This window comes from Pseudorca crassidens, chromosome 2, assembly GCF_039906515.1.
Source record: "Pseudorca crassidens isolate mPseCra1 chromosome 2, mPseCra1.hap1, whole genome shotgun sequence".
In the NCBI taxonomy this organism is placed as follows: Eukaryota; Metazoa; Chordata; class Mammalia; order Artiodactyla; family Delphinidae; genus Pseudorca; species Pseudorca crassidens.
Window position 1 is genome coordinate 89,106,754 of NC_090297.1, and position 72,089 is coordinate 89,178,842.

The 72,089-nt window shown below is 40.9% G+C and overlaps 1 non-coding gene and 1 pseudogene across 1 annotated transcript; both read right to left on the reverse strand.

The window, feature by feature from the left end:
• Nucleotides 1–47,317: 47,317 nt before the first annotated feature.
• Nucleotides 47,318–53,416, reverse strand: LOC137209012 (SWI/SNF-related matrix-associated actin-dependent regulator of chromatin subfamily D member 2 pseudogene; annotated as a pseudogene).
• Nucleotides 53,417–58,015: 4,599 nt separating this feature from the next.
• On the reverse strand, nt 58,016–58,122 carry LOC137220246 (U6 spliceosomal RNA). Its single transcript, XR_010941559.1, has one exon. It is a non-coding gene; the product is annotated as a U6 spliceosomal RNA (small nuclear RNA).
• Between the last annotated feature and the right edge of the window lie 13,967 nt (nt 58,123–72,089).

Sequence of the window (72,089 nt, forward strand, 5' to 3'; positions counted from 1 at the left end):
TGCCTGGGTAAAGGCTGTAAAAGGACAGTGCCTCCTGGGTCCCTCCTTAAAAGGAAGGGAGCAGACCTGCCTGACGCCAAAATGCAGTGTAATCATAAGAGGAAACTGTCCAAATAGCAGCAAGACAATCACAAGAATATAAGGAGATGGAAGGACTGAGGAAGAGAACATCCATTTGGATCTTCCTCTGTGAGCTCTCCTGATTTCACAACCGCATTGCCATTTGACCCCTACCGCAGTGCACACCAGCATCTTAAATTTCAAGGCTGGTTTAGTTCAGTGAAGGGCTTCCAGCAAGAGACTTTTAAGAGGGAAGAATAGCTCGAAATATCACTTAGGTTTTTCTGCAGGAAAACCTTGCTGGCATTTATTAGAGGATAAGTTAATTATGTGTCATTTTCTAGGCAGAAAAAAAGTATTCAAGGCTGATGGAATTTTGCCAGTGAGACAGACAACCTTCTTCTGCAAAACTAGATACCATCTCCTTTGAAAAAGAGTTTATGGTTTGCCCACAAGGGGGCTTTGAAAGTTAGGGAGGTACTTAAAGGTGCTATTTTCCTAAATGATAATGAAACATCCTGGAAACAGAAATGTTATTAAGACATCAGGAGCTTAGAACCCTAAGTTACTGGCAAGGTCTCAGTGCTCTAGTCATCGGGACATTCCAAGTTCTGGACATACTGAGAGTCTGAGTTTTGGAATTCGATTTCAAATTGTATTGATGATACAGAGACAGATGCGTACTGTTCAAAGCTTAGTGCAAGAGGGGGATTCATTCACCCTCCAGCTACTTGGTTTAGGGACCAGTACTATCCAATATACCTTGTACATGAAATTATATAATAGCTAATACTTACTGCATGTTTACTACGTGAAAAGAACTACCCTAACGCAAAGTCAGGTACATAAAGGCTGTACGACGTAGCTCATTGAAAAGCATGAAGCTGGCCCCAGGAGAACTGAGACTAGAGCATGGGTCTGTCTGACTCCAAAACCCATCACAACGCTCAGGTGGCAATCAAAAACATTTTCTGGGACTTCCCTGGTGGCGCAGTGGTTAACAATCCACCTGCCAATGCAGGGGACACGGTTTTGAGCCCTGGTCCGGGAAAACCCCACACGCCGCGGAGCAGCTAAGCCCGTGCGCCACAACTACTGAGCCTGCTCTCTAGACTCCGCGAGCCACAACTAGAGAAAGCTCATGTGCAGCAACGAAGACCCAACACAGCCAAAAATAAATTAAAAAAAACAAAAAAACAAAAAACAGCAACAACAAAAAAAATTTTCTGTATCTATTTTGCAGTCTCCTAACCATTTCTGTCTTTGTCCTCTCCTCAACAAGACTAGCATTATGCTAGAATCAAGAGAGAAAAAGCACTAATTTGTTTCTGAAGAAGCCCAGACACAGAACAAAATGAATAACAAGGGAATAGAGTTTAGATTAAAAAATGCTGGACAGAGGACACATACTGGGGACACCTGGGGGCCCATTTTGAACTTTGAAGGGGTATTTCCGTGCGGCTTCTCTTGCTGCCCTGGCCGGTAAGCTTTCCGCGTTCTGTGACTTGACTGGGCATCTGATGAAGCTTGGGGTTCACGATGGAAATTAAGTCAAGAGCCTGGGGACAGATGTTCCTTTTTGCCTTGAAGGAAGATAAACATGTCACTTAATAGACCAGAACGTATATATTGGATTCTTCAGAGGGTAAGCATGTGGATGCTCCCCGCCCCCTCCCAATAGATCTTGTTATCTAAAGCCTTGCTCGCAGTTGCCATTAATTGCAGGTGACAGCCTCTACCTTTCCCAGCCCTGCTGAAGGGCAGGTGCTGCAGCTCCTTAACCTGAAGTTTCTACTAGTCCAGGGCCTGGAGTCAGACCTGACCATGGAGCTGGACATCAAGAAGTGGTCTTGCTCTGGTGGGCTTGCTATCTCTGAAGGAGGTGGGGTGTATATGCATCTTCCAGACCTGAGGTTTCTTTCATCCTCCCCGAGCTGTGTGGCCTGTCTGTGGATTGTACCCCAGGGCTTTTCTCTAAAATCTAGCATATCAACTGGAAACACCATTCCTCTACTTTTTCAGGCTCTGCACCATTCCACCCATCAGATCGAACCCCTTTGGTCTCTGAGTTTGATCTGAAGAATGACTTTGAGGTCTGTGATTTGGATGACTAACCGCCTTTGCCTTGTGTGGTCAGCCCAGTAATTTGTTTAACTCTCCTTTGTGTCTTTTCTTGCCTCTCTTTCCTCTTTCCATTTATTGCTCCATTATGATAATTTTCAGACCAATCTTTTATTTCGAACTTGCAGGACTCAAACATCCATCGCGTATTTTTGAGAGAATCACTTCAGATGTGTCACACACTGTGCTAGGTGCTGAGGGATCTAAGATAAGCAAGTCACTGCTCCCCACAAAGACCTCACAGTCTAAGGGAGCAATTAGACTCCAAAATAGGTGATTGCAATATAATCTGGTAAACACACGGAGAGATGTATGTACAAACAGAAAACAAGGGTGGACGTAGATAACTCAGTAACCCGTACAACACAAGAAAGACTTTTGGGTATTAAAGGATGGGATGGAAATCATGTAAAGGAGACTCCAGGCAGAGAGCAAACACTTGGAAGTAATAATAACACCTGTATGTAAGGAATCATAATATTTTTGTTATGCTGAAGAATAAAGATGGATCAGGGAATAGTGAACTTGAAAAGGTAGGCAGGGGCCATGTCATGAAGAACTTCATAAATAGGGTGACCATATAATTTTTTAAAACCCAGGTTCTTGGGCTTCCCTGGTGGCGCAGTGGTTGAGAGTCCGCCTGCCGATGCAGGGGACACGGGTTTGTGCCCCGGTCCAGGAAGATCCCACATGCCGCGGAGCGGCTGGGCCCGTGAGCCATGGCCACTGAGCCTGCGCATCCGGAGCCTCTGCTCCGCAACGGGAGAGGCCACAACAGTGAGAGGCCCGCATACCGCAAAACAAACAAACAAACAAAAAACAGGTTCTTTTGAGAGTGAAAGAAGTCCCAATAATTATTCAAGGACAAAAATTTAAAATAAGGCTGTCTCAGAAAACCTGGGACACATTGTCACCTTACTTCTACAGCAGGTATGGGATTTGGACTCTAGGCCATAGGTAATAGAGATTTTCTGAAGAGTGTTGAGTCGGTGGCTCCTTGCCATCTGAAGACCATCCTGTTTCTGGAGGCAGACGTTCTCCCCTACAGCTACCAGGCAGGTCTGGGTTAGGCGTGTGATCATGTTCTGCCAGATGGATGCTCCAGCCTGGGACTTTGAATCCTGAGAGTGAAAAGAGATTGAGTCCACGAGTGTGGTGGTGAGCCGAGCTGTGGTTCTGACACAGGAAGTGGTGCCTAGAACAGAGTTCTGGGTAGATCATTTCCGTGCCCCCATCTTAGCTGTGCTTTGCTCACCTGATGCATGTCTGTTTTCTGTGCCGGGTTCCCTAGGCTGCATATTGATTCTCTGACCTCTCGGTCCTCCTTCCAGAACATTCTTTTTCTAATTAAGAAAGCCAAAGTTAATGTCTATTTTGTGTAACCAAGAACCTTTTTTTGTAAAGTGAAGTCACAGGCTCAGGCATCTTTGGGGTGGCTCACCCTGGCAGCTGTGCCCAGGATGAAAATGAGGGGGACAAGTGAACGCACTGCCATCAGGGGGTGGGATGGTCCTTCTGCCATGTTCTGAGGAGAGCTGCTAAGGCTGCTCGCAATGTGCTGAACAATCATCTTCCTCACCGAGCAAAGCAGAAAGAGAACAAGACCTCCCGTTAGCGTCCTTCTTGGAGCCTTGACTGACCACAGAGAATGACAATGGGGAGAGCTGACCCAAGCTGGCCCTCCACTGCTGCTGTCCGGCACTGACAGCACCAAGCAGGGAGTCTGACTGAGGACTGTGGGGACATTTGGCTTGAACTTTTCAAAGTCCACATTCTGCTGGCTGTAAAGAAAAGACACAGCCCTGCAGTCTCCAGGGCTGTTCCTTATGTGAGTAGTAAATTCTCTTCAAGAAGAGGGGATGGAAAGCTATGTTAGGCAAGTTTAAATAAAGACGCCATGTTTATCCCATCTTTAAAGGTTTGGATTAAAAAGAAATTCAGTGTATGTGTTCTGAACTTGCCTTAATTAGGAGAGTCACTGAAGCTGTGTTTCCCACAGCTTTCCTTGTGGTTTGTGGTTCCCTTTGTAATCCATTAAATTTTATGGCATTAGCAGTGATTTGAAGCACCAGATTTAATCAAGAGTCATTTCTCCTGCATCAGCACTTCTGCACAGTGCTCTGTATATTGCGCGGTATTTTAGTGCGCTGCCTGACCTTTACCTCTTAGACTGTACTTCCTAATTATGACTTCGTCTGTTTGACCGTGATGTATCTCTAAGGTCAAAGGTTATTAATAGCACTTGTGAATTTTCCCCAGAGGATCACAAAAAAATGTCCCAGTGTGTGGAAATCAGGAATGTCCATGTGTTTAGATCTGCTGAATTTGGGAGGGTAGTCTGTAAATCACCCCAGATATGCTCTTTAGGATTCTGACACACTCTGGGGTGCAATTCAAGTTTGGGACACGCTAAGCCCTCTGATACGAGGAAAATCATTTTCACACTCTCATTTTCCTACTGAGAGGCTATGCTGACAGCCTATGCTGCCTATCTCATTGAGAAACTGCCTTCTAGTGGCAGAAGTCAGACCTTAGGGTCCCACTTCCTGTTTTCTCTCAGGGGACAGGTTCCTATCATTGCCCACAGTGCCTGTTAGCTTGGGAATGCTCAGGCCGCTGCACTGAACATTGGTTAGTAGATCTACATCTGGGAGGATATTCAGAGGCCCATCCCTGTGGTCTCTGTCGTCTTTCTAAGTCAAATGGGAAAGATACTCTAAGCCAACAGCTTTGGCAGCCAACAGGCTTTTTTATTTCCAGAGCAACTTCTCAGTATGAGTCAGATCTTAGAGTTTGATAGGTCACCTTATTCTCAGTAGCTCTGAAGTGAGAATGCTGACTGTGGGTGTGCCTCTAGTCCCATCACACCCTGTTCTGAGCGGCAGTAATAGCCTTCCAGGTGCTGTCTGTGCCGCCATCTCTCCCTTCTCTGACTTGGCTCCCATTCTTGCTTCTAAGCCCAGCCTGTTGCCCCGTGACAGCTCTTGCAAGAGAATCACTTTCCAAAACATGACTCTTCAATGTTCCTCCGACTCAGTACTTTAGTCCTGTTTGTTTCATCAAGAGCAAAGCCTGGAGCTTGATCTGTAGAACTCAAAGAAACTCAACTCACTGAGAAAGGGCTTATTATTTCCCTCCCAGGCCTGCTGGGTCCCCTGCCTCAATCATTGTGTTCCCTTAGAGGCATTTCTCACACTCATAACTCTGGACGATTGCACCCTGGGCTGGAAGTAGGGCATTCACTATAAGCAAAAAGTATTGGGAAGTGGGAGGGGAAGACCAGCTCTGTGACCTTGAGCAGGTTTTTAACATCTCTAAGCCTTGGATTCTTTATCTCTAAAGTCAGCACAATATGAATAGTTTCTTGGGAAGTGAAGTAACATAGGTAAAACACTCAACAGTGTCAAGAACTCCGAAGGGCCTGTGGTTTTACCCTACTTATAAGCTAACAAGTTAGCCTGCCACAGTTTCACAGATGCTGGGCAAAAGACACAAAACTCCTGGGTCAGAGATGAATGACTTTCTTACTCATAGCAATAGCAGTAGCTAGAGGATCAGCGATTACGCTGGTTACCTGAGCTCTACTTCCCATGAGGCAAAACCCTGAGAGCCAGGTGAAGCCTGCACATGCCATGGGTTTGTTACAGAGAGAAATCCTGATCTCGGGGAACTCCAAAGTAAACCTGCACCTTTGCCCCGATGGAAAAAATCTCTGTATCTTCCAAGGTTATTAGCTATACAAACGTCCTAGAAAAGACAGTCCAGAACAAAGTCAGTCAGGGCATCTGTTTGCAAGATGTGCAGGAACGCAAGAGACCCATTGGGAATTGTCTCCCAGCACACAAAACTTGGCTCTGATGAAGTTAATGAATTCCGGGTGTCATTATTGTTGATAAATTACTTAATCTAGTACCTAGCATATGACATGTACTCAGTAAAATGGTAGCCATTAAGAGCTGGATGTTTAGTTGAAAATAATGAGACTCAATTTCTGCCAGTGAGCAATTTAATGTATATTCAGAACCTATCTCAGAGCTTGATACACAGTAGATGTTCAATATGTATTACGAAGGAATAAATATTATTTCAAAGTGAGAACAGTTTGAAAATTGCATTAACCAAATAGAAGATGTGATTATCAGGCTGCAGACTATGTCTTTTTCTTCTTTCTCTCCTATCACATAATTCTTTTTCAGAATATTTTGCATATAGTCAGCTCTTAAATACTGTTTGAAATATTAATGGTAAAATAAACAAAATGTACACCCAATCACCAAATTTTAATTATAGCAATGATTTATTCTTCTCTCCCACCATGTACTGTATTAAATTGCTGAAAATATGAAGTAACTAGGATTTTAAATTTCTCCCCATACTCCGGTATTTCACTATAAGGTAGTGAAATGTATTCCTTGCCATGCTACTATGAAAGTTTCGAGAGCATTAAAATGGCTATAAAGGTAGACAGTGAGAGAGAGGAGAATTAAAAATATAAATAACACACAAACTGGATAAGCAGGTCTTGAATAAATGGAAAGTTGATGTAAGCACAGGAATAGTGCTTCTATATTTCCCATGGAAATTTACCAAAATTCATGCACTTTTCAAGATAAAAAATGTTCACCAAATCACCCCTTGGCATAAATCTTCTAACTTCTGAAATTAAAATCTCTAAGGAAAACCCAGGAGTCACATTAAACCAATTGCTCAAGCCTGGTTGGCATTCCCCATTGTCTGGATGGAAAGAAGGCTCTGTTTGGCTGGGGGTTAGAAAGGAGTCATAGCTGATGATGGAGGATTGGGGGTGGGCTGAGGAGGGGAGGACAGGGGTGGGAGTGGGAGAGGGGAGGGCTCTTGGCATATTTCTCCCCACAGGCCTCTCCTCTGCTCCTTGGAAGGTCTTTCTGTCTCCTGATGCTTCAGATTCTCTCTGCAAATCAGGAAGGATGCTGTTTGCTGCGTGCTTTAAAGAAGGCAGTAAAGGATGTAGTGAGTCAGAGCACAGCAGATCAGACAGATATAATTATTGCACAGATTTGGTATTCACAAGGTCATAATACTGGGCGACAGTCAGTTTGGTTAGATTTTTGGGGGGAGGGTCTCTGAGGCAAGTCATGAATAAAAAAGTAATAATGTGCTGCGTACCACCTGCTGTTCTTTAAACTGCAGTTAAATTTCCCCTGATAATTTCTTTTCCATTAATCCTTTTGTCCTGTTAGGATATCTTTGGAAAATTGCTGACTTGGCAGCCGAAGATATTTTTTCGACAAGTCTTTTGAAAATGTAATTGTATTAAAGTGCCTTTTTCTTATCTTTGCCTTTAAATAATTTTTTTTTCTTTTTTGGTCTCTGCTGCAGGAAGAGGAATAAAATAAATGGCACATCTTTATCGTCCACACATCATTATTTTTGAACCTTTGGAGACCAGGGAAATTCTCCGCTGTATGAGATTTTAACCTTAAATCAACAGCACGTCAGGAAGCATTAGTCAGGCACGGCATGACACGCATATGCAGATGGGTCTGGTGTCTTCTGGATGGTCATCAAGCATAAATGAGCTGCCGGCCAACAAGCTCCAGAAACAAGAGTGCTTAATTACCCCCATTCCCATCCCTACACCTTTAGGCTCCAGGGACACAAATACTATATGCCAATTATGGTAACACTTTCTGACCCCAATTTATCAAGAAATACAAAATTGCGTGCTCGATATTTTGTGGAGCCCCCTATTTCAAAATTGACTTTTAGGGAATGGTTGCGTGTGATTCTTTTTGCCTCCGCTGAGAACTGGGGGTTAGTAAGAGCAGTATATTTCTCTTGATGTCTCTCTGGGATAAATAAAAAGAAAATAGGAGGCCAATTTTTGGTTAGCCCTAAGTTCTCTTCCGGGCGTCTGGACTCATTTTGTCCTGCCTCTCTAGGGCTTACGCTTGGCCTATGACCCTGGAGGGGAGAATCACGGCATTGGATAGCCTGCCCTCACTTGTAAGTCGACACTGATTCTGGCCAAGAGGCTTTGGCTCTTGATGGAACCCAAGGAAATGATTCTGGTGTTTTCCTCAGGCCTCTGAGCTCGGTCCCACAGAAAAGTAATTTTTCCCTCCTGCAGCTGGTGCTGGGTGGGAGCGCTGACAGCAGAGCAGGAGCCCGGGAAAACCCACCAGATTTTGCATTTGATGCAAAATACTGAAGTGCTAAGTGCTAAAAGAGATTGCTTCCATTTCCTGCTCTCAGGCTGACAAGAAACAAATGCACCATCAAATGGAGGGTGGAATTAAAATCAGGGATTGGAATGAGGTGGCAGTTGAAGATTCTACATCAAAGAGCAGGGGGCCAACCCTGGGACTGTGGGCACCTAAGGCAAGTCACCCACGCGGATGGTGGAAGCTTTTTATGCTACCCAAAATCCTTTTGCAGTTACTTAGCTAAAAATGTCAGGGAACACCTGAGTTCAGGTCTTAGCACTGTCATTTTTTAGTTGGGTAGCCTTGGGCAAGTTACTTAACCACTCTGTGCCTCTGTTTCTTCATCTAAAAAGAGAAAATAATACTTCACAAGCTCATTTAAGGATAAAATGTATGTTTATGTAATGCGTCTGGTGCATAGTAGATGCTCAATTAATGTCTCCACCCTTTCTTTCCTAACATTTTAATGGCCGGTCATATTAGCCTTGCTAGACTGGTCCTCCAGAGGCCATTCTTTACCCCAGTTAGAATGGGGCACCAAAATTATTGCTCTGGATTTTATAAGAAATGCTAGCTTTTATGCCAAACTGCTAGCTCTTTCAAGTAATGAAAATAGGTAGGAGGTAGGTTCTTGGAAATGAGGTGTTATCTCAGTGTTAGGGGTAGGAAGTGAGACCTGGTAATTTACATAAAGGCAAAGTAGAACTTGTTTTTGTTGGAAGAATACAAGGATACATGGTATAACAGATCCAGGTGAAATGAGCAAATGAGTTAGATAAGTTAGAGTTTTTGGTGGCCAAAGTGGGGCAATGACGGAACTAATGAGGGCAAATGGGAAAGAGGGGCCTTATATCCCCTTTCTGTTTCTGTATCTTGATTTCGTTTTCATCAGTTTGTAAACCGAGGTGGGGTGTACATTAATTGAAAACACACACATATATACACTAAAGGAGGGATACAGTCTTTTGAGTTTGGAAAGAGCATGGTGGGTATAGAATTTGCAAGTGATCTTAATACATCAACATTTTACATTTCGAATTTTAGAATCATAAATACATGTCTCTTGGTCTAATTCTCATAGAATCTAGAATCCTGCCTGTATTACTTTCTTACTGTTGCTCTAACACATTATCACAAATTCAACGGCTTAAAACAAGACAGATTCATTATCCTACAGTTCTGGAGGTAAGAAATCCAAAATGGATCTTATGAGGAATCAACAGAATTGCATTTCCCCTGGAGGCTCTAGGGGAGAATCTGTTTCCCTGACTTTTCCAGCTGCCCATGGTCCTTTGTTTGTGGCCCCTTCTCCCATCTTCAGACACATTATTCCAACCTCCGCTTCCATCATCCCATCTCCTTCTCTGACTCTTATTCTATTGCCCCCCCACCCCACCAACTTATAGGGCCTACCCAGATAACCCCAGATAATCTCCCTGTCTCAAGGGCCTTAACTTAATCACACCTGCAATATATTCATAGGTTCCAGAGTTTAGGGTGTGGTCATCTTTGGGGACCATTTTTAGTACAGCACACCTCCATAAACCACCCCTTTCTTTTTTTTCTCTTTTTTTTTGCGGTACGCAGGCCTCTCACTGTCGTGGCCTCTCCCGTTGCGGAGCACAGGCTCCGGACGCTCAGGCTCAGTGGCCACGGCTCACGGGCCCAGCTGCTCCGCGGCATGTGGGATCCTCCCGGACTGGGGCACGAACCCGCGTCCCCTGCATCGGCAGGCGGACTCTCAACCACTGAGCCACCAAGGAAGCCCTTCCACCACCCCTTTCTTATGGTTAGATATGCACCTCTTTTTGAACTCCCTCTGAGGTAGTCCATTCTATTACTGTAACAAACATTATCTGACTCTTTTACTACTTAGATGAAGGAATGAATGAGTGGAAGAAGTCATGTCCTCTTATTCTTCCTCTTCACCGGCCAGAACAGAGCTGGACAAAAGTAGCATCAGGAGTGTTTGCTAGAGTTTTGGTTACTACCTTGAGTTTTAACAGGCAGGTTTCCAAAAGAAAAGTAGCTTGGCTTGTCCCAAGTCAAGAGGGCCACACAAGCTTACAAATGCATTGTTTTAGCATCTGATGAAATAACTAGGCATCATTATCCCTAACAATAACTTCTGTGATAAATTGTAATGCATGTACTTACAACTGTGTAGCCCACATCCAAATTCTTCTATTGTTATTGCAAAGGACAACACCAGCATTGCCTTGAGCCAATTCAGATAAACACCAATAAGAAGTAATTTATTTATTCATTTACGTGCTGCAGCCTCAGTGGGGAGCCTCTGTCAACCCAAGGCTGTCCATTTTCGAAGGGGTGATGGTACAATAAGTGGAGGATCCCTGAGGCTCTGACAAAGACTATGTTCTTCTCCTCGTTTGTTTTTGTGATAGAGTTATTACTATTAAAACAATTTCAGGAAGCTCTTTCCTGTTGACAATATTTCCAGGTAGCTCTCTCAAGTCTATTTAGTTCAGTCCTCTGATGTACAAGGTATGTATAAAGTTGCCTTCTCTGACTCTGGGTCCTTACCTCCCTCTTAGAAGAACGCTTAGGCCCTCCTGGGTAATCCAGGGTAGTGACCCATTTCAAGATCCTTAATGTATCACATGAGCAAAGTCCCTTTTGCTGTATGAGGTAACATATTCACAGGTTCTAGAGATTAGCATCCAACATATCCATTTGTTAAATGAATAATGATGAACCTTCTGTCACTCAGCACAGGACTCTCCTCACAATGGTGTTGCAGACTGACATTCACAGACCGTGAAGAATGGACTGGATGAAGGAAGGATGGTGAAGAGCCAATTTTTTAGTTAGGCAAAATTCCAATTAAGTATTGATATACAAAGGGATATTTGGGAATTCCTGGCGGTCCAGTGGTTAGGACTCTGGGCTTTCACTGACGAGGGCCGGGGTTCAATCCCTGGTCAGGGAACTAAGATCCCACAAGCTGCACAGCCAAAGGGAAAAAAAAAGAAGAACGGATGCAAAGGGCAAAGGGATATTCTAGTAGCCAAATCAGAGTTTGGGTAAACAAATGATAATATTTTACATGATAACCTTATAAAAGGTTAGATTGTTAGAGCATTCTTTCTCATAGTTTAACGTGCATCCAAATCGTCTTGTTAAAACGAACATTGCTGGGTCCCACCCCTAGAGTGCCTTAGATCTAGGGTAAGGTTCAAGAATTTACATTTCTAGGGCTTTCCTGGTGGCGCAGTGGTTGGGAGTCCGCCTGCCTATGCAGGGGACACGGGTTCGTGCCCCGGTCCGGGAAGATCCCACATGCCGCGGAGCAGCTGGGCCCGTGAGCCATGGCCGCTGAGCCTGCGCGTCCGGAGCCTGCGCGTCCGGAGCCTGTGCTCCGCAACGGGAGAGGCCACAACAGTGAGAGGCCCGCGTACCGCAAAAACAAAACAACAACAACAAAAAAAGAATTTACATTTCTAACAAATTCCCAGGTGTTGCTGTTGCTCACTCCTCTGGGAATCTCATTTTGAGAACTGCTGGGTTAGAGGAATAGCCTGTTAAGAGCTGTTCAACCAGTGTTTTTTCATAGGTGGGACAAAGGCCATCTATATAAGAATCACCAGTAGAGCTTGTTAAAGATGCTGGTTATCCAGTCCCTACTCTCAAAGGTTTGGATTAGTAGCTTCGGAGAAGAACCTCCAAATTTATTTTAAACAAGTTCCCCAGGAGAGTTCTTATGTCACTAAGGTTTGTGAACCGCTCTGTTAAACTGTGTGAAGCTCTTTTAAGCCATCACCCACTCCTGTGTGCTCTGTGTAGTAAGCAGGTGACTGAAGTGGCATATCCTTACCCTCCATTGGTATCACTGTGGCACAGAGGTAAGCACTGAGATTTTTGGAGCTTGATAGAGAAGGGTTCAGGTGCTGTGTGTGCCACTTTCTATTTGGGTGACTTCAGACAATGGGACTTAACCATTCGGGGCTTTAAGTTCCTAATCTGTCAAATGGAATAATAATAATGAATAGTATTACATAATAATCACTTAACATAATATCTGATACTTAATAGGTAAGCAGTCAGTAAACACTAGCTCTTCTATGATTCCTTCCTATTTCCTATTCCCAGTAGTGTATTATATGCTGTTGACCCGCTAGACCTGTCTCTTCTGGGGTAGGGGAAACTGTCTTCCTAGTTTTCTATGCCAGTTGACATCAGTGGGAGGAATACCAAAGGAAAAGATAAAAAGGACTTTGGGACCTAACAGCTGAGTGGAAAAATAAAAAGGAAAAACACTCTTCCCTGGGTAGTGCTGGTGACAAGTGAGCAGATAGGAAGATTCCTTTTGGAAGTTGTTCACTGCCTGTTTGGTTACAACTCTTGTCCACATTCATAATGACACACATGTCCTCCTGTTACACGCTCCAGGACTCTGCAATGCATTTTCATGCACACTTAGAGGAGGGATGTGCATGCTTGTACATGTTTAGAGGAGAGATAGTAGAGGAGGTGGAAGAGGGTAGTCAGGAAAAATGAAGAAGACTCTCTGGAAGCTCAAAACAGACCATAAAGCCCGGAGCTGTTTTCAGTGTGGCCCAAAAGCCTGGCACCGTTTTGTTGACTTATGTTATTTCCCTGCATCTGTCCGGTCACACAAGGGAAGGGATACTACTTTTTTTCCTGAGTCCTTGCAGCACAAGGCCAAGTAGATGGACTCTGGTAAAGAGAGTAAGTGAATGTTTTGGCCTCATCTGTTCAACTGATCAAATAGTCCTTCTCACAGAGCCAGTTTTCTCTTGTCTTTTTAGATTTTTTTTGTGTGAGTATCTTCGTGTCAAAATGTACCTGCAATTTAAAGGACAGGATATTCTGGCTTCAAAAGAATCTCTCCTAGCTTTTATCTTGCTTGTGTTGCAGGTGTTTATTATATATATAATATATTCTTTTTATGAGCTCTGAACAGTTATAATTCCAAACAAACATGAGACAACAGGCCTAAAATTCAAAATGATTTTTGTTTTGTCTGTGCTAAATTTTAGTTCTTCTGATCATCAAAAGACGATAAAATGAAAAATTTAGACATGTGGCACAAAAGCAGGCACATAGATCAATGGAACAGCATAGAAAGCCCAGAAATAAACCCACACACCTATGGTCAGTTAATCTACAACACAGGAGGCAAGAGCATACAATGGAGAAAAGAGTCTCTTCACTAAGTGGTGCTGAGAAGACTGGACAGCTACATGTCAAAGAATGAAATTGGAAGATTCTCTAACATCATACACAAAAATAAACTCAAAAGGGATTAAAGACCTAAATGTAAGACCAGATACCATAAAACTCCTAGAGGAAAACACAGGCAGGACACTCTTTGACATAAATCTCAGGGATATTATTTTGGATTTGTTTCCTAAAGCAAAGGAAATAAAAGCAAAAATAAACAAATGGAACCCAATTAAACTTAAAAGTTTTGCAGAGCAAAGGAAACCATCCACAAAATGAAAACGCAGCTTTCTATTTTCTGCTCACATACGCTGACATTTCTGATCAGAACCAAGTCCAAAATCATCATATTTTCAAACTTGAAGGAAATTAAAGACCAGGAAACAGAGGCTCAGAGTATTTAAGTTACACAATAGTGTCGCTCATTTATTTGGTGTCAGAAGACAGATCTTGTGGTGTCTATTTCAATGCTCTATTGCACCAAGATTTACCCTACCACCCTTGATTTGAATCCACAATCCCATAACTATTAAAATCCTTAAAGGATTCAGAGAAACACACTTGTGATGTTTATTACACTAAGACCTAATTCAAATCCATTCCACTTCCACAGATTTATACATCATTTTATAAGCTGGCTAATTAATTTATCAGAATAAGTTTTTGAATGATGACCACCCTCATTCCCTACTGTGGTGCAGGATAATTAAAAGCCCTCAGTGAATGGCTTCTTTCCTAAGACTAGGGGTACCTTAGTGGTGATCTGTTTGAGACTGTGTCTCCTGCCATGGTCAAAGGCAGACATTAATACTCATTTTTGCTTGGTGTGTTTGGCACTTTACAAACTCCTGAAAAGGGTAAAACTTAGCTAGACATTTCCAAGTGTAAATTTTTAAAAAATAATTTAAATTTTTAGTTTTTTTAACTTAGAATTTTTTTACTGGCTTCTTCTTGTGACAGTTGAGGACTTGGCTCTCCACCACCCTCCAAATTTCTTCCCTTCCTTTTCCCACTATAAATAATAAGACCACAATTTTAGTGAAGTCAAAATTCAGTCTTTACATTATTATTATTATTATCATTTTTTTAAACCAGGAAATTGATGTTGGTACCATACAATCAACTCAGGTACAGATACTTGGATTTCATTGTTTTATTTTTTTCTTTTTAATTTTTATTTTATTTATTTATTTTTGGCTGTGTTGAGTCTTCATTGCTGCACGTGAGCTTCCTCTAGTTGCGGCGAGCAGGGGCTGTTCTTCATTGCGATGCGTAGGCTTCTCATCCCGGTGGCTTCTCTTGTTGTGGAGCACGGGCTCTAGGCATGTGGGCTTCGGTAGTTGGGGCACGCGGGCTCAGTAGTTGTAGCTCACGGGCTCTAGAGCACAGGCTCAGTAGTTGTGGCACACAGGCTTAGTTGCTCCGCGGCATGCGGGATCTTCCCGGACCAGGGCTCAAACCCGTGTCCCCTGCATTGACAGGCGGATTCTTAGCCACTGCACTACGGGGGAAGCCCTTTACATTATTATTATGATCTAAGTAAATATATTTTACTGAAGAACCTACTATTATATTATGATTGTACTTTCCTTCTTGTTTTTTAAAAATCTTCTCTTGGAATTTAAAACTCTCTTATTTTTCCAGTCCCATAATCTCCTTTATACCCACTAATTTTTTCCAAATGCTCTACTAGATCTGCTGTACATGTTTAAGAAGCTTTCCCCAAACAGTTTAACATGTCTGCTAATTTATTAGTTGTCACCACAACCCTTCTCCCCACTTCCCTCTGGTGAACAGATACTTCTGCTCCAATTTTTTTTTTTTTTTTCTCTAGGCCTGTTGCACATAATCATCTTGGGACCTCGCCTCTCTTCTGTGTGGGATCTCTTGTCTCCTTGATCATGTGCTTTCTTCTTCCTTGTTTTATGCCACCACTTTTTTGAGCAATCCTTCATAGATTAGAACTTAAATTGTAAAAAATGTACAATTCAAGGATGAGAATGTAATGAATCCCTACATACTTATCACTCATATTCAAAAGTTGTCACAAGTTTGCCACATCTATTGTACATGCCTCATTTTCTTTTTTTCCCCAATCCTTCTCCCCTCCACTCTTCTCTCCTTCTCCCTCTCTTCTCTCCTCCCTTGCTAAAGTGTTTTAAAGCAAATACCAGTATTTTAAGTCACGACACTGGATGAGCTCCGCTTGAGAGGCAGACTACATTCGATATACATAGTGAAAAAGAGACTCTGACTGCATCACCCAAGTTGCTGACACCAGCGCACAGGAAGATTTATCCCGGATCTTTCAGTTACATAAACCAGTGCGTTCTATTTTCGAGGGACATCGAGTTGTGTTTATGGCACATGCAAAATTTTCAAGCTGACCAGAAGTTTTGGCACAATGATTTCAAAACTTTTTTTCAAGATAATAGTACTTAAATTAAATTAATTCCCAAATAAACTTGGTCTTCTTGCTATTGTTATCCAATAGGTGAAATGTTAAATTTATAATATTCAGCTATGGAGACTTATAAATATAAAATAATGTGATGTTTAGCTCCTTTGAAAATATGCTTCTTGTATAGTACTAATATAAAGATTAAGGTTTGACATTCAATAGGAAAACTATTTTGTTTCATTGGGAGCTGTACAAATTTGATGGCAAAGGGCTTTCTATTTCTATTAATGTGTCATTATATAGCTTAGTTAACTTTAATCTAATACAATAGATATAGCAATTTTTGTATCACAAACCAGTAGCTAATGGAACATTTGATAACTAGAAATTGTGTCCATGAATTAGCACATTAGCTTCCATAAAATTGTAAATCTCATACTAGTATTTTTATTCAGGTGTTCTTATCTTCATTACTGAAAGGTGATGAAGATAAGAATTCTTTTTGTATTTTCTGAATTGTATTAACAGAATAGCTGAAATCAATTTGATGTAAATAATTCAGAAATGCTGATAAAAATCTCTACCTGATCATTTTCATATATATAGCTCCATTCTCCAAGAGGCCTTTTGCTTTTTACAGTACACAGATCCCAGAAGCTTTCAGCTTTCTGGATAAATAAATTCATTTATAGTCCTATTTCTACTCTTAGATATTTATCCCCAGAAGGTAAGGAAATTAGGTTTATTATGAACACTTTATCAATGTATTTATAATAAAATCTTCCCATTAATCTTATTTATACTGTACTTCACATGTTTTTAGTAATCATCTTCTGAAAAGGTCATGCAAAAAAAGCTTTGAGTAGCAGGGATTAATGAACTTATTCATATAAATGTTTATTAATATATTGATTAAAGTGACATAAAGATGAGTAAAATGCTTCCTCCTAATGACAAAGAAAAGCATAATTATAACTCAATTAATACTAATCGTCTCAAATTTTACCAATAGGTTGGGTGAAAATATCTAAGTAGTTATTTTAATGATGGCGATAATATATATATATATTTTAATAAATTTATTTATTTATTTAGGCTGGTTTGGGTCTTTGTTGCTGTACATGGGCTTTCTCTAGTTGCGGCGAGTGGGGGCCACTCTTTGTTGTGGTGCGCGGGTTTCTTATTGCGGTGGATTCTTTTGTTGCAGAGCACGGGCTCCAGGTGCGCAGGCTTCAGTAGTTGTGGCTAGCGGGCTCTAGAGCACAGGCTAAGTAGTTGTGGCACACAGGCTTAGTTGCTCTGTGGCATGTGGGATCTTCCCAGGGCAAGGCTCGAACCCATGTCCCCTGAATTAGCAGGCGGATTCTTAACCACTGCACCACCAGGGAAGTCCCAATGATGGTGATAATATTTTTTAACTCACAGGGATTTTGACATGATCTCTACCAGCTCATTTTACTAGCCTCCTAAACCTTGCCAGGGGAGGCTATGTTTTCCAAAAATGGCTAGATACATATTCCATTCTCCATATGCTTCTTGAATTGAGACACCCTTCTTACCAAGAGGTGGGGCGTGTTCTCTCTTCTCTTGAGGTTGTTTTCCCAAGGAGACTAACAACTGCTACTTGGACTCAGTGTGAAGCAGAAGTGATGCTGCATGGCGTCCGAGGCTAGCCCATAAAGGGGATGCAGCTTGTGCGTGACTTGCTCTCTCCTGGGACATGCAGCTTGGAAGTCCCAAGCTATCGTGTAAGAGATCCAACTACTCTAAAGCCACCATGCTGGAGAGACCAGGTGGATAGACTAAAAGGAGATAGAGAAAAGTATCAGAGGATCCCCAGATGCTCCAATCTTCCCAGCTATGATACCAGATACTCACATGATACCATGTAAGTAAGTGGGTTCCCTCTGTCTGCAACCATGTAAGAAAGCCAGAGGAGGATCTGGCCGGTGGGGTCCAGTGAAGTCCCACAACCATGTGAGAAAACATTAAATTTCGTTGTAGTTTTAAGACACTAAGTTTGGGGGTAATTATGCAGCCATAGTAAATAGAACACTGGCCTTTCTCCATGGTTCCCTTATTCAGAGATCTGCATCATCACTCATATGACAATCCCCAAATTTTCACATAATGTACTTCTCTGAGATCCAGATGGGGAGTTCCAATTGCATATGCAAATTTCCATGGTCTCAAATGTACCTATTGGGAAATACTGCAAATTATATAGCAACAGGCAGCAGTGTGTGCTATCCATTCAGGGAGGGGAGCCAATAGCAGACAGCAATAATGCAATCTACCACAAGTCTATTAATGCAATGAGAAGATAAATGTTTTCTCTATATTTATCTCTATGTGGTGACATAAAAAAGGATTAAAAAGATACCCATCAAAGTACTAGCAATCCTCTGGCATAGGGCTAGAAATGTCAAACAGATGAAGGAAGACTCCAGTTCTCCTTAAACCTCTGTAGTGTTTGCATCTTTTACAACAAGACTCCAAGCAACCGAGGGAGACTGAGGCTGAGAGCTGCTGCCCGCCTCATACAAGGTCATTCAGCAGTCAGAGCTGAACCTAGTTTAGGATCGTTTGCAATGTATTTTGTCTGGTACCTGCCTTTGCCCATCTGTATGTGCCTCGCATATTTTCCTGTTGTCATCTGAGCATGTACAAAGAAAAATGACCATATGGGTTGTATTTCTGACTGTTTTCCTTTAATTTCAGGCTTTGTATATGAGGTCATAGTTATTTACTTTTGCTTTACTGCTTCTTCATGTCCTCCTTCAGGTTATTGACAAAGTGTTGATGCCAGGAAGATTAAAAAAGCCTTTGGTGTTACTCAGAAAAAAGAAGCTGTACACCAGGTAGAACTGACCTGTAGTCTTCTCAGAGAAATTAGCACCAGCAATAGATCCGTGTTTTCCTTCATAGAAAGGTCTATTTTCAGGAATTAAAAAAAAATTTCTATGGATTAATAGTGAACATACCTTGGTTGTAACTGAGAATTAGGGCTCCTGATTCAACTGTCATTAATTTGCAAACTGTCTCAAGATATTCCTTTACTTTCCTTATTTACTTTTTATAGTGATACAACAAGGAAAAGAAAACTACAGATGTATCCTATTAGAAAAGAATCCACATTCAAAATGGGAAATTTTACAAAACAGATAAGTTATAGAGTTAGCCTGTGTAATTCCTTGATTTCTAAAAGGCTTTTCTTCAAGAATTCTTTTAAACGGGATGAATCTAATATATTTTAGATTTTATTTATGGATAACAAGGAAATAGGAGGTGGTGGTGGAAGAGGAGAGAAGCCAGAGAAAGGTAAAATGTTTTAGGAAACCATAGTGATTAAAGATCAATAAAAAGTGAAAAGCAAACAAACAAACAAAAAAACACTTAGAAAATTGTTAAGCCAAGAGAAAAAGATTAAATTCATGTTTCACGAAAATGTGATACAAAATGAAAGTTTTTATGGTTCGTAAGGTGGAAATTGTCTTTTCCTTGTAGTAAAAGCTATCTTTCACACAGAAAAGAGGTATGGTCATGCACTTTGTGAAAACAAGACCTGCCACGAGTGATGAGAATGATGAAGTGCTCCATTTCAGCAAGTCGCGGGCAGAAAACAAAACCCCAGACAACTGGATAGAGCTTCAGCACTGTTGAAAGTAGGATACTGTTTCATTATTCTACCATGCACTTTGAAATCTAAACATTATTGCCAAATACAAAAAGGTGATCTGTATATTTGTATGCTGAATAGCGTGCATTCTTAATGTCTATTGGTGATTTTGTTGTAAGAGCATATTTAGTCCTTGCTTTCATTTTTACTATCAAAGTAAATTAAACCGTCTATAAGGTCCTAAACAGCAAAGCTCTTTCTTTTCTATTTGTCAGCAAGCACTAGCTGAGCTCTCAGGAAAGGACTTCTTCCCTGCTTGTCTACTGTGGCAGCTCTGTTTTGCCAAGATGGCTGCAGATGCACAGGATGCATAAGAAACATCAGGCTATGAATCAGTGGGAAAACAGATTCAGAAATCTAGGGAGTGAAACTTTTAGTTTTTTACGTAGCTTGGGAATCTGGCCAGGGACTCAAACCTGAAATGGAGAGACATAAAGTGAATCTGCTCTACTATGGCATATTAGAAAAAGCTCCTTTCTTTCCATCCTAAATGGCAACATCCTTATTGGTGTTTTTCTTCCAAATGTAGAAATAATACATACTCTTTTTTTTTTTTTAAGTGAAGTATAGTTGATTTACAATGATATGCTAATTTCTGCTATACAGCAAAGTGACTCAGTTATACAAATGTATACATTTTTTTAAATATTCTTTTCCATTATGGTTTAACCCAGGAGATTGGATATAGTTCCCTCTGCTATACAGTAGGACCTTGTTGTTTATCCATTCTAAATGTAATAGTTTGGGGAATTCCCTGGTGGTCCAATGGTTAGGACTTGGCACTTTCACTGCAGTGGCCCAAGTTCAATCCCTGGTCGGGGAGCTAGGATCCCACGTGGAGCGGTGAAAAAAAATTTTTTTTTTAATGTAATAGTTTGCATCTACTAACCCCAAACTCGCAGTCCATCCCTCTCCCCTCCTCCCTCCTCCTTGGCAACCACAAGCCTGTTCTCTATGTCTGTGGGTCTGTTTCTATTTCGTAGATAGGTTCATTTGTGCCATATTTTAGATTCCACATATAAGTGATATCATATGGTATTTGTCTTTCTTTCTGACTTAGTACGATAATCTCTAGTTGCAAAAATGATATATACTCTTTAAGGAAAAAAATCATTATGCACAAAGTAGAAAGTGAAATTCTCTTCCCTCCCCACAATGTCATCACCTCCCAGACATAACCCACTGGTAATATTTTGTTATAAATCATTCCAAGTATTTTCTAAAAATGTGAACACAATTTTGTTTCTCTGAAACGAAAATACACTTTTGTTTTGTCATGTGATCTTTTACCTTAGCACTATGTATTGGGCATCTCCCTGAGTCGTTATCTACAGACCTACAGCTCACTCTTCAAACAGCATTATTATTATTTATTTAACAGATCTTTCAGTGATGAGCATTGCCCCTGTTATGCATGGTGCTGCAAGGAGTATCTTTCCACTTATATTTTTCCATACTTACCCTTTCATTTCCTATGAGAAATCTCCCAATGTGGAATTGTGGGGTCGAAGAGTATGCATGATTTACATTGTAGTGCATGTGGCTAATGGCCCTCCAGAAATGTCCTAAACACACTCCCGCTGGATGTTTACAAAAGCATTATATCTCCCACACCTTTGCTTAAACCAGATATTGTCAGTCTTCTTAACATTTATCAAACCGATAGGCAAAAACCAATATCTAATTTTTCTATAATTTACATAAGAACTGTTTTGTTTTGTTTGGTTTGGTTTCCTGAACCTAGATCTAGATATGTTTTCTTCAGGAGAAGTTTCTATCCTTTGGCTTGGGGAACACTCCCTTGCTCTCAACCTCTGCCCCATCCTGCTTGTGAGTGCGTCGTTGCTGGTCGTTCTTGGTCTTTTGCCGCAGTCTGTCTGCTCCCCTAGCTGAGCAGAGGGGTAGTTTTACTTTCTGTCTCTGACATAGATTCTCATTGTATTTACATGCACACACAATCACACACACATTCACAATCACAAATACACCACAGCATACACATACATACACTCTCTCTCCCTCTCACACACACCATATCACACACAAAATCATATATGCAATCATATCACACACACCACGTCGTCTGATAGAGTGTCATTACAACAATCAAAATGAAATCAGGTTTCTGACTAGTTCGGAGGCCCGTCACATTCCTGAGACACTTCATACGCTCCCAGATGACTGTGGCCTTTCTTGAGTATCATCTTTATCGTGTCAGTTCTCTGGTCCCTTGCTCTTGGAGCTTTCCTGCAAGCTGAGGGCTATTTCCTCTTGGCTGGGCACAAAGGATGCTGGTAAAAAGGGGAGAACTGAAGTTCTTGGGTACCAACTCAAATTTACAAGAAATGTTTTAAATCTGTTCTCTCTCTCACCAACACCAATATATGTTATTTCCCCTTGAATTTTGTCACATGGATTTTAACCAATTAAACTGTGGAAAGACCTAAGTAGATCCAGTTTTGTCTGGTTTCTGCTTAAAACATTCTGATTTACCATTAGCCCAATGTTTCTTTCCTAATGCACAATTTTCTTTATTGATTTTTTCCCCTTTGTCACCAGCATTGCTCAAAACAGAACTACTAAAATATGCTGACCTCTTTTCTTTCCTCAGAGGTTCTTAGTAATAAGACTTACACAGAACATATCCATCAAATCCACTATTTAATTAAAATACAAAGTTAGGTTGGGAAAATATAAATAATAGAGCTGGTAAGGAATTTGTATATGAACACTACTTCTCCCTCTAGTTTTCTGTATATGATCCTGGGTCTAACTCTTTAGAGTTTGTATAACACAGTTATGAGCCAAATGGGCCTGTGCTTGCATCCTATGTGTGTGTGAACTCAGCATAATTTTCCTTTCTGAGCTTCAATTTTTTTTTTTTTTTTGGTGTATAAAATGGGGTTAATAAAAGTACCACTAGCCATGAGGATTAAATGAGTGCTTTGAACAATATAAGACTGCACTAAATGTAATAATGTTATTACATGGTAATAATATTATTTTTATTCATTCAAAAGTGCTTATTGAGCATCCACCATGTACCAATATTGTATAAGGAATTAAGGAGAAAGTGGTGATTAAACTTAGTGATGAACATGGTTGCTGCTCTGAAGAAGCTTTCTCTGGTGATGAGGAAGAAAATCTAACAAAAGTTTTCAAAAAATGAGGACAAGGGAAAAGTTCAGTGTGTAACTGGGATGCTCATAGCACCTCATAGCTCTGATTAGGACACAATCAGGGAAGACTTCCTGGAAGGAGTGGCACTGGGTTTTCCTCAGGTTTCAGGAAATCTAGGGAGATGTGTTTGGATGTACATTTTAGTTTTCTTCTATGCAATACCTGACTTCATCAATATATTAAAATAATCAACATTCATGGACCCCCTAATGTCAACTAGGCTCAAAGATAACCCTGACATGGGTCCCATTCTGAAGGATTCTCATTTCCCTTGGGACGCAGAACATGTGTATTGTGTGTACATTGTGCTAATCATTATTGCTAACATTTACTGTCTGTGTGCTATGTGGTAGGCTCTAAGTACTTTGCATGGATTAGTTCATTTAATCCCCACAGTCAAAAGTATGAGGAACACGCCATTGTTATACCCATTCTAGGGATGATTAAACTGAGGCTACTGAACTTAAGGACTTATCTTAGTTTACACTGCTAGGAAGAGGTAGGATCAGGTGCATGAACTACACCACTTTAGTGGAGGTGTGTAGGTAGGAGGGAGGAAGCTAGTCCTAGAAGAAGAAATACTTCCTCCCCCCACTTCTTCCCTTCCTCTTTTTTAATATGTGACTTTCCTCACAGTGGTCTTCATTCTTTTGGCTTTAGTCACAGAAGGGGTTTTCCTCCTGTCAACAAATACCACTGGATGGAGTTAACCCATAGGAGTTAAAACTCATTCTGAGAAGTTCATCAGATCTTTAAGGTAGTGAGTCAGGAGAGAATCTAAGACACTGGATGAGAGGGAAGAACCCCGGATTGGAGGGCAGGGAGGGAGAGCGGAATTAACAACACCCTCCCTTTTATGTTTATGCATATATCTGCTTTGGGAGCTCTTTATTCCTTCCTATAGGTCTGGGGTTCTCTTTGATATCTTTTCCCTTCAGCCTAAGCAACTCATTTTATTACTTCATGTATCTCAGCATTGATGGTGACACATTTATTTGGCTGGTTTTTCTGAAAATGTCTTTATTTCACCTTGGTTTTTGAAGGATATTCTGCTGGATATAGAGCTTTATGGCAAGAGTTTTCTTTGTTTCTGCTTTTATTTACACACACACATACACACACACATGTTTCTTTAAAAGATTGATACTGTTAAAAGCAAAATAACCAGTATTTGGGGTTAAAAATAAAAATATAAGTGAGATATAAGACAAGGACCATGGGGGTGGAGGGTGTAAAGAGAATTATCCTGATAAAAGTTTATTACACTGTTCATGAATAAATACAATATTTGAAGACCAAAAAAGGCACACCTTCCTGCCTCACACTTGGGCAGAACTGTCTCTAGACTGGCCCTTCTCAGGGTCTGCGAGCCCCACCTGCTTTCCTGTACTCACACTTCACTCAGCCTGCTTTTTAATTCCTCCTTTATTTTAGGACCTTTGCCTTATTCTACATCCTCTATTCCACCTTTCCTCCCTTCCTCTAAGGCATAAAATGGGCCCAGGATTAAGGCTTTGGGGCATTCCCCCACCACCGTGTAAGCACAGGCACTCGTCGTCTGCAGTTCTTTTTCTGTTGACAGTCTTTCCTCAGCAGGAATCTCAGGAGGCATTCCTGAGAGCCTATCTTACTTTTTTAAGAAATGGAATGAAAAGAGGGTTTTTACTACTGTTAATTTTTTAATTATAAAAGTTATATTTACTTACTAAAGAACATTTGAAAATACAGAACTATATAGTGATAAAAATCACACCTAGATACAGTGAATAGTCTGGGAAAATTCTTTAGTCTATTTTAAAACAATGCGTGGTTTTTAAAACTCAGTGTAATCATTATATTTGCGTGTATTTATATGTATGCATATGTATGTACATACATTTGTATGTATATAGAAGATCTATGTGTATATATAAATATTGTATATATACAATTTTGTGAGGGCAAAAAAGGATTTCATTAAGATTCAGTCCTTATGCACTTGTCACTTCAATCAGCCCAAGTCTATTGACATCTGTATCGAATGTCTGTCATCACACTTGTGTTTTAACCTAAATTGACCACTTGGGCATCTGTTAACCTTTCAACACTTCTTTGTGATACAGGTACAATCTCAAATCTTTCCTGATTCAGTCTTGCTTGTTTGCTTCCCCTGACATCATTCTAATGTGCTAGAGTATAAGAGATTTCTCTTCTCTCACGCACTGGCAAGTGTCTCAGACCCTTAAGTGCATCTATTTCACAGTGTTCCTCCGTGTCCTTTCATCCTGCTGCCTCTTCAATACCATATTAAGGAACTGAGATGCTAAGAGGGCACATCAGGGCAGAAATGGAGAAGCCACTGGAAAGGTTACCATTGTCTGGGTGTGAGATAAATACCCCTTCCTGGAGAATTCATTATAAATGATGCTGCCTTCCTGATGAAGGATTGATTTGCTCAACAGAATGGATGGAAAATGACAGAGAAACACTGGGAAGCACATTGAGTGCTGGGAAGCAAGATGAGTAGCCACTTCAGAAAATGTATACCCTGTTTCTAGGATAATGACTCCAGGGTTTTAGAAGAGTGATTAAAATTAAAATGAGAATCTTTGCATTCTTCTCCCAGACTCTTCATGTGATTTCTTTTGAGTAAAGGATACTAAATGCAGCAACTGAAAATATTAGGAAGAATTATTTATCAAGAACTCTTTTATTGTAGGGAGTTGTTCCCCCCCCCCTTAGAAAATCTTTTACCATCCCAGGGGATATTCAGTCCCCTCCGAACTATAAAATAAGAGAAGCGGAAGTCCTCATTCCTGTGGAGATAATTGGAATTGAAACATTTCATATGTTCTAGAGTAGAAAATTCAGGAAGTAAATTGTACACAGAGAACAAAGGAAGACATGCAGCCTGTCAACCTTCCCCGTATATTGGTTTTGAACCCAGTCTATGAGGTGAAATTAAGCTTTGTCATAGCAGCACTAGAGTGAAGAATTCTTTAGGCTAAAAGCACCTTTGTTGGAGAAAATATGGGATGATCTGAAGTGGGAAGGGATGTGGGAGAGTTAGAAGAAATGCTTTTTAATGGATAGAATCCTGAAATGAAAATTCAGACTTCTTCTAATCCCTGGTGAGACCTCGTGACAAAAGCATCTTTAATCCCTTGTAGTAACTCTCATACCATCTCTTAAACTCTTCTGATATGTTGATGTGGAGTCCCCAGGGCTCTTTCTTTGCTTAGGCAAAGCGTTCCATCCATGATCACCAATAGTCCCCACATACTAAGCCCTTGTAAAGGAGGACTATTTAACCTTGTTTGTTATTACTGATTGATGTCAATACCTAGTTCAGGGGTCAGGCTATGGCCAAACCCAGTCCACCAACTTTTCCATAAATGAAGTCTTATTGGAACTCAGCCAGCCACCCCTTCAATTACATTGTCTATGGTGGTTTTTGCACTATAACAGAAGAATTTAGTTTTGACAGAGATCGTATGACCCACAAAAACCAAAAATATTCACTTTCTGACCCTTTACAGGAAAAGCTTGCTAAACATTCCTAGTTGATTAGAACATGGTGAGGCCAGAGTACTAGGTTTTAATTTACATTTCCTAAATCCAGTTCCAGAAAGCTTCCATGGCAATGGTTGTGTCTGGTCAGATGACAGACACAGTGGTTTGAAAGTTTTTATAGTTATTTTATTTGCGTTTTGAATGGAAAGCATATTAATTATTTACTACATAAGTACAATGCATATTTGCATAAATAAAGCACTTTCCAAACAAGCATAATAATTTTCCACTGTACTTTCTAAGCAAAAGAGATTGATTTCACATTTTCTAAATACAAGACCACTCCCATGCCATGCTAGGTATACGGAACTCTCTGAAAGTTATTGTATATAAATGCAACACACCTGAATAATTAAACACAGAAATGCACAGTTAATAAACACCTTCACAGAAGATGTTGCTAATTAATTGTGTCACTTGTATTAGAGGCATCATTCTCCAGCCTCTGAAATAGGACTTGCCTTTTGGACATCATGCGGTACATATGGTGAGCATAAGGGAAATGATTTTTTTTTTAAGAGTGTACATACCCTCAATGAACTGTTCTCTAACTCATGGAGGACCTGGTTGCCATTTCACATCCTGGGAAAGTCTCTGGGGTCCAGATGATTTTAGAGTTTGTGGGTGGACGTGTTCTGTACCGCAGAATAATATGCTTCATTTGAGTATCTTTATAGCAGTTTAGTCTCAAATCGCTCTTTTTTAGCTTTCACTACAAAGTGTTTCACATCCTTACTTCTCTCTTGAGCCCCAGTTATCCCATCCTTGCTTAACCATAGACCCTTTCTTTCTTGCCTCTTAACCTCCGAGTCTCTGATTACTGTGTCCTCTGTCCCAAAGCACTTACTTTTCATATATTTGGCATTTCCTGCGTTCCTAACTACACTGTATGTCGTTTGAGTGCAAGGGCTGTCTTCTATCTGCCTTTCAGACTTAACAAGAAGCATAACTTCCCAAGAGCATCAGGTTGTTTAAGAGTTTTCCATTTTGCTCATTCTGATGGTTTTATTCTGTCTCCATTTATCAAATGGCTTAAAACAGGTTTTGGCCATGTTGCTTTTGTTTGTTTTCCCTCCTCCTTTTTTTTACTTCCTTTTGGCATCTAACACGCCTGAACCATTCTCCCTTCTGCTGGACACGCCCTACCACACCTTACTTTGTTCTTTATCCACTCTTCCTCCAGGAAACCTTCATGGATTTCCTCTAATCATTTTCACCTTGTTAGCACCTTCTAGGGGCTAAATTTATCTCCAACTCAAACCTGTAATTATTGCTGATTCTTATTTTGGGAAGTGGAGGAGGGGACAGTGCTCATGTCTGTGGTTGTGGCTGAAAAGTGAATGTTGGGCAAACAGTTCTGGAACATCTCCTTGGTCATCTTGCTACTTCCTGTGGGTCCCAAATTCTCCTCACTTGTAGCTCTATTTGAACACTTCTTTACTCTGCATTATGTTATAGCTGGTTATCTCTTCACCCTTCTTAGACTCTCAGAATTTTGAAAAAAGAGAGAATAAACATGTCTCTATGGCATACCAGCTCAGCGTGGGGATTATTAGTTCATAGTAGATACTAAACGTATATTTAGAGTTGAAATAAAACATCCTTTTCTGCCCTGGAGCTGAGTTTATCTTGTGAGTAAGGACTATTTCTACTATGCAAAGAGCTGCTGTTCTCAAACAGTATAAAACTGTTGTCTGGGTTCACTGCCAGCCCAAAGCCTTCTTCAAAATGATCAATTCCATTCCTTATTCTTTAAGGCATATGTTCCTAAATTGTTAGAATGATAATTACTTAGTAATACTAAATGTTTCAATAGATGTATAATGTGATTTACATATTGACAAAGTATTTATAAGAATATTTATAATTTAGTTGTATCATTTGGCCAGGTTAACCTCTCTGTGCCTAGGTTTTTTAATTCTGTAAAATGAGGGTAAGTATTGTGGACAAAACTCAGGGTCTTTTTTTTTTTTTTTCAGTAATTCCTGGTATTTCTTCCTCTACTCCACAGCTTTCCTCTACCTACGACAGATGTGGTCTAATATTTCCACCATTCACAGGAATCTCCGGAAAATTTCCTCTGTACGTGGGGACAGCTCCTACGGCAGAAAATGACATTCTATGCAGGATAAGACCTAAACCTGGCCTTACCAATATGTCCTCTGCATGCTTTCCTTGCAGTTGGGCTAAAAATGGGAAAATCAAGGTGATGGAATCTGTCTGAGGAAGGGTAGAACCATTATTTTGTGGCAATTTAAGTCATTTTAAAAATCAAAAGATGTTAATTGAAGCCCAAGTTGTAAATGAATAGTTAAACTTCCCTTTGCTGGATGAGATGTGTCAAAGAGCAAGTATCCATCTCATGTTTCACTAAACAGAGTACTGACTTAAGGTATCTGCCCTGGATCAACTCGGAGCAGTACTTAAAACTGGACTACTAAAGAGAGGCTGATGTTCTAGGAGCTCCTTGTGGGGGTGACATTTATTGGGGGAGGTCTTGGAAACCAGCAAGGGTCAACACTGTGAATGAAGCTGACCCCACAGGTGCAAGGCTTGTGGGTTTCAGTTCCAGTCTCACCCTTCAGAGATCAGTGAGGGCCACCCTAGAGGCACCATCTGCAGGCCTATGGGAAAGACATCAGATTTGAAATACGTGGGAAAGAAAGAAGTTAAATTTGAAAGTTGACTTAATTATACTCTCTGCTTTCAGAGAGCTTCCTCTTTGTACCTCTCACCTCATTTTTTACCCACGCTGCCGAACAGTTTTGGCATTTGATTCTCCCCCAAACTACTGGTTCCTAGTTTCAATTTCTGTATCTAGTTGAGAAATACAAATGGGGTTGGACCTCACTGAGAAATACAGGAAAGTTACTTTCTGGTTTGGAGTCTTGCCAGGCTCAGCAGATACTTTTCATGAGGGCAAGATAACTGCTGTTGGCTTCTGATGTCTGTGTCTGGGGAGCTCAAAGAACTTTGTATACACCGTCACATTCATTTTACCTGAGGCAGGGTGGAGGCATGCTTTATTGTAAAATTTTCTTTAAAGTTCTACTCTTAAGTGTAAAAGAGAGATAGAAGAAAAATGTTGTCTATGTGTCAGTTAGGCACATTTAAAAAATATGATACTGAAAAAAGCTGGGGTTTTATAATAATCTTCCCTCACTCTCTTTAGAGGGGATAAGAGGGTCATTGGTGACCCAATCCCAGGGCTTCCCCCAAGGGAGGGCGTTATAAAGGGAGAGAATATAGTGCAGACGTCAGCACTTAAAGAGGGGCATGTTATAGATGCATATCCAGTCCACCACATCCTGGGAGACTGGCCATTGACTTAAGGCCTCTCCAAATTGATTGGACTAATACCTTAAAGTTTTGCTGATTCTATTCTTTTGCTGTTGGCCAAAAAATCCTCACATTTTTATTTTTTACTTTTGGACATAATTAGAGACACCGTAGAACTCTAAACTGTAATGATACTGCTTCTCCTGCCACCTAATAAAAGTATTGGGTTAAGAATTAATAAATCTAAATTATTTCCTTGCTCTGCTGCTGTGACTCTTTACTGGGTACGATACGAGGGATCTCTAGGCCTGAGTTCCTTCACCTACACAGTGGAAGTGAGGGACCATATCACCTCTAAGATTCCTTCCAGCTTTGCAGTTTCCAGAAGTATATAACATGTTTTACTGCTTGCTGTGCAGGAAAGAACATGCAGAGAATATCGGAGTTTCTTTGTCTGAATATCCCTTGCAGCCTTTTCCTCTCTCTCTTAAAGTCATAGATATAACCTAAAAAATCTTATTCAAAACGCTACATGGGGATTCCCTGGTGGCGCGGTGGTTGAGAGTCCGCCTGCCGATGCAGGGGACACGGGTTCGTGCCCCGGTCCGGGAGGATCCCGCATGCCGCGGAGCGGCTGGGCCCGTGAGCCATGGCCGCTGTACCTGCGCGTCCGGAGCCTGTGCTCCACAACGGGAGAGGCCGCAGCAATGAGAGGCCCGCGTACCGCAAAAAAAAAAAAAAAAAAAAAAAAACGCTACATGCTTGTTGTACAGAACAGTTAGAAAATGTAGATAAACAAAAATAATAAAAACTATGCATACTCTCACCACTCTTGGATAACTACTATTAACACTGTGGTATACAGTACCTCTGGCATTGTTTCAGATATTTCTGAAAACACACACACTTTAGTTATGTCAGTGGCATCTTGAAGGTTATTAAGGTTGAGGTGCATTAAGAAACCGTCACTATTAGATGTTCAGGATACGTCTAGAGTTTGGAGGAGGGACAGGATGGTCCTTTGCTTCTATTTTGGGTTATGTGTCAGTCCATCTAGGTTTGCCTCAGATGGGCTTCCTCTGGCCTCCTTTCTTTTTGTGTTCTCTAAAATTGCATTTTTAACATTTTATCGAAGTATAGTTGCTGTACAATATTATGTAAGTTTCAGGTATACAGTATAGTGATTCACAATTTTAAAGGTTATACTCCATTTATAATTATTATAAAATATTGGCTATATTCCTTGTGTTGTACAATATATCCTTGTAGTTTATTTTACACTTAATAGTAGTTGTACCTGTTCATCCCCTACCCCTTTATTTCCTCTCTCCTTTTCCCTCTCCCCACGGGTAACCACTAGTTTGTTCTCTATATCTGTGAGTCTGCTTCTTTTTTGTTATATTCACTAGTTTGTTGTATTTTTTAGACTCCACATATAAGTTATATCATGCACTATTTGTCTTTCTCTGACTTATTTCACTTAACAAAATGCCCTCCAAGTCCATCTGTGTTGCTGCAAATGGCAAAATTTCATTCTTTGTTTATGGCTGAGTTGTTTCCATTGTATATATATATATATATATATATATATACACACACATCTTCTTTATCCATTTACCTCTTGATGGACTCTTATGCTGCTTCTATGTCTTTGGTCTCCTTCTTGTCTTAGAATTTTTTATCTTCTTTCCCTGTCTCCTAGTTTATTGGTTTGATTGATTTCCCCTCCTGGAGAGGTGGTACTAGCACCTTTCATCCTGCTCTTCCTTGGAAGAAATTTTATACAGAGTTAAACATTTATAGGACAAAAAAACACTTTGGTTATATTGATGCCTTTTATAGCATAAATTCAGTGCCTTACTAGGCTAGCAGATTCTCTGCCTCTTTTTTTCCTACCTTAAAAAGACACAAACAAAATAAAATGGAATAAAAAAATAACTACAGGACATCCCTGGTGGTGCAGTTGTTAAGAATCTACCTTCTGGGACTTCCCTGGTGGTGCAGTGGTTAAGAATCCACCTGCCAATGCAGGGGACATGGGTTTGAGCCCTGACCCAGGAAGATCCCACATGCCACGGAGCAACTAAGCCCATGCGCCACAACTACTGAGCCTGTGCTCTAGAGCGTGTGAACCACAACTACTGAGCCCTCATGTCACAACTACTGAAGCCTGTGAGCCTAGAGCCCGTGCTCTGCCACAAGAGACACCACCACAACGAGAAGCCCATGCACTGCAACGAAGAGTAACACCCACTCACTGCAACTAGAGAAAGCCCGCGCACAGCAATGAAGACCCAACACAGCCAAAAATTAAAAAAATACATAAAGTAAAATAACTATAACAACAACAATAATGACATAATGACAAAACTCAAAACTCCTCCCAGGAAGGAGTAGAAGAGAAGGAAAATAAAGAAGGGAGGAAGGAAGAAAACTCTGACTTGCTTTGTGTTTACATTTGTAAATACTTTCTCAATATTTTCTATCTCAACAATCTATTTTGAAAATGTGAGCATACTTTGTGTAGTTTGAAACCCACTTTTTCTCATAATAAATCCATCACAAACATCTTTCTACCTCATCTAATAAATACTTAAATCATATATGTAGTGGTTGAATATTTTTGCAGGGGAAGAGATAACTTACCTAACTTACCCCCATTATTATTTTTGCTGACGTAAACAATAATAAAGAATTACATTGGATGACCAGACTAGGATAATGGCATAATTATTCCTGTCTTTCTTCAGAGTCCTTTATGTCCATGATAGGTATATGCAAATATGTAGCCATAATCCTGCAAGACTTTACTAAAAGACAACGACCCTGTAGCTGAGATCTCAGCACAGTGCTCCAGGTAGCCACAACTAATTGATTAGAGATGACAAGCTAGATGAAATCTAGGCCACTCAACTTCTCTGGGTCCCCATATTGCCAAAAGCAGGAATGACATAGTATTAGAATCTGTCTCACATTGGAGAGCTCAGTAAATTCTTTTTTATTAGTATGTTTACATGAATCCTACTGAGCTGGCTATTGGCAGAAAGAGATAGGTTGATGTTATGGACTGAATGTTTGTTTCCACTGCCCCACCTCACCCCCCCCCCCCACCAAGTTGTATGTTGAAGCCCCAACTCCCAATGTGACTGTATTTGGAGATGGGGCCTTTATGGATGTAATGAAGGTTAAATGAGGTCAAAAGGATGGGGACCCTGATTCAATAGGACTGGTATCATCATAAGAAGAGACACGGGAGAGGTGTCTCTCAATCTCAGTCTCCCTCTCTCTCTCTGCCATGGGAGGACAGAGGGAGAATGTGGCTGTCTACAAGCCAGGGAGAGAATTATCACTGGGAACTGAATGAGTCAGCACCTTGATTAGGGACTTCTAGCCTCCGAAACTGTGAGGAAATACATTTCTGTGGTTTAAGCCACCCAGTCTATGGTATTTTGTTAGGGCGGCCCAAGCAACCTAAGACAGTAGATACAGTATCACTAAGTATTACTAGTTAAGGACCAAATATCAAGGATTTCCTCTGAAACATGTAATTCATTTGTCTAAACATGCAAAAATGTTTCCATTTGACAGTCAGAAATTTTGAAATACTGTGATTAACTCTATTGGTAAATCACAGAATCACAGGATTGACAGGTGAGAAAGAAACTTGGCCACTTGGCTCAGCTACCCACCAATGCAGTAATAATTTTTTCTAAATATCACACAGACTTTACTAGAATTATTTATCAAGTAATTTTTCTTTATATGAAGCTCTGATCTACCTAGGTATAGCTTTCATCCATAGGAACAAGTTCTGTTATCTTTACCTGACAGAACAAGTCTGTTCTTTCCTCCACTTCATTCATCTTTCTAGATGCTGTGATGGTTCATTTTATGTGTCAGTTTGTTTGGGCCACAGTGCCCAGATATTTGGTCACGTATTTTCTGGATATTCCTGTGAGGGTGTTTTTAAATGAGATTTATATTTAAATTGGTGGACTTTGAGAAAAGCAGAATGCCCAAAATGTGGGTGGGTTTTAATCAATCAGTGGAAGGTCTGAATAGAACAAAAGGCTGACTTCCCCTGGAGAAGAGAAAATTCTCCAGCAGACTGCCTTCAGACTTCATCTCCAAAATCAGTTTTTCCTGGTTCTATATCAGACTGACTTTGGACTTAAACTGCAACTCTTTCCTGAGTCTCCAGCCTGCCAGCCTCCCCTGTATATGTATGTATATATATGCACATATATGAATACAAATGAATATATAATATCCATTTATATATAATAATATATATATTATATATGTCTAATTAGTTGTGCTTCTCTGGAGAACCCTAATACAGATATGTCATGTTCCTTCTCTCTTCAAAGTTATCCATTGGCTTCTCATCTCAGTCCTGTAAAAGCCAAAACCTTATGATGACCTCAAGTCCTTACATGCTCTTCCCTCATCTTCACCTCTAAACCCCTCATCAATAACTCTAACTTCATATGTTCCAACTCTTTCCCTAGATCACGCTGGTTCAATCACACTGGCCTCCTAGCTGTGCCTGTCTCAATATTGTTGGATTTACAATTTCCTCTGACCTGAATGTTAGTCTCCCAGATAACCGTGAGGCTGGATCCCTCACTTTCTTCACATCTTTACTCAACAAAAATCTCAGTAAAACCTTTCTTAGGTCTTTTTAAAAAAAATCAATGTCCCTTTCCAATATTTCCTATTCCCTTCATTATTTTATTGTTTTCCTTAGCACTAATCACAATCTGGTATACATTGTACCAGATTGTGTACCACAATCTGGTACACAATCTGGTATATATTGTATTTTACTTTTATCTTTGCCATCTGATTTCCCTTTCAGAATGAAATTTTCATGAAAGTTGGAATTATTATCTGCTTTGTTCATTGGGCAAACATCTAGAGCAGCGTATCTGCCCAACACCTAGAGCAGTGTCTGAAATATAAGAGCTGACCAATTAATATTTGTCAAATAAATGAATGAGTCAGAACATCAGATCCTTTTTGAAATTTTTAGGTTGATTTTCAAACCAAATCTTCAAATTTAATAAGTTTTGGCTTAATTTTAACATTTTTACACACCGTTAATTATTTTGGAATTGAAATATATTGTATATTAAATATGTAACTTAAGTACCTTAGTTTTCACCTGTTCTTAAGCCACTGTCAAATGCTGTTACTAAATAAATGAGGCATCTCATAAACAACATTGTTTCTGAGGTGATAGATAGATAGACAGTAGCAGTAGTAATGGAAGATATTCATTTATCCTTCATCAGTTTCATACTTTACATTTTAAAAAGTTATCAGTCATACTACAAATATTTATATAATGCTAGTTTATATACTTATTAATATATTAATTATATTTATATATAATTTATGTAATAATAATTATAGAACACTATACTAGATTCAGGGGAATTGGCAACATAAAACATATGTGCCTGACTCTATGCAACTTGCAGTCTAACATACAAACCAAATAACAAACATTTTCTTTGAAGACAATTCCCTATGGGTCTCTCCTGTTCTGTGAGTTTCTATAAACAAGGGTACCAATTTGCCCTTTGCTCCAGATGATCATTTTAAGAATCTTGCTAGGGCTTCCCTGGCGGTGCAGTAGTTAAGAATCTGCCTGCCAATGCAGGGGACACAGGTTCAAGCCCTGGTCTGGGAAGATCCCACATGCCGTGGAGTAACTAAGCCCATGGGCCACAACTACTAGAGCCCACGCAACTAGAGCCCGTGCTCTGCAACAAGAGAAGCCACTGCAATGAGAAGCCTGTGTACCACAATGAAGAGTATTCCCCGCTCTCTGCAACTAGAGAAAGACCGCAAGCAGCAACGAAGACCCAATGCAGCCAAAAATAAATAAATAAATAATTTAAAAAGAAAAAAAGAATCTTGCTATAGCAAACAGGCTTGGAGCACAGAGACAGTGTCTCTCTCCAGACCAAAGGACAGATATACTTACTGCCCATTATAAAAGATTTAGATCCCTAAACTCAGGGTTCTTCTTTTATTTTTTTATTTTTAATAATTAATTAATTAATTAATTTTTGGCTGCGCTGGGTCTCTGTTGCTGCCCATGGGCTTCCTCTAGTTGTAGCGAGTGGGGGGCTGCTCTTTGTTGCGGTGTGCGGGCTTCTCATTGCGGTGGCTTCTCTTGTTGCAGAGCACAGGCTCTAGGTGTGTCGGCTTCAGTAGTTGTGGCTCACAGGCTCTAGAGCACAGGCTCAATAGTTGTGGTGCATGAGCTTAGTTGCTCCACGGCATGTGGGATCTTCCTGGACCAGGGCTCAAACCCGTGTCTCCTGCATTGGCAGGTGTATTCTTAACCACTGGGCCACCAGGGAAGCTCAGGGTTCTTCTTTTAAAATGCAACTCACTGCACATGTACACATCTCTCTGGGCCCATCCACATCACCTCTATGGGACTTGGGGGCAGGTGGAACTGATGTAAATATGCTAGTACTTATGCTGCCTGTTGCCCCATGCATCATGAGGTCCTGGGTCTCTGAGCCAGGATACTCATGTCTTTAGCAACATCCATGAAACTTGTTTGTTTGCAAGTAAATTGAAATCTCAGACCCTTCACAGTTCCTGATACACATCACTACTATCATCATCAGAATTCTAACATGAAAGCTCCTTATCTTCTTGGTTCTAAGATGCATTTTAACATCATAAAAATGAGGCAGATGAAATCTTGTTAAAGGGTGGAAGGACCATAGAGAAATAAGCCTGAATTCAGTAATTTGATGTTGCTTGTAAAAACAATTATATGACTTACCTGAATTTGTTGTTTTGATCAGTGACTCTCACTACTCTGGGCCTTTGTGTAGGAATTCAAATCAGGAATAATTTGAGTCTCTCCTGGGGCAGACCCACTGGACACTTTTAGTCCAGACCGACTCCCTTCAGGCTAGCTAGAAAAGGATTGAGTTAGTAGGGAAGATAGAGTTATGGGGATTCCTACTGGTGTTCTCACTAAATTTTATTGCACACGGAATGCTCAATTGAATAAAGAACTATAGATTCCACAGATACAGATGTGAAGAACATGGAATCTAATTGACTCAACTGTGATTTGTAGGTCTTTGCCACATACCTCACTCTAACTAAAATCCTATATTGCGTTGAGTCATACTCAATATTGTGGTATTTTCAAAGAGTGGTCCCCAAACATCTCCTGGGTGCTTATTAAAAATTCTGATTTCTTGATCCCACTCCAGACTTAATATATTGGAATCTTGGAGGTGGGGCTCAGCTATTTCATTTTTAACAAACGTCTCAGGTGCTCCTTAGACACTTCTCAGGTGATATTTAGATTCTCTAAAGATTGAGAATCAGTATATAGACTGGGGTATCAGGTGATGAGGGTCACTGTGATTCTGGTGGGAAATGTGGTGTGCAGTGTACTATAGTATGATGTAGAGCAAACTGAGTATGATGGTTAATTTTATGTGTCAACTTGGTTCGGTCACTGTACTGAGATATTAGGTAAAACATTTTTCTAGTTGTTTCTGTGACAGTGTCTTTTTAGATGAGAATGACATTTAAATCACTAGACTTTGAGTGAAGCAGATTACCTTCCGTAATGTGGGTGGGCCTCATTCAGTCCATTGAAGGCCTTGATAGAAAAAGATTGACCTCCCCAGAAGAGGGAATTCTGCTAGCTGACAGCCTTTGAACTTGAATTGAAACTCTTCACTGGGTCTCCAGCCTGCCAGCTTACCCTGCAGATTTTGGACCTGCCAACCTCCACAAGCAGTCTCTCTTGCTGGTTCTGTTTCTCTGGAGAACCCTGATAATACACCACGGTCCCAGGATTACCTTGGGGGATGAGAGGACATAGTCTCTGATCTTCAGAATGAGAATTTAAATTTTTGTGTTTGCATTTAATGATAAATATTTATATTCAGGATCATCTGGATGTTCATCTCCCATCAGAGGACCATCATATGATTTCAGTCATGAAATCTGTGATAGGGTTATGATTGCTGGGGACAGTTGGTTGTCTAAAGTGACAGCATTTAATTTTTAGTGTGTTTTTAAAATTTGAGTACACAGAATTCTATGTAGGGTTGCCAGATAAAATGCAGGAGGCCCAGTTAAATTTAAATTTCAGATAGGCAACAAATAGTATTTTAACATAAGTATGTCGCAAATATTGCATGGGGCATGTTTATACTAATAATTTTTTTGTTGTTTATCTGAAATCCAAATTTAACTGGGAATCCTGTATTTTTATTTGCTAAATTTGGCAATCCCAATTTTGAGGGTATATTTCCAGAGGTCCAAGACTTTTCAGATTTGAAGGTGTTCTTTGCATGTATTTGTGCATGTGACTGTGTGTGTTTTAGGCAGACAGACGGTGCTTCTTGGTTACTATATTTTTTCATAGTTACCTCTATATTACTCCTCTGCATCCTCTGTTTCATCAGTCTTTGGGAGATTTGTTGACATTAACCATACTCTCAAGAGACCTCTTTGAATTCAGAAAGTTAGTATTGATTTACAACAGGAGATATATTTTGCTAATTATAGTTGAGATTTCTCTGTGGCTGGGTTCACTTAAGAAACCAAATGGCATAAGAAAATAGAACTTGAGAAATTCAGGTTTAAAGGGAATGGATTTTTAGGAATAACTTTGATATATATTAGCTTGATAAAATTCTGTTTTTTGTTTTTCTCATAATTTGGATTTTAAGAAAAACAAACAAACAGATTATCTCTTTCATTGGACATGGCTGAGGCACACGACTAAAATATTTTCTTCCAACTCTCCTTTCTGTAGTCCCTGCATTGTCCCCAAACTCAACTATTGCAGTTTTCTACCTCACTGAAATACCTTCCAAACATCTTTACAATGTCAATATCCAATTTTACAGTGACTACCTTTTCAATGGACTGTCTCCTAATTGCTTCTGGGATGTTTTCTAGGTGCCAATGGCTCTTACTCATTTTATGTGGATTATTTTTGGTCTCAGAGAATGTGTCGTTTTTATGTCCTTGCTCTTTCCACCTGTGCTCTAATTTTTAATGTCCAGAGTTAAGAAAATAATAGGAGGATATTTTACTCTTAGACCATAAGTGGTCACTGTCTATTCTCCAGATGAAGTGTAATACACATTCTTCTTAAAGCTGGCATTCTAGTTATATGCTCATTTCACATAACCATTGTAGTTGTCTTATAAACCATAATCTAGGCTCATAAGTGAAAGCTGATTCTGTATCCACAGGAAAAATATTCATTTCTGTAGCGTATGCATTAAAAACCACATGACTTTTTAATTTTGTTCTTTTCTTTTATAAGTGCTCCCATTTACTACAAAATTTAATTTAGGTGGTTATTTAGAAGAATGGAAACTATTAAAGTAAAACCAAGCAAAAATTATATACAGAGGAGGGGTGAGAATCCCATTATGGTTTCTTATTATAAACACTCTTAGAATAATTCACAATGCAAAAGTTAAAGTTAAAGAATGACAGTAGTTTTCCCAAATACTTTAATTTAATGTATAAATATTGTCTTTCATTCTAGAAGATGAATTTTCTTCCAGAGTTCAGATTTAAAACTGAGATATTTCTTTTTTTTTTTTTTTAAAGACTAGTCCTTTGTTTTATTAATTAATTAATTTATTTGTGCTGTGTTGGGTCTTAATTTCTGTGTGAGGGCTTTCTCTAGTTGTGGCGAGCAGGGGCCACTCTTCATCGTGATGCACGGGCCTCTCACTATCGCGGCCTCACTTGTTGAGGAACACAGGCTCCAGATGCGCAGGCTCAGTAGTTGTGGCTCACGGGCCTAGTTGCTCCACGGCATGTGGGATCCTCCCAGACCAGGGCTCGAACCCGTGTCCCCTGCATTAGCAGGCAGATTCTCAACCACTGCGCCACCAGGGAAGCCCCTGAGATATTTCTTTTAACACTCAACCTGAATTCATTCAGCCAATTGGAAAACTTGAAAAAAAATGAGTGCTGTTAAAGTAGATACCATCTAAAATCTTTTTGGTACAACTTATCTCTAATATTGTCATCAACACACTCACATATCTTTGCATATACACATAGATACTTACACATCTTCCTTCAGATGCCCAGATTTTTATTTAGCTTTACTGTTTAATAAAGACACTCAGGACACATAACCCACCCCAAATAATGACACCATTTCTCATTTTTAATAATTATGCTTTATATTTTCAGGTGCTTTGGCATTTAAAAAAGGTCTAGCAGGCATGCAGGGCAGATATAACTACATTTAATTTTCATTTTATAGGTGAAGAAAGTGAGAATCACAGTAGTTAAGTTTTTGTGCACTAAAAAGTGACATGGTTTGGGGACTTCCCTGGTGGTCCAGTGGTAAAGAATCTATCTGCCTTCCAATGCAGGGGATGTGGGTTTGATCGCTGGTTGGGGAACTAAGATCCCACATGCCACGGGGCAAGTAAGCCTGCGAGTCACAACTACTGAGTTCGCGCACCTCAGTGGGAGAGCCCACGTGCCACAAACTACAGAGCCCACACACCTTGGAGCCTGTGTGCCACAACCAGAGAGAGAAAATCCGCACACCACAACTAGAGAGAATCCCGTGCACCACCACTAGAGAGAGAGAAAAAAAGTGACTAGGTGGGAGCTAAAGTCCAGTCGTTTTGACTGCAAATTCTGTTCTCCTTTCCATACAGTAAGAGTTGTCATGAGCTTTATAAGAGATAATGTGTGAAAAATACTCTAGAGTATTAGTCATTATAATATGTCCTCCAACTTGCTGTTCCCAAACCTGGTTGACTATCAGAGTCCCTTGGGGATCTGTACTTTTGAAAACACTCCCCAGGTGATTCTGATGATCAGCTAGAGTGGAAAACAACTTTTTATGTCACATTCTCAGAAAACCAACTGACTGGTGATGTCAGTACCCTGTGGATCATGTACTTAATCCAAATATGTTTCCTACTGCCTACCTTCAAGTTGTAAAGTCTTATTCTCCTCATAGGAAGACATCATGGTAATAGAAATTTTTATCTTCACCTTTGCACTTTCCACTCGTAGCCTACGTATTAGATGCTGTCGGCATTATCTAAATGTGAGGGAGGTGATGTTATCACCCTCTTACAGACTAGGATGTTGAAAAGCAGGGAAAATAAGTAAATTTCCCAAAGGAACTGCCATTGAATATATTGATTTGGTTAGCATAAGGTTGATTATTAGTTCATTAATGATCTGTAGTAACTGAAGCATCTTCAAGTTTTGTCATCAAAAGTTATCTTTCAAAAAGAAAGCCGCAAAGGCTCTTTCATTTGCAGTTTTATTTAGAAAATTTCCAAAGTCCCTCTCTTTCTTATCTCTCTCTCTCTCTCTCTCTCTCTTTCTCACACACACACACACACACACACACACACACACACACACACACACAGTCATGTAGAAAAAAATCTGAAACCTGATTGTTTTAAAACTCTTATTCTATAGAACAATTTACTTATGTAATTGAACAACAACTTTAAAGGACTTTCCAGACCATATTTTCTTGAAACCTTAAATATTTTAGTTCATCCTGGGAAGAAACATTTGCTTTTGAAAAAGACTGATGGTTTGAGTAACATACTCTGCTTTGATCCCCTTTTCTGCCTGGGGAAGAACATGTCTTATTCATCATTCAATGTGTAAAGTTTTATTGTTACTCCACAGTTAGAGGAGGAGAAAAATAACCAAGGACAATTGCAATTTGAGAGAGTACGCAAGGGAAGAAGACATGAGATGATCCTAGACTTAAAAAATATATTTTATGTTTGTAATATCTTCTAGATGTTATGAATTTGTTTGCACACTTAGCTTAACTTTGAAAGGAGAATCTCTAAATCAAGAAAATAGTTTTAACCATACTGTGCCAAGTTCAAAGCCAGGTCTTGGAGTCAGCTATAATTTGAGTCAAACAGTAATAGTTACAGCAGATACAGCTTTTCCTTCAGCCTGTCCAGAGTCTTACTGTGTGCAAGTTACTTAATCGCTCTTGTCACTAAGACCAGTCATCCCCGTCTCACAATAGAAATTACAAAAATCAATGTGTCATATCTCGCTTCCCTGGAAAGCAGCACTGAGGATCTATCAGTCAACAGCAACTATAACAGACACCATTCATGTCACCTGCCCCTTTTTCTTTTGTCCCCTACATCTCTCATAGGCTAAAGAAGAGAAGCCTGGGTTAGTAGCCCCTCACTGGGCCCTGCTTATCTGACAACAGTCAATTAATATTTATTAAACATTCATAATGAGCCTAGCCTGTGTCAGGTGTTGGCTCCCATCTTACAGCCCTCTTCCTGGAGGGTTATCCTCATCAGTCTTCACATGACTGGTTTCATTTTAACGAAAATTTTCAATTTCACCACTCCAAAAAGGTTTTCTTTCAATCTGAAATAAACATCTTAATCACATTGTATCATATGATCCTATTTGAATTCTCTGCAGAGCACTTATTATTACCTATTATTTTTCTTATTTTAAAAAATATTTTTTAAATTTTCTGTCTCCTATTACTACAATGTACATACCACAACAGGTGGAAACTTCTCTGTCTTGTTATTACTATGTCCTTAGCACCTAGAATATTTCCTGACACATAAATATTTGTTAAATGAGTGAGAGACTTAGAGTACAGTGGTGGGACAGAAGTGGACATGGTTCCTGATTTTGCGGGGCAGTTTGTAGTTTAGCAAGGGCAATAGACATTAAGCAAAGAATCCTACAATTTAATGCAAATTTACAGCTATCATTAGTGTGGAGATAGAGCCATTCTAGGAGGACTTAGTCATGGGCCATTAACCATAAAATGGAGGTCACACTAGGGTCCCTGAGAAAGGGAAACAAGGTGAGATAAAATCTAAAAGTAGAAGTGAAAGGGAGATGGGACAAGTAAGGAAATTGTTTGAGACCAAGGAATTTGTATGTTCCAGGTTCTGTGGTTGGAGGGAACATGCCCATTCAAGAAAAAAAGCAGTGTGGTTGGTTCGCAGAGGGAAAGTGAAAGGGTGGTTTTGAGATGAGGCTGGGCAGGCAGATGGGATCCAGGCCAAGGTAGGGTCTTGTGGGCAATGTTAAGCGTTTGTATCTTTAGCCTAGCATTGATGGAGAGCCTCTGATAAGTTTTAAATAGTAGTGGAATGATGGGATCAGATTTGCAAGTTGAAAAAAATCACTGTGCATTGTAGAGAATGGACTATTTGGTGGTGGTTTAAAAAGGAAAAGCAATGCCATCATTCAAGCAAGAGATGTGGGCAGTTTGGGTTGGGATACTGTAGAGGAGATGTGGTGCAGTATACAGATTCAGGAGGTATTTTGGAAGTGAAATCAGTAAGATGTGGTTTTGGAGTAGCTACCAGGGGCAAGAAAGAGGGAGGTGACTAGGATGATTCTTAGATGTCTGGCTTGCTTATCAGAATGGAAGCTTGTGTCGTTCACTGACAATGGTCACTGTAAGAAGACGTGGAGGTGGGGTATGCGGCTGGAAACAATGAATTCAATTGTGTGTTACGTTGTGTTTAAAATGCCTTTGAGATATCCAAGTAGACACGTTTAGTAGGTAATTGGTTATGTGAGTCTGGAATGCCAAAGAAAGGTCTGTACCTGAGAAATATTCACAGATTTGAGAGTCACGTGTAGGTGGGCAAAAATAGAAGTTGTTGATGTCGATATAAGAGCCTGAATATAGAAATTGGAGAGAGAGAAATGCTAAGACAGAGACTTGAGGAAGTTCCATCACTTAATATCATTTAATTATTGGATAGAGAAGGATGGTCATGCAAAGCAGAGAGAGGAGGAAGCGCCAGAGAATATGAATAAACCAGGAGAGACTTGTGTGATGGAAGACTCATCCGTGTCAGAAGCTGTGTACAGACTGAAAAGATGATTGTCTATTTCCCCCACTGGACAAATAATTTTTTAAGCAATGAATGAATATTGAACCAGAGTTATGCCATCTTCAAGGAAGATAGAAAATAGGGCATTAAGGGAAAATGGGGATGTCATAACAAAAGGTGGGACTGAGGAGAGAAGTAGAGATTTCTGAAAACATACTCATCATGAATGATGTTTGTGGTCAATTACTAGTGTTAGACTTAAAATATAGACCCTAAATAGATCACCTTTCTGTCTTCTAAACGTCACGTGGATATAATGGCAAATTCCAGAAGGGGCAATCTGGTGAAGAGGAGCAGTGAGACCCTGTGTTATCTGGGAGGGCTCACAGAGAACACAAGGTGCAGGTGCGCTTGGCTGCTACTTACAGGGGCACTTTTTGATCTACAGGGAATTCCGTAGCTACTGCTCTATAGCCATTTGAGGTGCAGGCATCAGAACTCGGCATGAAACATTGCTGCTTTGACTAAAAATGCATTTATTTTAGTCACTCTCGCAAAGACTTAGATTACACATGGTAGATGCTGTCTGTAACAAACCCCAGACTTCACTGGCTTAGCCCACTGGGAATTTGTCTCATTCATAGAGTGTTTTTGTGTAGGTGTGTGGTAGTGGCATTCCCTAGGGTGACTTATGAACTCTGGGTCCTTCTAGCTTGTGGATCTACTGTCCCTTAAAGCCATGAAGGTTTCTGCTGAATCCTCTGCTTCCAGTAGGCCAATGTGAGAAGAAAGAAGAGTGAGCATTATGACAGAGATTTTATTTATTTATTTATTTATTTATTTTTGCGGTACGCGGGCCTCTCACTGTTGTGGCCTCTCCCGTTGCGGAGCACAGGCTCCAGACGTTCAGGCTCAGCAGCCATGGCTCACGGGCCTAGCTGCTCCACGGCATGTGGGATCTTCCTGGACCGGGGCACGAACCCATGTCCCCTGCATCAGCAGGCGGACTCTCAACCACTGCGCCACCAGGGAAGCCCGACAGAGATTTTTTATTTTAATGGGCTGGACTGGAAGTAGCGTCCACCCCTTCTACTAATAGTCCAGGAGTCAGAACTCAGTCCTGGGGCCACACTCTACTACCAGGGAGTCTGGGCTGTGTACTCAAGTGGAAAGGAAAACAGATTTGGTAACCCTGTCCACCTCTCTCCTAAGGGCCTTTTTTCATTTTTTCTGCTAGTTTGAGGACCTAATTAAGCCCTAGTACCTTCCTTGCCAGAGAATTCTCTTTCTTTACTTAACATATTTCCTTTAAACTGTTTCTGCCTGTTGGCCTTAACTTTTACTTAAATGTCTTCTCAAGAGAGAAAAATATTTGGGGATGATTTCCCACAATTGTCTAATGATTATTTTCCAGCCAAGAAGACTCCACCTCTGGCAACCAAGCATATTTACTTCTCCAAAAACTATTACTTCTCTCTGACTTTACCTTTGAGTTTTTAAAAAAATATATTTATGAGATTCTATTTCAACAAAATTTGGGGGAAAGGGTTTATAGTTTGGCTTTTGTCTAAAACAGTGGTTTTTAAAATTTCAGAAATGCCTGGAGAGCTAGCCCACACCCAAAGGTTCTCATTTTCTGCGTCTAGGGTGTGGGCTGAGAATTTGCATTTCTAACAAATCCCTAAGTGATTCTCAAGCTGCTCATTCAGAAACCACATTCTGAGAACCACTTTTCTAAAATAAACTGCTTTTTATTTTTTTAAAGAGGACATCCTGCTTTCCTAACCCTGAGATTTTGTTTGCATGTGAACCTAACACAATAGAAAATACATTTTAAAATCAGAAAAAAGCTTAGAGGTAGAAAATCTTAATCCTCGTTTTGAACCAGTCACTTTTTAGTCTGTAGTATGAAAGTAGGCAAGTCATTCTACCTCTCAGGGTTTCCATTTCTTTATTTATAAAATGATGATAATAACACCTACTTTGCCTGGAACAAGAGATTTTGTCCCAGGCTAATGAGGAGCAGAACAGCCAGGAGATTGGCTTGTTTGTATGAAAAGGGAGATTTACGCTCCATCACAGAGTTTCCCCGGGGGGCTGATCACCCCCAGGGAAAACTACTATGTAGCCTCCACAAAAGAGGCTGCCTTCATTTTCTGGAAGGCAGTATACACCCAGTCCCTGGACTGAATTTTAAAACAATGCACCAGCAACGACACTGAAAGGTCAACACTGCATCCCTGTGATTCTCAATGCAGCTCTGTGACAGAATCACTGTGTAGCTTTGAAAAAAATGCCCAGGCCCTAGTCTTGGGCATTCTGAGGTGGAGTCTGGGTGTCCAAAATTGTGTTTTAGGTGCTAACTGAGGTTGAGAACCTTCCTGTGGGAAACAGACTGGCCCTGTCCTGGTCAGCGAAGTGGGTTGCACTGTGACTTCCAGCTTACAGATGACGGACACATTCTGTGCACATCAAAGTTTGATTGCAGTGGGGATATTAAATTCCCATGCAGGGAGCATTCTATCACAGGACAAATGAGAGTGTCAGAGCAGGCTTTTTAAGGCCCTGTGCTATTATGTTGAATGATAAACTGCTTGCAGGTGATTAAGCTGCCTCCACAGGCTTAGGCCCTCACTTCTTTTGCTTTTCAGGTGATGCCATCTATCTTTGTTTTTCTTTTTCTTTCCACCAAAGAGAAAGCACACACATGTTGAATTGCTGCAAAGCATCCTAGATACTAGAGAAGTAGGTTGAAGAAGGTGCTTCATGCTTAATTTCCCTAGTCATGCAGAACTGGATCAAATCTAATGTAACTATGTCGTAAGAAATTGGGCAGCTATAAATAATCTTGGGTTTCAATATCTGATTTGGAGGTGTTATTTTGGTTTTTATCCCTAGGATAAAGACAAGGAGAATGGTAATTGTGAGAAGGAAGTGAAACAGGCTAGTATGAGATTCAAAAGCTGTTATGACCTCTGCCGCTTTCTCTGTATGTATCACTTGGATTTCTATTGTTCCAGCAGAAAAAATGGGCCAAAACCCATGTTGTTTATTTGATAAAGGAATGCTTAAACTTGCTCTCTGAGCTCCCCATGTTTACACTTTTGAAAAGCCACTACTAACATACTTGACATTAAAATAATTTGGCTTGAGTAATATTTGTCTCAGAGTAACTTTCATTTGGTTCATATATAAGCACTAGATATTCAAATATTCAATGATTCCAGAAAGAGGCAACTAGAAAACACAAATTGTGGAGCTTCTGATGAACTGAACTCTGTAAGTTGAATGAACACCTTAAGACCAAGACCTGTTATTTTCTTCAAATGTACTGATAAGGAAAGAGCAACTTTGTAATGGCTCTGTTATTTATTTATTTATTTATACCACCAATGAACAAAGATTTATTTGGAAATTTCCAAACCTGCCAGAAGTGGCACTTGCCAAGCCCTAGGTCCACCCTCCTTACCAAGCTCCGAAGGGCAACGATAGTCTCCCCCCCCACCTCTCCCCTGCACCTCCCCTGCACCTCCCCCTGCCCCCACACACCCATGCCTCAGGCCATACCAGAGAACTAGTGTGTCCTCCCTCTAGGAGGCATTACCCCTGGGCCCAAGAGCTTGGGTGGCAGCCCTCTGGCTTCTCAGGAGATGATGGCGGCCAGAGCCGCTTGCATAGATTGAGAAAAGAAAATAAGGAAGGAGCCACCAAGTACGGCTCCCTGAAAAACCCAAGCTTACCCCTGTACAAAAAAAGTGGCTCCCGCATAGAAAAACCTGCTCCACGAATACTGCAAATACCCAAAGGAAAGGAAAAAAAAAAAAAAAAAAACAGCAGCAAGGCTGGGCTGGTAGGAATGGCAAAGAACTTTGGTTTGGAAAGGCTAGGAAGAGGGTGAGCTGTGTCTCTCTTCCTCACAAAGCTCCCCAGAGCCAGCGCTGACACTCGCCCCAAGGGGGTCAGTAAACAAGCAAAGCCAGGGGCCTTTGGTTCTGAAAGGTCTCCATTAGGATGTCAAAGCACGGCCTCCAGGTCCTACTTGGGCCTGCCTGCAGGGGGCAGAGGAGGCCTCTGCTGTGAATCCAATTAAAGCCAACGTGTAAGTAGTAAGGCCTTGGGGACCAAGCAACAAGGAATCCTATCACTACACTTATGAAACTAAAGCTGGGGAGCAGAGAGTGACAGGAGACACCCCTCACCCCCTCATCCTACATGTCTGTGCCCCAGAGGGTGGTCCCCTTCCAGGCTGAGGAAGGGGTGGCTCCAGGGCTGGGAAGAAAGGAAGGGATCCCTGAGCAGTTAGATCAGGTGGGTTCCCAGCACCTGTTCCAGTTCCTGCCTTTGCTGCTGCACCTTGGCAATGATGTGCCTCCCCACTGGTTCCTGGGCCCAGGGCTTTTGGTAGAAAGCAGCTTGTCTCTCCTCCTCAGGATTCCCAATCACATCAGTGATAATCTTGAGGTCCCAGTGCTGGGAACGGAGCCATTCCTGGATGAAGTCCTGGGGGTCAGTGCGAAAACTGAGCATGAGATCCCTCTGGGTCTTCAGCTGGTTGATGGACTCAATGGTCTCATGGATTTTGACATCAAGGGAGGCAATCTCCTGCTGATTGGTGGTAGAGGCCAGAAAATTGCTCATCTGGGCCTTGAGTGGGTCATCCACCTCCACATCAATGTCATAACAGCCTGTCTTCTTCTGGTTGTTAGGGTCCAAGCTAATTACATGGTTGACGACAATGGGGTCTGGATGCTGCGGCAACCTGGCTAGCTTCATGGGAATCTCAGAGAAACGCAGTCGGCCACAACTGAAGATCTGGCGGAAGTACCGGTTGCAGTTGACGTACTCCCGCTCGTGGCCGTCCTGCAGCTGGTTGTGTTTGATGTAGAGCCGCAGGGCCTGCGTGACGGCAGCCCTCGTCTGTGTGTGCACCCCCAGCAGCCTCCCCAGTCGGGGGTCCGACTTGTACTGGGGAGGCTGATGAGCCAGCACGAGCAGGCAGGTGCACTTGACGTTGAGGTCTCCAGGCGGTTTCACCTGGAAGCCATCTGTCTCCTGGGTGGTGGGCATCCGGTGCCACTCCAGCAGGTGGTTGTCAGGCCCGTACAGCTCCTTGTCCAGCTCAATGACGAGGCTCTTAAAGAATGATGAAAACTTCCTCTTCTGTTTCCTAAGATCATCCAGCAGTTTTCCCTCTACTCGGAGTTCCCAGGAAGCCACCTTGTCCCCTGCGGGGTTTCCCCCCGGGGATCCCTGCGGTTCCTGCACTATCACCTTCTGCCTTGCTGGGACTGAACATGTTAGAAATATAGATCCGCAGCTTTCGTTTTTGCGTCAGAGGCTTTTTGATGGCCTCCTGGATCTCCATCCGCTTTCGAGCAATGGTCTGGTCCAGCTTCCGCTCAAAAGCCAAGAGATCCATGCACACCTGAGGCTCTGGCTCCCAAGTTCGCTGAGGTAGAACTTTATCTGCCACCTTCCTCCTCTTTAACCCCCGGCGCTGGGCAGGCATCGGGGGCTGGTCCTGGGGCACAAGCAGGAGTTTTCGGCATGGGTCCGTCATGGTGGGTGGCATGCCAGGTCGAAGTGGAGCAGCTGCGCCAAATGGGGAGCCGGCAGGGGATCCCACCTGCAAGCCAGCCACGGGCATCTGACTGCCTGGTGACCTGCCAGGCCTCTGGTACTGCGCCGCAGGGCCCGTGGGGTTCTTGGGGCGGAAGGCGGCAGCCCCCCACGCCTCCAGCAGGCCTGGGCCCCCTGACCACCGCTCCAGGCAGCGTGCTGGGTCCCGCTGGCGGAGGCGGAGCTCCCAGGGCGGCCTGGCTCTGTTATTTTGATAATTTTGAGTGTCTGAGATAATGGAAATTTTTCATCAGATGCTGTCTGTGATCAATGCTTTCTGAGACCTCTTTTCTCCCAGAAACTTCTTTTTTCTGATTACCTCTTGGCTATGGCTGTTTGATGACCTAGGTTTGGTTTAGATGATTGCTTCTGGAAAAACTGTGTTAGCATCCTTGCGGTGGTGTGGAGCCTCCTGAGAAGGGAGAGGCAGGACAGGATTCTAGTTCAAGTCGTCGCAGTTAGTAGGAAACTGGGGCTTAGAACCAAATAGAATCCGTATCCCCAGTGTCTGAGGAGAGACACCCAGGTCAGAACTGGCTTCAGACTCTGGACAAGGCTGAAACAGCTTATGTCAACTGAAGGCACCTTTTCTAAGTTCCAGCCGTCCATGGACATTGGAGGGCACATGTTTTAGGCTCTGGGAACAAAAGCTGGCACTGTATTGCATTATACTGGAAACTGACTAGAAGTGGCTTAGGTTTTTATTGTTTTACTTCCAGGAGGAGAGGGGAAAAATTAACTTGCAAATCAGGTGGATGAAAATTGAGAATGAGAAAGATTTGCTTGTTGAAGGTAACCATGTTTTCTCTCACTTTTATTAGGTGTTTGTGAAGAGGCAAGTAAGGCTGAAACCCCTTCTGTTCTTCAGGAATTCTTTTAAAAGTATTTTGTTCTTTGTCTTAGATTGAGACTGAAGATGTGACACCATACATTACTGTTATCACCTTCTGCAGCTGAAATACAGACTCCAGAACTGGATGTGGCATGGTGTAATTTTTCTAATTAGCCCTAGAACTCCACGTTAAAGGCTCAGACTGCGTGTCCTTTGGCATGACATCAGTCCACCGCTGACTCTGATTGTCAGCAGGAGTCTAATTATTTGGGCCAAAGCATTTTTCCTAGAGTTTATATTTGTATTCAAAGAGAACTTCTGTGTAAGGAAAGAAAGGCTTTTTGTTATTATTGTTCCTCTTCTTTGGAATTAGCACCTATCTAAATTAATCCTCTCTAACTTCTCATACTTCTTCAGTAGGTATACTTCCTAAACTTGTTTAGTAACCAACAAAAAGGGGAATGATGGTCTTTTAATTAGCTTTCTAGAGATAGAAAGTTCACAGCTATTAAATCCAAGCTGTATCGAATGTGAAGTTTCAACCTAATGAACAGCTGTAAGTATGCTGCCTTCCCACACAGTGGAACTTGATGGAAGCCCTGGTTTTACAACTGCTGGTTATTGATTAAACAACTAGGCTGTTTTGATGCTGCTTGTTTCTGTTGTTGCACTCATCATCTTAGGTTTGGAAGAATTATTGCAGATATTAACGTTATTAGAGTTATTAAAGGTCACTCACTAGTCTGTCCCCTCACCCACCCTATGCTGGTAACATCTTTACAACATCTCCCCCAAGTGGTTGTCTTGATCATGATAGAACCCACCTAATGACAGTGGGGAGAAAGCAGACTCCATAATTCAGCAGTTATAATTTAGAGTTATTCCTTAATATAGTTTATCTAAAACTATAGTGAACTCCAGCTTAGGAGAGGACCTAAATGTATAAATAGATAAGTTGATATAAAATGTGGTGAATGCTTTGATAGAGGCACAGATAAGTTGTTTAGAAACAGCTAACTGCGTGGGAGAACATGGGAAAGAATTTGTCTTGAAGGATAAGTACATGTGCTTATGCACTCGTGTGGGGTGTGTGTGTGTGTGTGTGTGTGTGTGTGTGTGTGTGTGTGTCTGTGTGGTGGGAAAGAGTATTTCCAGAGAGAGGATATAGGTGCAAAGATGTGGAATTTAGGAAAGGCTGTGTTAAGACATGGTGAGAAATTCGGAATGGCTGGATGGAACCTGCAATGGTGAAAGAGATGTCTTGAGGTAGGCTATTTGGAGTTTTGTTGCCCACTCAAAAAGTTTAGATTTTATCCTACAGGAAAAGAAGAGATTTCAAAGGGGTTAAAGCATTGGAGTGGCTTGATCAGATTTCAATTTTATGAAGATAATTCCAGTGGCAGTTTTGAGGACACATTTGTTGGAGGAGAGACTGTTTCAAGGATACAGGTTGGATACAAAGTGCTCTGCCCTGCTGGCAGCCCATGTGTCCTATAATATTTCTGGTTCAGAAAGTAAAGTCACTGTCTATAGAGCCAGTCAGGCTTAACTGGTTGTAGTGGGTTCTTGTAAAATGTTACACCTAATGTTGTGTGAATACTGGCAAAGTGAAATAGGAAATCATGGCACAATCATGGATTGTGCGGGGAAATAAAAATTGACTTGAAATACTATCTTAAAGAATTTTAAGATGGGAAATATCTAGGTCATTAAGCAAGGTTTTTTCCCATGAAATGCTCAACTTTAGTTTGGCTGGACATAGTCTGAGGCACATACTCAGTAATTTGATGATTTCAGCAGTATGTTATTCTGTGACATCCTTATGGATCAAAAAGTCACTATACAGGTCAAAATGAAATCACGTAAGTATTATTTTGAAAAGGAAATGTCAAAATAATATTATGAGAGGCTTTAGAAATTTGTATGTACTTAACATTCAGCTGGAATGTGGGGATTACTACTCTCAAACCAGTATAGGTGGTGCATTTTTTTTTTTTTTTTTTTGCAGTACGCGGAGGAAAGTAGATTTGTTACCAACTGACAAAAGAGTTCAGTCTGGACACTGGTTGTCTTCGCTGTGGGGCTGGCTGGCTCCCGTGCTTTGTCATCTCTCAGAGTTTTCCTGATAAATAAACATGTGTTGGTCAGAATTGATCTCTGGCATTATTGTCAATGGCACCCATGAGTTGGCCCACAACTGCACATTTTCCTGCAACTGGTCTGTGGCTGTACCCTATCATTTCATATTCACAGCCTGCTCCATCAGGCTAATAAATCAGCTGTTTCTTATGCATGACATTCTGTGTTGTGTGACTGACGGATAACTGCAGCATTTTAAGTCTTGTTCTAGAGTCTCCATTATGCTGCCAGCCTCTCCGTTATACTCTATAAAAATGTTTCCTGTTATGGGCTATCAGAAGCAAAAGTAGGTTGTTTTAGAGTCAGAGCAATCGGAACCCTGTAAAGTACTGCTGGATTAGCAGGCATGGGTAGATGAGGAGAAGCTGTTTGGAAAAAGATGTGCTTAAGGGCATCAAACCTAAGCACAAAAATTACCTTTTTCATGGCTCTGCATATATGGACATAGATAGAGTAGCTTCTGTGGAAGCTGTGATTCAGTACGAGCTGGAAAACTTCTTTCTAAGAGGTCTGGAGACTTGTTAGAAGAAAGACAAGGACAGGTGACTGACACTCATTAAGTACTTTGTGTCCAGGGCTGTGCTATGTTCTACTGCACATATTAGGTCATTGATTCTCAAATAACTCTGAGAAACAGGGATTTCTATCCCCTCCCCCCTTTTTTTTTGGCCACGGTTTGTGGCATGTGGGATCTTAGTTCTGTGACTGGGGATTGAACCCTCGCCCCCTGCAGTGGAAGTGCTGAGTCTAAACCACTGGACAACCGCCAGGGAAATCCCTCTATTCCCTTTTTTTCGTTAACGTGTAAGAAACAAAGTCTGAGAAATTGTGGAACTTTCTTGCTTTCTCACAATGAGTATAGTTCTGTGGCCCTTCCTGTGCCCTTTTCATGACGCTCTCCATGCTCCCAACAGAATGGCTCCCCAGGGAAAAGCTCTGTCTCTAACCAGCTCTGGAGATTCTGGGAGGACTTGACAGGGCTCCAGCAAGTTGCTTCTTGAGGTTTCAGTGGCTCAATGGCTAGAGACTGTTCGTCCTAACAACACGAAAGCAGACTTCAGTGTAGTCTGTTTCTACTGATAAATTACATACACTGTTTATATTAGCAAATAATGTGGCAATTTAAAAATCATGTTTATCAAATCATTATTATGTCTTAGGGTTCTGTAGAGCACAGTCTGATAACTACAAGCTTAATATATTCCAGTAAATGGATTAGCTCCTTTGACATGTGTGTCTTCCTATCTCTTCTTACCTTGAAGTCTTGACCTCCTTACATTTACTCATGGTCATTCATTAGCTCCAGGGAAGGTTTTTAGAGCATGGCTCTGCAACAAGAGTGAAGGTCTTGGCTTATGAGTTGTAAGAATCTGGAATTTGAGCATCAGAGGCCTTAGTCCTGAGATCAGTGGGCAGAATTTATGGCCTAAGTGATAGATTTGGAAGAATATCTTGTGGGTCAGAGGCACTTTTTCTAATATCCAGATAGATGAAGATTCTGTGTGATGATGAGTGAGAGGAGATAAATCAGAAGAGACACACAGAGCACTACTGACGGGTCTCCTGAGAAGGATCCAACACTCTTTCCAGACTCTTGGGATGTAATCATTTTAAAATATAGTTTTAAACAAAAGTTGTGTATGTTTAAGGTGTACAATATCATGATTTGATATATATATATATGGGTATAGTGAAATGATTATTATAGTTAAGCTAATCAGCATGTTGTCTCCTCACATAGTTATTTGTGTGTGTGTGTGATGAGAACACCTGAAATCTACTCTCTTATTATATCTTCAATTTCAATATAGTATTATTAACTATGGTCATCATGTTGTATATTATTCTTTAAACTTGTTCATACTACATAACGGCCAACAACTTTGACCAATACCCTTGACCCTTGACCAATACCTCCCTTATTTCCCCTCCCCTCCTCCCTGCTTGGCCCAGCCCTGGTAACTTATGTTCTAGTCTCTGTTTCATGAATTCAGCTCTTTTTTTTAAAGACTCCACATATAATTAAGATCATACAATATCTTCTTCATGTGTCTGGCTTATTTCACTTAGCATTATGTCCTCCAGTTTCACCCATATTGATGCAAATGGAAAGATTTCCTTCCTTTTCATAGCTGAATAATATGTCAGTGTGTGTGTGTGTGTGTGTGTGTGTGTGTGTGTGTGTGTGTGTAAAATCTCAAGCTCTGAACTTGGATTCAAATGATCTTGTATTCCTAGTTTCCCCAGGTGCTTGGCAAAAGCATTATAAAATCCTGTTTGGAAGATAATAAATTGATACTACTAATAATTTTCAAATAACATATTTAACATACAATAAGAACATCTAGATCCAAAGGACAAGACTCCTCTAGGTGAGAAACCTCAGTTAATAGGAGCAGATCCATAAAGACTGTAGATACTGAAATTATCAGACAAAAACTATGAAACTATGGTTACTATGGTTCTGAGAAAATAAACATCAAATATAAAACCGTGGCAGGTAACTGAAAATTATGAAGAGTGACACAGCGCATTAAAGTATATATTTTAGAACTAACTTCAACAATTGAAATAAAGAGCACAATGAATGAGTTTAATAGCAGATTAGACAAAACTGATAAGAAAATTGGTGAACTGGATGACATGATGGAAGAAATTAATCACAATTAAGTAGAGAGAAGCTAATTTATGGAAAATATTGAAGGAAGGGTAACAGAAATAGAGGATACAGTGAGAAGGGCTGCCATAAGTGGAGTCCAAGAAGGGGAGGAAAGAGAGAGAATGTGACAGGTGGAATATCTGAAGACAATGACTGAGAATTTTCTGTAACTTATAAAATACACAGATTCAAATATCCTAAGGATGACAAATAAAAAGAAATCCACACTTAGACATATCAGAGTGAAACATATGCAAATATATGTATGAAATAGGCCAAGTTTACTAATAGATGTACATATACACACCTGAAAATCTCTGTATGTCTCTTAATCTTTAAAGTATCTGGAAATAGCACTGTAAAGTTGGCATCATCTAACAGTGTGTGAAGTCCTGGTGCTACTAATGGAGCCGGCTCCTTCACAGCCATTGCTCCCCTCCTTGAATGTGCACAAAAAGCCTGCAATCAAAAGGAGTGAAATTCATTTAGAAGAACAGGCATTGGCTCTAATTGGAAAGATAAGCGTCACAGTCTTGTGTAAATGCACTTTCTTCCGTAGCACATGTTGAATCCTTATTTTCCCACTCAGTCTTTTTAGCTATTTTTGCAGAAGCTGAGAATTCTTTAGCAGATTTGTGTCTTCGTATGTGTTCAGTGATATCACTATGACCTTCATAGTGGTTGGTAAATGTTGACAAGTTTTGCAAGTTACATGGTCATCATTAACTTTCTCAGAGATAAAGATGTAGCACTTATTTTTTTCATTAAACACACTGTTCCATTCTTTTGAACTCATTACTGCTAACAGGGTTTATTGTAAATTGAAAAATGATGAAAATAATAAAACAAACAGCTATACATTTATAATTTACGTTGAAATAAAGACAACCACCACTGTAGCAAGTGTGTTCAGACTACTCCTCTTATGCTACGCAGCAGGATTCCTCATCATCTATTTTCCAGGCATACTTCTTGTAGACCGACTCTGCTGATTGGATGCCTGTGGCTTCATGCATATCATCAGTATAAGGTATGGCCTAATTAGCTGGTGGACCAGATTGTTGTCAAGGGCAACAGCATTCCTGTTTGAGTGCAGTTGTTTTATCAGTAAGCTTCTGCATGCTTTCCTTGAAAGGAAAATGTTAGTTCTGTTGTGTATGAGAAAGACTTGGAAAAAGAGAAAAGGCTTAAGACACTTAGGATTAAAATATCAAACATCTAGAAATAAATTTATGGAAAAAACTATAAAACTTTATTAAAATAAACTAAAAAGACTGACATAGAGAAATAGATATTGGTTATAGACTAGAAGATTCAAATTTGCCAAAATGTCTTTTCCCTAAACTTATTTATGGATTTAATTCAAATCCAATAAAAATTGCAGTAGGGTTTTTTTGTGTGTGTGTGGAATGTGAAAAGTTGATTCTAAAATTTATATGGAACTACAAAGATTAAAGAATAGCCAAGTTAATATAAGTCTACATTAATTTATACCCTGTGGTATTAGCACAAGGACAAACAGGGGAATGAAGAGAATAGAGTGTCTAGGAATGAAACCATATACATATGGCAAAATAACACTGCAGAGCAGTAGGGGAAAGGCTAGTATTTTCAACAATGGTTCTGGGACTATTGGACAACATTTATTGTAGAAAAAAAAATTGGATCTCCTGTCACACCTAACACGAAAATCAATTCCAGGTGGGTTACAGACTTACATATCAAAAAAAAAATCAAACTTGTACTGAATAAAAAAGAGAATATCTTCATGACCTTAGATAGGAAATGATTTCTTTTTTTAAATTAATTTTTATTGGAGTATAGTTGCTTTACAATGTTGTGTGAGTTTCTACTGTACAGCAAAGTGAATCAGATATATGTATACATGTATACCCACTTTTTTGGATTTCCTTCCCATTTAGGTCACCACAGAGCACTGAGTAGAGTTCCCTGAGCTATACAGTAGGTTCTCATTAGTTATCTATCTTATACATAGTATCAATAGTGTATATACATCCATCCCAGTCTCCCAATTCATCCCATCCCCCCTTTCCTCCCTTGGTGTCCATACATTTGTTCCCTATGTCTGTTTCTCTACATCTGCTTTGCAAATAAGATCATCTATACCATTTTTCTAGATTCTGCATATATGTGTTAATATATGATATACGTTTTTCTCTTTCTGACTTACTTCACTCTGTATGACAGTCTCTAGGTCCATCCACATCTCTACAAATGACCCAATTTCATTCCTTTTTATGGCTAATACACCATTGTATATAGGTACCACATCTTATTTATCCATTCCTCTGTTGATGGACATTTAGGTTATTTCCATGTCCTGGCTATTGTAAATAGTGCTGCAATGAACATTGGGGTGCATGTGTCTTTCTGAATTACGGTTTTCTCTGGGTATATGCCCAGTAGTGGGATTGCTGGGTCGTATGTTAGTTCTGTTTTTAGTTCTTTATGGAACCTCCATACTGTTCTCCACAGTGGCTGTATCAATTTACATTCCCACCAACAGTGCAAGAGGGTTCCCTTTTCTCCACACCCTCTCCAGCATTTACTGTTTGTAGATTTTTTATGATGGCCATTCTGACCAGTGTAAAGTGATACCTCATTGTAGTTTTGATTGCATTTCTCTAATAATTAGTGATGTTAAGCATTTTTTTCATGTGTTTATTGGCCATCTGTATATCTTCTTTGGAGAAATGTCTATTTAGGTCTTCTGCCCATTTTTTGATTGGGTTGTTTGTGTTTTTGATATTGAGCTGCATGAGCTGTTTGTATATTTTGGAGATTAATCCTTTGTCAGTTGCTTCATTTGCAAATATTTTCTCCCATTCTGGGGTTGTCTTTTCATCTCATTTATGGTTTCCTTTGCTGTGCAAAAGCTTTTAAGTTTCATTAGGTCCCATTCGTTAAGTTTTGTTTTTATTTTCATTACTCTAGGAAGTGGGTCAAAAAAGATCCTGCTGCGATTTATGTCAAAGAGTGTTCTGCCTACGTTTTCCTCTAAGAATTTTATAGTGTCTGGCCTTACATTCAGGTCTTTAATCCATTTTGAGTTTATTTCTGTGTATGGTATTGGGGAGTGTTCTAATTTCATTCTTTTACATGTAGCTGTCCAGTTTTCCCAGCACCACTTATTGAAGAGACTGTCTTTTCTTCATTGTATATTCTCACCTCCTTTGTCATAGATTAGGTGAACATATGTGCGTGGGAAAAATGTGGAATGCTTCATGAATTTGCATGTCATCCTTGTGTAGGGGCCATGCTAATCTTCTCTGTATCGTTCCAATTTTAGTATATGTGCTGCCAAAGGGAGCAGGGAAATGATTTCTTAAACATGACACAGGGCTTCCCTGGTGGTGCAGTGGTTAAGAATCCACCTGCCAATGCAGGGGACACAGGTTTGAGCCTTGGTCTGGGAAGATCACACATGCCACAGAGCAACTAAGCCTGTGTGCCACATTACTGAGCTTGTGCTCTAGAGCCCACGAGCCACAACTACTGAGCTCGCGTGCCACAACTACTGAAGCCCACATGCCTAGAGCCCGAGCTCCGCAACAAGAGAGGCCACTGCAGTGAGACGCCTGCACACCACAACCAAGAGTAGCCCTCACTTGCCCGCGTGCAGCAACAAAGACCCAATGCAGCCAAAAATACATAAATAAAATAAATAAATTTTTAAAAAATGATGCAAAAGGCACTAACTAAAAGGAGAAGATCAATAAAGTTGATGTCATTAAAATTAAGTTCCCTTCATTGACATACACTATTAAGATAGTAAAAAGCAACCATAGGGTGGGAGAACATATTTCCAACAATTTTAACCAAAATATTCAGAATACATAGAGAATTGTTACAAATGATTAAAAAAAACCCAAAAGCAATACTGCCAATTCAATAGAAAAATGGGCAAGAGAATCCACTAATGAGGAAATCCAAATGACCAATGTACATTTAAAATGGCGTTCAACCTCATTGGGAAGCAGAAAAAGCACATCAAAACCTCAATGAGAAACCATTGCTTACCCACTAGATTGGAGAAAATTTAAAAGTAGGACAATTCCAAGGCAAGAACATGGAGCAATAAGAACTTTCAAAAACTGGTGGCAGTAAACACTGATCCAGTCATTTTGGAAAATGCTTTGGCACTATCCAGTAATGTGCAGTTGTGCATATCCAGAAATTCCTCTCTCAGAGATATGTTCTATTTTTGAAATGCATACTTATGTGCACTACCGTACACTTGACAGGAATGTGCAATGTTGCGTACAATAGCCTCAAATGGGATCCTGCCAAACATCCATCTACAGTAAAATGAATAGACAAACGGTTTATTCATGTAATGGAATAACATTCAGTAGTGAAAAATTTAAAACTACAGCTGTGTGCAACATAACATCAACAAAAGAAACAAGACAAAAACAGATAAAGTAACCCACATTGATTAGGGGTTCCTGCTTCTGTCGCAAAACTATGAAACAAAGCAGGGACACATTAACCTAACAGTCAGGAGAGTGGTTACCCCAGGGGAGGCAAGAGTTTGAGATGAGCAAGGAACATGGTGGGGAAGTTACTTATCCTCCTGATTTGGTCCCGAACAGGGATCCTTCTGCCCAGTGTCATCTGAGCCAATAGAATGAGACCAAGCAAAAGAAAGTTTTTTGTCTTTTAATTTTATTAATTTATTTACTTTTTGGCTGTGTTGGGTTTTCGTGTCTGCGCCAGGGTTTTCTCCAGTTGTGGCGAGCAGGGGCCGCAAGGGCGCGGGTCTCTCACTGTCAGGCCTCTCTTGTTCCAGAGCACAGGCTCCAGACGCGCAGGCTCAGTAAGTGTGGCTCACGGGCGCAGTTGTTTCATGGCATGTAGGAATCTTCCCAAACCAGGGCTCGAACCAGCGTTCACTACATTGGCAGGCAGATTCTCAACCACTGCGCCACCAGGGACGACCAGAAAGTTTTATTCTTTGATGAAAGAATGGAGAGAGGCGAGATCATCCTGTAGAGTACCGGCTCTCCCTGGCAGCCCAGAGGTACCGCTGCTTTACAGGGTTTTCTTCAGCGGGGAGGGGGTGGAGTTCTCTTGGGGGCGGAGTTCTCTCAGGGGCGGAATTCTCTCAGGGGCGGATTTCTCGCCGGGCTGGCACAGCCGCTTGCGGCTTTAGATCACGGTGCCGGGTGCAGAGACGCTGCAGACGGGCTGCAGCCGCCATCTTGACTTGCTGTGTCGTTCGTGGAGCTTCTGCCCTGTGTCCCTCGGAGCCGAGGTGTCGGCGCAGCTGTTTGTGCACTAGAACTCTGGTCTGAAGTGCTGGGTGCCAGGTCTCTTCACACGGCCCCCTATGACCAACTGAAACTAGACTACGCACAGAGGAAAAGAAAAATGAAAGGTTAGACTTTTTAAATTACCCAGATTCTAGTTTCATTTCCCGGGAATAGTCAACGGGCTTTGCCAGTGATAGCAGCATTCTCTGATGCTGATGATGTTAACTATCTTGACCTTGATGAGTGTTACACAGGGATCCACTCTACTATAATTTGTTAAACTGTGTAGTTATAACTTGTTAAACTGTACACAATATTTTATACACTTTTCTTCATGTCATATTTCATAATTTAGAAATGTTTAAGCATATGCAGGGTACAGAGGGAATACAAAGAAAGGAGTCATTTCTATGGGAGGGAGGAAGTAGGAAAGGCTTCTTAAGAGGTTTCCGGTGAGCTAAGTTGGGAAGTGGCTCAAGGAGTAGGAGGGTACCGTCAGACTTTGATTCCTGTCACAAATGCTTACTTGTGTGTTAGTGTCCAGACTGGGAAGACTGTTTCAACTTGGCTCTTCCTGGGGGTGCAGGTGGGAGTGGAAAGATGCTGGCGATGAATACACTGGGCAAAAAAAAAAAAAAAAAAACCAATTTAAGGTCCATAGGCTACACATAGAATATAGTTAAGTGTTGTCCTGGGCAGTATGGTTTAGTTGTATGACATTACTGGTTCATTTATTCAGTAATTCATTCATTCAACAAATATTTTCTGAGCATCTGCTCTGTGCTGTGTATTACTCAAGATCCTGGGGATACAGTGGTGTATGAGACTAATGTGTTTTCATTGACCATGATTAGCATGGGATTATTATAGGCATCTGCTTATTTTCCAGAGTAGGTTGAGTGATTTGGGATCCTACGGTCACTGCAGAATAGACATTTGCTTCTGGATCTCCTCCAAAATAGCCCAAATCAAATGTGTTCCTTGATGTAAGGTCCATGAGATTATGTGGGTTTTCCTCAGCGTCACCCATGGCATCTGGGTCTTTACCTCGTCCCAGATTTGCACCCACAGGGCTCAGTGGGTTATAATTTGGAGACTTGGCCAATTCTTTTAGTTTAGAGAAATAAGACAGTATTTATCTGTGTAAGTACTTAGGTGTCTCCACCATTTCTGATTCCTTCAGATTTTAACTTCACCTTCAGCAGAGCTCATTGAGCCCACAATAGAGGGAAAAAAGTGTTTGTAACAGTTTTCTTTATACGAGACAATTTTAAAAGATAGTAAAAGGCAAAATGAAACTAATTCTAAGAAGATCTCTGAAATAACTACTGTTTCAAACTGTAGACTTGGGGTTACTTTTTATTCCAGAAGTTGAAAAGTATTGAATTGATTGTTTCTCAGGAAATTTTACCCTCTAATAATATAAAATTTATTGCGTGGTGAATTTCACTGAATAGGCCTGAAGAAGATCCTAAGATGGAATTCTTGAAGAGAAGTTATTTTTTCACGTTTAGTTTACAATGTATATATATAATGCTTGATGTTTCTTTATTTCATATTTCAATGATATGCATTAATTTTTTGTTTTTAGTTTGGGTAACTTTGGCTTTTATCTGATCAAAAGACTTGTTATCATGCTGACCTTTCCAGCATTTGATTGACAACTGATTCCTTCAGAGTCTCATGGGATATATGTTTACCAAAGTTTACAAATGCTTTTATTTAATAAGACCCCCCCAAAATGGTAATTTGAGTAATTTGTCCTGCTATAACTCTTTTCTCTTAGCATTCTTTAAAAAAAAAAGATCTTTTCCCAAAACTACTTCTGAGACATTATAAACATACTAGCTAATTCAACAAACATTTACTGAGTGCCTACTACATTCCAGACACAATGCTAGTTTTTCAGTTAAGACAAAACAAGTAAGATGAAACACCTGTCCACAGGACTTCACAATTAGTTGAGGATTGAGAGATATAAATTGTCAACAAAGATACAGTGTGATAAATGTGATAATCAAGGTTAGAATAGAACGCTAAGTAAGAAAATAGGAAAGATATTTAGTTGATATCGGAAGCAAAAATGAAGGCGTTTCTAGGTGAAAGTGACCTGAGATGAGATCTGAAGAAGGTGTAGTGCTGGGTGATTAAGGTAAAGATGTTAAGCTGGACAGTGACCTAGGCAGAAGGAACAAAAGGCGTAAGACACAGGGTGTGAGAGAATGTGGTAAAGTTAGAACTGCAAGTGGCTTAGTGTGGCTGAAGAGTAGGTTGTGAAGTAAGTGGACAGAGAGTGAGATGAAGAGGCTGGTAGGATCCAGGTAATTAAAGGCCTTATGTGTCATTCTAAGGGGTATCAACCTTATCCTGAAGGTAGTGGGATGCACTGAACAATTTTAAGTAGAGGAGTGAGAAAATATTTGTATTTTAGACTAATCTTTCTGGTGGTAGTTTGGAGAACAGATGGTAAGGTGAAAGCCTGGTGTTTGGGGATGAGGCCATCTGACCAGAGGCAAAGTTAAAGCACTAAACTGAAGCAAACAAATAACTTAGAACTGAAGAGTCAGTTTGGTTCCAAACACCTGTGTAATTCAGATTTTTCTCTGACAGATTTCCAGATTATTGCCAGCTCACTTTACCTGAGTTGTTACATATCTATATAAAGGTAGTAGATAATTAAGCAGAGTTTATGTGAATGAAGCAACATCTATTCCTTCTTTGAATAGGGAACAAGATTTCAAGGAAAAGAATCTATAATGCTTTAACAACGATGTGAGATATAATAAGAAAAATACAGTGTCAAGAAAGGCCTGACTTAAATTACTATCAATAAGCCAAGGTGAGGTCTAATGACAGCCTTAACATTGTTTCAACAGCTGCCAGTATTTGAAGCTAGTGATTTGTTTATATTTGTCCAAGAGATAGGTTAACGGCAATTTTGTAGATGGTGGCAGGCATCCTAATCAGTCTTCCAGCAGGACAAAACCATCATTTAATCATGTCACTGGCTCAGGATTGATATAGGGAGAGTGAGAAGTTAAGTGAGTCTTCAAAACACTCTATCCATTCAAAAAGGGGACTTCAAAAAAAGATTCAAGGAGAAGAATTCATGTGTATCTTCAGCTTTAGATATATTGGTATATTGAAAAAGTAGAAAAGAGAATGTGGAACAGACCTCCAATGACAAATTCTGCTCTTTCCCCTACTTGAGAACCATTAACACAAAATTTCATGGTGGTAGCTTAGGTTGAGAGACCTAAACAAGTGCAAGTTCTAAATGGGTGTTCCTTTTTTTTATTTTTTATAAATTTATTTATTTTATTTTTGGTTGCATTGGGTCTTCATTGCTGCGCACGGGCTTTCTCTAGTTGCAGTGAGCGGGGGCTGCTCTTTGCTGTGGTGCACGGGCTTCTCATTGTGGTGGCTTCTCTTGTTGCAGAGCACGGGCTCTAGGTGCACAGGCTTCAATAGTTGTGTCACGTGGGCTCAGTAGTTATGGCACATGGGCTCAGTTCCTCCGCGGCATGTGGGATCTTCCCAGACCAGGACTCGAACCCGTGTCCCCTGCATTGGCAGGTGGATTCTTAACCACTGTACCACCAGAGAAGCCCCTAAATGGGTGTTCTAATATGATATTTTCCCATCATAAAACATACCAGCATTATTTGTAAAAGCCTAGAGACCACGAATCCATGTCCAAGCCCTGTGTTGTCCAGCTCATCTGGTTAAATCTGGAAAGAACTAAATGTGCAATTCTTACTTTGAACAACCCTTGACATTGCTATCAGATAAAATTGCAAGCTAGAATTCTATGAAAAGTCACATTGTAATTAAGCTGTTGTAATTGAATACATTATCTTTTTTAATAGTTACCCATGCCTTCAGTTTGTTAGTAAACATTATCTAATAAAATACTGTATTGTTTAGGAAAGTTTGCGTAAAAGGGAAATTGTTTGGGGAAAAGAGTAAGCAATGAATAGAATCTGAAAAGAAATGTCTCATAGCAGCCAAGCAATTATGTTCCTTCACAGAATAAGTGCTTAGTATCAATTTTGTGCATGTAGAGGGCATCTCTAGTGATTCAGAAGAGAGAAGCAGTTCTTGGTGCTTTCCAGTTCCCTATAAAAACACTGCATTGAAAAGATTAATGAACATACAGTTGTATGTTTAAAGAATAAAATGATTTTGTTTCCACTACCGTTCATGAGATGATGAGTGAATGGGTTGATACTGCAGCTGCTATGGTTTCTGGTGTTAGGAAGACTACCCTACGGTCAGTTTCACCACATTCTGCTTGATTGGCCTTTTGGGAAGGGCGATAGGCCAATCCTTGATTATAATGATTTGCTCCCTGAATTTACGTATCCAAAAAAGTACTTAGCTCCTAAGAGAGTGGTCTCTACTTCCATCCAAGGGGTCAGATGACCTCACACAAACAAAAATCAGGATATGTGTTTTGAGAAGTAAGGAAGAACTTAGTATTATAAATAGGAGTTGCTATGTATTAGTTATGTATTGCTATGTAACAAGTTACTCCAAAACTTAATGGCTTACAAAACAAGCATTTATTATCACACGTTTTCTGTGGGTTAGGAATCTGGTGTGGCTTAGCTGAGTGCCTCTGCTTCCGGGTCTCTCACAAGGCTGAAATCAAGGTGGCCAGCGTTGCAGTTATCTCAAGGGTCAATCAGGCATGGATCTCCCAAGCTCACTCAAGTGGTTGATGGCTCAACTCGGTTCCTAGTCGGGTGTCGGATGGAAGGCCTGAGTTCCTTGCCAAAGGAGACTCTCCCTAGGACAGCTCACACCATGGCCACTGGCTTTCTTCAGAGTGAATGTGCAGGATTGGGAGGGAGGGAGGGCAGCCCAAGAAGGAAGGCACAATCTCTTTGTAACCTCATCCCAGAATTGACGTCCTGTTACTTGTGCTGTAGCCTCCTTGTTAGAAACCAGTCACTAGGTCCAGCCCACACAAGGGGAGGGGACTTCACAGGGCATGAATAGTAGGAGGCAGGGATCATTGGGGCCATCTCAGAGGCTGCCAACTGCAAACTGGGAAAACCTGGCAAGAGTAGTTCTTCTTTAAGACCCCTCTTAGTCAACTTCCTGCCACCAGGATTCTTCATATTCTTTCACCTTTGGGATCCCTGTCCCAAATCTCCCAGTTTCTTCACTTTTCATGAATTTTTTTCCTAGAACAGTTTTTGAGGTTGCTCTGTAAAGCCATTAACAGTGGCCTAGAATTAGACTGCTGGTGTGATCTCAGAGACAGGTATACTAGCTATAGCGTGTGTTCTCTTCACCTACCGATTTTGAGGATTAAAAAAACTTTAGACCCACCTTAGAATATTTACATATTTATTATCAATTTTAAATGTAGGAGGTGTGGAATCTGGTTAAAACCCCAGGCCCAAGAATTTGGAAGATTGCACCTCTGGCTTTGTTTGACTTCTAGGCAAAACTCATTGTCCTTCAGCTACACATTCCCGTTGTTCTTAAAACCTGCTGTATGGGAGGATGGCGCCTAAAGAGGGAAAATGTCTTGTCCTTGCCACCACCCAGGCTGTTATATCTTTCTGATAAATATCAGGCTGCAGTCACTTGTGAACGTTTCCCTCATTAGGTTTGGATAATTAATTGCTGAGTCTTGCTGCTTTCTTTTGAGAAAGGGGCAGTATATAAAGTACATTTTGTAAATAAAAATATGTCTGCTGCATCTGATTTAAGAATAAATGCTCAATTTCAGGACTGCAGTTTGGCAGTGTGTTTTAAATTTGTCTACTCCCTTATGACCAGAGTAAGGTCAACAGTTTAATTAGTTCAGTATTTATCAAGCACCAAGTGCTGCCAGACATGGTGCCAGGGCCCGGGAATATGAGAATGAGTTATACACATTCCTGCCCTTGCGGAGTTCTCAGTCTGTTGGGAGGAACAATCAGGTAAACCAATAATAACAAAATAATGTGATAACAATAGAGCTGCCTACGGAGTTCAGAGAGGGCCCTGAGAAGCGGTTGTCTAACTCTGCCTGGGAATTTGTATTCTACAGCATCCCTTAGAATACAAACCTCAGAAGGTCTGATGTGTTCGGGAGGAGAAGCATGTATGCTTGTAGGCTGTGCAATGTTTTTTCAGCTGCTCTGTCCCCAGAGGGAAAAGAGCATTATGTCTTCGCTGAATTTTAAAGTTTTTTTTATAATTACTAAATTATTATCTTTAGAAAGTAGAAAATAGTTTAATTTTACCAATGTAATTCTCTTTGAAACCAACTTTGAAATGTCAAATGTCAGATTGATTCTCCTAATAAACTATTTAGCCAGGAAGTCCTTTCACCAGGAAATGCTTTGTTTACATCACTGGAGGTGGTCCTAAAAGAGTAGAGGGTATGTATTAGGAATACTTTGTACTTAGCAGTATGTATATTGATGTCAACTTACTCACAATGTAATACATTCATTTATGCCTATAAAGTTGTTTTGACTTTAATGAAAAATACCAGCAATACTAGTGTATTAGTTTTCTAGGGCTGCCATACAAAGTATCACAAACTGTGTGGCTTAAAACAAGGTATCAGCAGAGCCATGCTTCCGAGGCATGCTCGGAAGATTCTAGGGGAGAGTCCTTCCTTGCCTCTTCCAGTTTCCGGTGGCCCTGGATGTTTCTTGGTTTGTAGTAGCATCACTCTAATCTCTGCCTTGGTCTTTTCATGGCCTTTTCCCCTGTGTCTCTCTGATTCTCTCCTCTTGTTATAAAGACACTAGTCATTGGATGTAGGGCTCACTCTAAACCCACAGCATGATTTCATCTTAAGGTCATTAACTAATTTTATGTCTGCAAAGACCTTATTTCAAAATAAGTTCACATTTTAGATTCTGGGTGGACATGAATTTTGAGGAACAGTATTCAACTTATTACAGTTAGAGTTACAGAAACAGCAAAAGATATATTTGCAGATCAAGGATAAAAGCTTTATACTTCACATTTGAAAAAAGATATTTCTTTATATTATTTTTATACCTGGTGGTAGAAAGAAAAAGAAGTAGGGAAAAAGTAGACTTTAAGGGTAGTTAGGTAAGATCTGATAGAGGTAAGGAGATTTAACATGTAGAGAAATATGAAATGCTTAGGACCAAAATGTAATGCAGGAAGTGCTGTGATAGCCTAACTTCCCCAAAGTTGTTCTTCCAAAAATGGTTACGGATATTTAGATTGGAAGTCAGAAACTTAATTCAAAAATAGGTAAATTAGTTTACTGAAGGGCAGAAAGGTAAGAACCATTGAAAAGTCCTAAACCACTGAAACTTTTAAGTATTGACTTGGCAGTTTGAAAGTCTGTCCATTTTTTCTAAGATGTAAGTCTGATAGACTATCAGCTCAGTCTTATTTATCCCTATATTTAATTAAATGAGTCAAATCAGTAATCATTTATTGAAAAACTGCTTTCAAGGGAAGATGTTACATTGTACCTAAAGAAATATAAAACAGCCCTTTCTTTCAGTAGCTTAGTTGTGAAGACAATCTGAATACATATGAAAAGATAACTAACTGCATAAGCAGTAAAACGACTATGATAAGGCCTTATAGCAATTTAGAGGAGTGAAAGCTGCTATAGGTATTTTGAATAGAAAGGGGTTAAATGCAGGGCCTGAGAGACTTACACAAGTGTTGCAAGGGCTGGGAGTGCTGGCTTTTAGGAGACCTGGAAGTGCAGGGTTCACAGGGAAGCTGCCACTGATGAGCTCAGCTGTCTGCAACATTGGAGTGGCTGATTCTCAGGAGATCATGTTTATCCTTGTGGAGCGCTTGTTCTGCTGGAGGAAATAATCAGATAAACTCATAATCAAAATACAGTGTGATAAGTGATGTGGTAGAGTCAGGTCCAGAGCGCAAAAAGGGCATAGAGAAGGAAGTGTCCCCGGCCAAACCTCACATTGCCATCTGGGAGTGCCACCTCACTTACCTGCAGATGATCTAGGGGAGTAATGACCTGTTCATCCTGCCTTCCAGGTCAGCCCCTTATTGGTAGAATCCAATGAGCTCTGCTGAAAAGAGCCTGGAAGTGTAATTTCCTGAATTTATCCCCTTCCATGCAGGAGAGGGCTTAGAGGGCAGTGATGTTTCTGAGAATCAACAGACACATCTTCTGCAGTAGCTAAGAAAAGCAAATGAAAGAGAGATATAATGTGGGTCTTAAAGAGAAGTGAGATTTGGATAAGAAGGAAGAAGGAAGGTGTGTATTCCAGGTGGAACCAGGGCTGAGGATATTCCAAAATGTGTTCAGGGTGCAGGGATTATAGCAAATTGAAGTCATGTGGAAAGTCAGTGACAGATAAAGTTATAAAGATAGATTGGGTCAGATTATGAACAGCTCAATGGTGAGTTGAAGGGATGGGAATGGATTTTAGGTTAGTGGGTCCCCACTTGTGGGCCTGAGGCCTCTGGGACCCTGGAGTTATTATTGTCAGGGGCTCTCTGATCCATATGCATACCGTGCGTAGCCTGGACACGGAACAGATATGTCTGTCCCATGATATGAGCTACGGTTTGTACTTGACTGTAGGTGATGTGACTTAGCAAAATACAGATTAATTGTATATGTCTAAATCTATTGCAGCATGTATCATCTATTTTTTTAATTAAAGTGTTCTAATAGTAAGACTACTATCATGTGGTGACCTATACAAAATTGTTGATATTGTAAAGGGGTTTTCATATTTAAGAAGTTTAGGATCACTACTCTAGGCAATATGAGTCCTTTGAAGGCTTTGGAGCAGCATAAAGACAAAGTGAAATGATGGTTTAGGGAAATCAATCTGATAGTGCTTTATAGATTTAAAAGTGGAGATTAAAGGCAGCTAAACCAATAAGAAACCTCGTGTGGAAATTAAGCTTCAGAAAACCAGTGAGCTGAGAATAAGCAATTCCTAAAGCATGATGTGATATGTGACAATGGGTACAATTAAAGAATTGTGGAGAGACTTCCGGGAAGATGGCGGAAGAGTAAGACGCGGAGATCACGTTCCTCCCCACAGATACACCAGAAATACATCTACGCGTGGAACAACTCCTACAGAGCATCTACTGAACGCTGGCAGAAGACCTCAGACCTCCCAAAAGGCAAGAAACCCCCCACGTACCTGGGTAGGGCAAAAGAAAAAACTAAACAGAGACAAAAGGATAGGGACGGGTCCTGCACCAGCGGGAGAGAGCTGTGAAGGAGGAAAAGTGTCCACACACTAGGAAGCCCCTTCGCGGGTGGAGGCTTCGGGAGGCGGAGTGGGGGAGCTTGGGAGCCGCGGAGGAGAGCACAGCAACAGGGGTGCGGAGGACAAAGCGGACAGATTCCAGCGCAGAGGATCGGGCCGACCGGAACTCGCCAGCCGAGAGGCCTGTCTGCTCGCCCGCCGGGGCGGGCGGGACTGGGAGCTGAGGCTCCGGCTTTTGTCGGAGCGCCGGGAGAGGACTGAGGTTGGCGGCGTGAACACAGCCTGCAGGGCGTTAGTGCACCGCGGCTGGCCGGGAGAGAGTCCGGGGAGAAGTCTGGAACTGCCGAAGAGGCAAGAGACTTTTACGTCCCTCTTTGTTTCCTGGTGCACGAGGAGAGGGGATTAAGAACGCTGCTTGAGAGAGCTCCAGGGACGGGCGCGAGCCGCGGCTAAAAGTGCGGAGCCCAGAGACAGACATGAGACGCTAGGGCCGCTGCTGCCGCCACCGGGAGGCCTGTGTGCGAACACAGGTCACTAGCCACACGCCCTTCCGGGGAGCCTGTGCAGCCCGCCACTGCCAGGGTCCCGGGATCCAGGGACAACTCCCCCGGGAGAACGCACAGGCGCGCCTCAGGCTGCAACTTCTTGCCGGCCTCTGCCGCCGCAGGCCCGCCCCACACTCCGTGCCCCTCCCTACCCCCCGGGCCTGAGTGACCCAGAGCCTCCGAATCAGCGGCTCCTTTAACCCCGTCCTGTCTGAGCAAAGAACAGACGCCCTCCAGCGACCTACACGCACAGGCGGGGCTAAATCCAAAGCTGAGCCCCTGGGAGCTGTGAGAACAAAGAAGAGAAAGGGAAATCTCTCCCAGCAGCATCAGAAGCAGCGGATTAAAGCTCCACAATCAACTTGATGTACCCTGCATCTGTGGAATACCTGAATAGACAACCAATCATCCCAAATTAAGGAGCCCTGTGGATGAAAGGCTCTTGGTGCTGCAGCCAGGAGTCAGTGCTGTGCCTCTGAGGTGGGAGAGCCAACTTCAGGACACTGATCCACAAGAGACCTCCCAGCTGCACATAATATCAAACAGCAAAAATTTCCGAGAGATCTCCATCTCAACGCCAGCACCCAGCTTCACTCAACGACCAGCAAGCTACAGTGCTGGACATCCTATGCCAAACAACTAGCAAGACAGGAACACAACCCCACCCATTAGCAGAGAGGCGGCCCAAAATCATAATAAGTCTACAGACACCCCAAAACACACCACCAGACGTGGACCTGCCCACCAGAAAGACATGATCTAGCCTCATCCACCAGAACACAGGCACTAGTACCCTCCACCAGGAAGCCTACACAACCCACTGAACCAACCTTAGCCACTGGGGACAGACACAAAAAACAACAGGAACTACGAACCTTCAGCCTGCAAAAAAGGAGACCCCAAACACAGTAAGATAAGCAAAATGAAAAGACAGAAAAACACACCGCAGATGAAGGAGCAAGATAAAAACCCATCAGACCTAACAAATGAAGAGGAAATAGGCAGTCTACCTGAAAAAGAATTCAAAATAATGATAGTAAGGTTGATCCGAAATCTTGGAGATAGAATGGACAATAGAATGGACAAAATGCAAGAATCAGTTAACAAGGACCTAGAAGAACTAAAGATGAAACAAGCAACGATGAACAACACAATAAATGAAATTAAAAGTACTCTAGATGGGATCAATAGCAGAATAACTGAGGCAGAAGAACGGATAAGTGACCTGGAAGATAAAATAGTGGAAATAACTACTGCAGAGCAGAATAAAGAAAAAAGAATGAAAAGAACTGAGGACAGTCTCAGAGACCTCTGGGACAACATTAAACGTACCAACATTCGAATTATAGGGGTTCCAGAAGAAGAAGAGAAAAAGAAAGGGACTGAGAAAATATTTGAAGAGATTATAGTTGAAAACTTCCCTAATATGGGAAAGGAAATAGTTAATCAAGTCCAGGAAGCACAGAGAGTCCCATACAGGATAAATCCAAGGAGAAATACGCCAAGACACATATTAATCAAACTGTCAAAAATTAAATACAAAGAAAACATATTAAAAGCAGCAAGGGAAAAACAACAAATAACACACAAGGGAATCCCCATAAGGTTAACAGCTGATCTTTCAGCAGAAACTCTGCAAGCCAGAAGGGAGTGGCAGGACATATTGAAAGTGTTGAAGGAGAAAAACCTGCAACCAAGATTACTCTACCCAGCAAGGATCTCATTCAGATTTGATGGAGAAATTAAAACCTTTAGAGACAAGCAAAAGCTGAGAGAGTTCAGCACCACCAAACCACCTTTACAACAAATGCTAAAGGAACTTCTCTAGGCAAGAAACACAAAAGAAGGAAAAGACCTACAATAACAAACCCAAAACAATTAAGAAAATGGGAATGGGAACACACATATCGATAATTACCTTAAATGTAAATGGACTAAATGCTCCCACCAAAAGACACAGATTGGCTGAATGGATACAAAAACAAGACCCATATATTTGCTGTCTACAAGAGACCCGTATGCTAACACATATATATGGAATTTAAGAAAAAAAAAATGTCATGAAAAACCTAGGGGTGAAACAGGAATAAAGACACAGACTTACTAGAGAATGGACTTGAGGCTATGGGGAGGGGGAAGGGTAAACGGTGACAAAGCAATAAAGAGGCATGGACATGTATACACTACCAAACGTAAGGTAGATAGCTAGTGGGAAGCAGCCGCATAGCACAGGGAGATCAGCTCGGTGCTGTGTGACCGCCTGGAGGGGTGGGA